At 43.2% G+C, this 72,089-nt stretch overlaps 1 protein-coding gene across 2 annotated transcripts; it reads left to right on the forward strand.

Annotated features, from left to right (window-relative positions):
- Positions 1-20,445: 20,445 nt before the first annotated feature.
- On the forward strand, positions 20,446-59,061 carry LOC143974177 (mitochondrial nicotinamide adenine dinucleotide transporter SLC25A51-like). Of its 2 annotated transcripts, XM_077475309.1 has the most exons (4): positions 20,446-20,663; positions 36,894-37,086; positions 38,588-38,664; positions 57,561-59,061. In XM_077475309.1, the coding sequence occupies exon 4, from the start codon at positions 57,609-57,611 to the stop codon at positions 58,503-58,505; it is 897 nt and encodes a 298-aa protein (XP_077331435.1). In that variant the 5' UTR covers positions 20,446-20,663; positions 36,894-37,086; positions 38,588-38,664; positions 57,561-57,608; the 3' UTR covers positions 58,506-59,061. The 2 variants fall into 2 exon arrangements, with proteins under 2 accessions (XP_077331435.1, XP_077331436.1); XM_077475310.1 differs by lacking the exon at positions 38,588-38,664.
- Positions 59,062-72,089: the final 13,028 nt, after the last annotated feature.

A 72,089-nucleotide genomic window follows, 5' to 3' on the forward strand; every position in this document is an offset into this window, starting at 1 on the left:
GTGTGGCGGATATGACAGTGGGCATTATGTACAGGAGTGGAGTGTGGAGGGTGTGACAGTGGGCAGTATGTACAGGAGAGAAGGGTGGAGGGTATGACAGTAGACAGCATGTACAGGAGAGAAGAGTGGAGGGTATGACAGTGGGCAGTATGTACAGGAGAGGAGTGTGGAGGGTATGGCAGTGAGCAGTATGTACAGGAGGTGAGTGTGGAGGGTATGAAAGTGGGCACTATGTACAGCAGAGGAGCGTGTCGGATATGACAATGGGCATTATGTAAAGGAGAGGAGTGTGGAGGGTATGACAGTGGGCAGTATGTACAGGAGAGAAAGGTGGAGGGTATGACAGTAGGCAGCATGTACAGGAGAGAAGAGTGGAGGGTATGAGAGTGAGCAGTATGTACAGGAGGGGAGTGTGGAGGGTATGAAAGTGGGCACTATGTACAGGAGAGAAGTGTGTGACAGTGGGCAGTATGTACAGGAGAAGATTGTGGAGGGTATGACAGTGGGCACTATGTACAGGAAAGAAGTGTATGACAGTGGGTAGTATGCACAGGAAAGGAATGTGGAGGGTATGACAGTGGGCGCTATGTACAGGACAGGAGAGAGGTGTATGACAGCGGGCACTATGTATAGGCGAAAAGTGTGGAGGGTATGACAGAGGGCAGGATGTACAGTAGAGGAGTGTGGAGTGTATGACAGCTGGCACTAAGTATGGGTGAGGAGGATGAAGGAATCTGGGAAGAATAAATGTAAAGGTTTGTGGAAGGATGTTTAGGGACTGCGTAGTGGTTAAGCGGGCCATACATACAGCCAATTAAGCAGAGACCAGCCATAGTCAATCTATGTATGGGCAAGCTGGTTGTACACAAGTCAATCTATTAATCAACTTGAATACGACCAGCCTGTCAGGTTTTTCCCAAAACAATCAGTGGTGCCAGCTATAGTTAGCAACACTGATGATTGTATTCTGTAGGTAGGGAAGGCTCCCCACTGGCAGAACACAATAACACTGCGGGAGTGATTCCCCCATCTACAGGTCAGCAGGTGAGAGGGTGTTTCGGCACAGGCTGGGGAGCGATGTCTGTCAGCAAGGCAGTGTGAGGTGGTCAAGGAGGGATATCAATCAGCGGGTGGGGGAGGGGGGAGTAACTGGGAGCTATATCTTTTGGAGTAGGGTCTGTCATCTGCATGTTGGGAAATGGTCATCTGTGATATAAGTGGAAGGGAGGTGGCTAACATGGAGTGACCTGGTTGGTGGTGAGGGTGAAATGGATGATGTGTTTAAAGTTTCTTTCACATTTGCGGTAATGCTTACTGCCCACTGAAAAGTGATCTGTGGTTGATTGCGTTTCAATGAGTGGTAGAGCAGCAACTGAGAGGCGTTCATAAGGTGCTGCCGCCTCCTTGTTTTTTTTTACATTGCTGAATGGTATTTTTACATTGTTGGACTATGCTGCTACTGCGTGTGAGTTTGACTTGCAGTTGCAAAGTGGCCCCATTGAAATCAATAGGCGAGTTTGACAAGCAGTGCTGCCTGTCAAACGCTGCAGGCTGAGTAAAGCCCCATACACACTATCAGATTTTCTGCAGATCTTTTCCTTCAGATTTACCAAAGCCATATAATATGAGGTCAAACCTTAGGAGTTTCAATTTGTATGCAATCAGGCAGGCCCTTCTACTACATGGTTTTGGTAAATCTGAAGGAAAAAATCAGCAGAAAATCTGATAGTATGTATGGGGCTTTATAAAGATGCTGCAGCTAAAGAAATTACAAAAAAAAGTTGCAGCTTTTTGTGAAGTAAAGCATCACAGCTACAGCATTTATACAGCCCTGTCCAAATTTATTTGTAAGATTTGGTCCGGGGACGTGCGGTGAGGTGAGTGGCTGGTGAGGCACTGGCTAGTATCAGAGCCAGATACACACAGGTTACATACGCCACGAACGTTAGAGCGAGAGCAATAATTCTAGCACTAGATCTCCTCTGTAACTTTAATCTTATAACATGTAAGAAAATGTAAAGTGTCATCTATGGAGATTTTTAAGTACTGAAATTTGTTGCCATTCCACAAGTGTGCGCATTTGTGAAATGTTAGGTATCTATTAACTCGGCGTAACATCATCTTTCATAGTATACAGAAAAATTGGGCTAACTTTAGTGTTTTTTTTATTTTTTTTATTCATGAAACAGTTTCTTTCCAACAAAAAAACACGTTTGAATAATAACATAAAAAGTTGCAACAACCACCATTGTATTCTCTAGAGTGTCTGCTAAAACAATATATATATAATGTTTGGGGATTCTGATTATTTTTCTAGCAAAAAAAAATTATGATTTTTACATGTAGGAGAGAAGTGTCAGAATTGGCCTGGGTGTCAAGGGGTTAATTACTATAAGTAATATACAAATAATTATTATATATTGTTTTTAAGGTAATTTACTATATATATTTTCAAAAACTGTACACAAGCAGATGGTTTAATGGACAAATTACTGAAGTTTGAAGTTATATCTTCCAACCAGTAATTTCACAGTAAATAGATAAATTATTATCTTATAACGTATAGCATAATAATATATGATTTAGCGTGTACCTTTTCAGAAGCAGACGATTCTCATTCTCCCTCATAACTGTGTGAGAAAAACGTGGGATTATGGTTAAATCTTATACCCATAAACCCATGTATTTCCTTCTAATTAAGAGGGCTGGGCTGGAAGGGAAATGTGTCTTTTATTGGACAGCTGGGGCCAATAGTACTTTACCATAGGTCCAAGACTCCAAGCTGTCCATTGAGCTCAGTGCTTCTGACAAGAAGTCAGAGGCACTGTGAGCTCATCCTCTCAGTCTGCTGCAAACAGTGTGTGTTGTATTTAAACTGGCCCTGCTGTATGAAGCTTATGACAGGCTGTGCAAGGAGCCCCGTATCTCCAGAACCATAGGTCCTAGGAGCCCCAAATTTGACCAGTGGTGGGGTAGGTCTTTGGCTACCTAGCCCCAAATTTGGGGTCATCAAAACTCAATCGTTTTTGTTTTTTTTGACTAATGGGCCTATGTTAAGGTAAGGGGCCTGATTAACATAACAATATTTCCTGGGATTGGGTCTTAGAACTCTCTAACGGAGAAAAAAAATGCACTTCTTTGACACTCCTGCATTGTAGCCCTGTCCCAATTACAATAACATTCAATCAAAAAGGCAAACTAAAGCATGCTAGGGAATAATTGGGGAGAAGCCTAATCTGTAAAAAAAAGCAGGTCAGGTCAGCATTACTAAATCTTTAACATACAGGAAGTGCTAAGGTTCCCGAAGGTTAGCCTTACTTGGTATTTCAGCAGAGGAGCTATACTATATGAGTCAGGATGACAAACAAGAATTCACAACTGTTTTTTGATAATTAGGTGATTGAACTTGCAAGTGAGGTCATGAACTAGGCGCAATGTAAAGAAAAACTTTTAATATCGAAGCCAAATAATACAGACAACATTGCTAATCAGTGAAATCACTGTAATATGCAAAGCCATTTTCCTTATTTCCTTGTTTACTTACTGGAAAGCAGTTTTCTAAATAGCTGAGTCATCCTTTAGTTTTTCACCTGATGTATGTAATCCAGCGGTAGATGCATGATGAGGCTCTTCTGGAAGTTCCTTTACTGCTCAACTAGAAAATATTTAAAATTATTCTAAAGGTTATTATTAGGGATGAGCCGAACACCCCCTGGTTCGGTTTGCACCAGAACTTTCGAACGGACCCCAAATTCGTACGAACGTTAGAACCCCATTGAAGTCTATGGGACTCGAACGTTCAAAATTAAAAGTGCTAATTTTAACGGCTAATATGCAAGATACTGTCCTAAAAAGGGTTTGGGGACCTGGCTCCTGCCCCAGGGGACATGGGTCAATGCCTAAAATGTTTTTAAAAATGGCCGTTTTGGCGGGAGCACTGATTTTAATAAAGATTAAAGTGAAAAAAAAAAGTGAAATATTCCTTTAAATATGGTGCCTGGGGGGTGTCTGTAGTATGCCTGTGAAGTGCGACGTGTTTCCCGTGTTTAGAACAGTCCCTGCACAAAATGACATTAAACAGAAATAACATCATTGAAAACTGCTTGCGGTTTTAATGTTATATCTGGTTCCTGCAACATGGTTGATAACCATTGAGAAAAATGGCATGGGTAGCCCTCCCTGCCCATTACCAGCCCCTTTGGGTCTTGTACGCATATTAAGGGGAACCCCGTACCCATATTAAAAAAAGGAAATGCGTGTGGCCCCCAGGCCCTATATACTCAGAACAGCAGTATACAGGCGGTGCAAACAAGACAGGGACTGTGTAGGTTTGTTGTGTTAAGTTGAATCTGTTTGTAATTTTCAACTCGTACACTTTTAAAGTGTAGCTCCAGTCAAAAAAACTATTTTTAAGCTTTTTGGAAAACATAGGGAAGGGTTATCACCCCTGTATAATTTGTTTTGTCTTCCATCTTTTTTCATCTCACTTGCTGTTGTCTCCTTCCATTTGCAAGTAGGAGTTGTTTGTAAGTTGGATGTTTGAAAGTAGGGGCCTGCCCTATATGCTCTGCAGAAATGGCGGAACAAGGTGTTGGTTTTGCCACAACATTGTAAGCCCTCAAAGTGACTCTTGGTGGGCGCTGGAGCGCCCTGCTGTGAACGATTATATCAAGAATTGTAATTACATGCCATTGTTGAACAGTGGTAGAAAAATTTACCTTTGGTGGTTGTGGTGCTGGTGCCACAACACTATAAGTCCTCACAGTTACTCTGGGTGGGCACAGGAACGGGCCCTCCTATGAAATATTATATCAAGAATTAATTACATGTCCCTGTTAAACAGGGGCAGAAAAATTGGGCTTTAGGCACTGGTGCTGGTGCCACCACACTGCAACCTCTCCCATATACTCTAGTTTTATTGCAGGAATTAGCCCTCCTGCAAAGCATTGCATCAAAAATTGTAATTAAACGCCCCTGTTAAACAGGGGCAGAAAAATTGGGCCTTAGGCACTGGTGCTGGTGCCACGACACTGCAACCTCTCCCATATACTCTAGTTTTATTGCAGGAATTAGCCCTGCTGCAAAGCATTGCATCAAAAATTGTACTTAAACGCCCCTGTTAAACAGGGGCAGAAAAATTGGGCCTTAGGCACTGGTGCTGGTGCCACCACACTGCAACCTCTCCTATATAATCTAGTTTTATTGCAGGAATTAGCCCTGCTGCAAAGCATTGCATCAAAAATTGTAATTAAATGCCCCTGTTAAACAGGGGCAGAAAAATTGGGCTGATGGCATCACCCAGAACCAGAAATGTTCTTCCAACATATCAGCGGAGGAGGAAGAGGATAGACAATCAACATAACAGGACAGTCACTCAGCATCAGCATAGGCAGTCTTGAAGGGATGTGATATTTCAAAAAAAATTATTCGGTATTCGGTTACATCAGTTTCAGGTGCTTGGTAGCTGTGGGAGATCCAAGACTGATTCATCTTGATGAAGGTCAGTCGATCAACTGATTCGGTGGACAGGCGCACCCTGTGATCGGTAACAAAGCCACCAGCAGCACTGAAGGTGCGTTCCGAAAGAACGCTGGATGCAGGACAGGCCAGTAGCTCAATTGCATACTGTGCAAGCTCTGGCCAGTGATCCATCCTCAAGACCCAGTAAGCCAGAGGATTTTCGGTGGAAAAGGTGTCCAAGTCTGACCTTGCCCCTAGGTATTCCTGCACCATGTAAATCAGACGCTGGCGATGGTTGCTGGAACCGATCATACCTTGGGGCTGCGGACTAAAAAATTGTCTGAAAGCATCAGTCAGACGGCCACCTTCTCCACCGCTCCTTCTGACCGATGCCTCAGCAACACGTTGTCCAGGACCAGGAGTTTGTAACCTCCCAGTCTCTGGGAACGCGCTGCACAGACCTTTCTGCAAGGCCTCCCGGAGATGTCTCATCCTCTGCTCCCTCTGCGATGGCAAGATAAGGTCGGCAACCTTACCCTTGTACCGTGGATCAAGGAGAGTGGCCAGCCAGTAATGGTCCCTCTCCTTGATCCGAAGAATACGAGGATCCTTCCGCAGGCTTTGCAGAATCAGGGAGGCCATGCAGCGTAGGTTAGCTGAGGCATTCGGTCCGGAGTCCTCTGGGTCACTAAGGGCAACATGATCCGCAGCTACCTCCTCCCAGCCACGTACAAGTCCACGTGTTTCTTGGGACTGTAAATCATCCCTACAAGACTGCTGCTGCTGATGCTGAGTGCCAGCCTCCACCTCCATGCTGACACAATCATCCTCCTCCTCCTCTTCCTCCTCCTCATCCTCTTCCTGTGTGATGGGTGGCACAGCAGGAACACTGTCTGGATAAAGGGGGCCTTGAGAGGCAAGGAAGTCCTCCTCTTCCTGCCTCTGTTCTGCCTCAAGTGCCCTGTCCATTATTCCACGCAGCGTATGCTCCAAGAGGTGGACAAGAGGTACAGTGTCACTGATGCATGCACTGTCACTGCTCACCATCCTTGTGGCCTCCTCAAACGGTGACAGGACAGTGCATGCATCCCTGATCATGCCCCACTGGCGTGGTATGAAAAAACCGAGCTCCCCTGACCCTGTCCTGGTGCCGTAGTCGCACAGGTACTCATTGATGGCCCTCTGCTGTATGGCCAACGTTGAGTTCCACCTGGTGGGCATGTCACATATAAGGCGGTTCTTGGGCAGGTTCAACTCCTTTTGGAGCTCAGCCAGCCGAGCACAGGCATTAAATGATCAGCGGAAATGCACACAGACTTTCCTGGCCTGCTTCAGGACATCCTGTAAGCCGGGGTACCTGCCCAAGAACCGCTGCACCACCAGGTTAAGGACGTGAGCTACACAGGGCACATGGGTCAGTTGTCCCTGTCGGAGGGCGGAGAGGAGGTTGGTGCCATTGTCACAAACCACCATTCCTGGCTTAAGCTGGCGTGGCGTCAACCACCTCTCGGCCTGCCTCTGCAGAGCTGACAAAACATCCGCCCCAGTGTGGCTCCTGTCCCCCAAACAAACCAGCGCAAGCACGGCATGGCATTGTTTTGCCTGCGTACTTGCATAGCCCCTGGAACGCCTACGGAGCACCGCTGGTTCTGAGGACAGAGCACTGGAAGAGGCTATGGAGGAAGAAGAAGAGGAGGGGGTGGAGGAGAGAGGTGTGTCACAACCAATAGTAGCATTTTGGAGGCGTGGTGGCGAAACAACCTCCAACACTACTGCACCTTGTCCTGCATCCTTCCCAGCTGCCAGAAGAGTGACCCAATGGGCCATGAAAGACAGGTAACATCCCTGTCCATGCCTGCTGGACCATGAGTCAGTGGTAATATGCACCTTACCGCTGACCGCCCTGTCCAGCGAGGCAAGGACATTGCCTTCCACATGCCGGTAGAGAGCCGGAATCGCCTTCCGTGAGAAAAAGTGGCGTTTGGGGACCTGCCACTGAGGAACCGCACATTGTACAAACTCACGGAAGGGGGCCGAGTCTACCAACTGAAAAGGCAGCAGTTGAAGTGCTAGCAATTTAGCCAAGCTAGCATTCAACCGCTGGGCATGTGGATGGCTGGGAGTGAACTTCTTTTGTCGGTCCAGAAGCTGGGGCAGGGACATTTGCCTGCTATAATCGGACGTGGGTGTACTGCTAGCAGAGTGCCCGGAAGCACTTGGCTGTGACACACCTAATTCTACACCTTCATTCCTCTCAGAGCAGGTTTCAGAGAGGACTGAAGGTCCAGTGAGGTTGGAGATGCCAGCTGATGAAGAGCAAGGAGAGGTCCGCTTTGTTCTTTGGTGTGGGTCTTTGAGGTACGCTTGCCAACAAGCTATGTCTGGTCAAGCAAGTGGTGCCCAAGCGGCTGATGTTTTGGCCACGCGAGATACGCTTGAGACATATGTTGCAAATAGCAGCGGTGCGATCTGATGCACTCGTCTCAAAAAAGGCCCACACCAAAGAACCTTTAGAATAACGCTGCACAGGCGGAGCTCTGCGGTGTGATTCAGTCGGTGTGCTGCCCCTAAGCTGGCCCCCTGAGGGCATCCTGCCTCGTTGGACATGTGCCTCCTCCTCCTCCTTCTCCTCCTCCTCCTTCCAGGCACCCACGTGGAGTCAGTGCCCTCATCATCGCTGTAGCAAACCTGGCAGTATGCTGCAGCTTGTGGAACATGACTGCCAGATTGCTGTCCTTCTTGGGCATCCCCTCTCTCTGCGCTCATGCTACTGCCTTCCTCTAGCTGAGTGTCATCATCAGAGCCTACAAAACACTGGGCATCCTCCTGGAGCATGTACCCAACACTGTGCTCAAAGAGTTCAGGAGACTCCTCAGGAGGACGTGGTGGGTCTAGGGAAGGAGTCACTGATGATGACATTGAGAGGAGGGAAGACGATGCGTTGGCAGCTGCTTTGCTAGTACCCTGAGACTGGGTGAGAGAGGATGAGGAGGATTAAGAGGGCTTGGTCATCCACTCTACCAAGTCGTTGGCATGTTGCGGTTCAACATGTCCAGCTGCCGAAAAGAAGGACAAGCGTGTCCCATGGCCACGTGCTGATGACAATGCACCGCGTCCACGACCAGCACTGTTGTCTCTAGACACAGAGCCTGCTTGCCCTCTTTTATCGGCTCGCGCCTGTCTGCCTCTCCTTGCTGGCCTTCCAGACATGGTAATGGCCTGAAGGGAGTTGGGTAAAACAGCAGTTGGGTAGTGTATATTGTGCTGGAGGCACACAACACCCACTAACTCCTGCAGATGCCTTTATTATAGAACACCAAAGATAAAGGGGTATACTGTAATGGAAGTCACACAACACCCACTAAGCCCTGTAGATGGCACTATTAGAGAACAGCAATAAATGGTAGATACAGGTGTATATTGTGCTGGAGTCACACAACACCCACTAACTCCTGCAGATGCCTTTATTATAGAACACCACAGATAAAGGGGTATACTGTAATTGAGTCACACAACACCCACTAAGCCATGCAGATGGCTCTATTAGAGAACAGCAATAAAGGGTAGATACAGGTGTATATTGTGCTGGAGGCACAAAAAACCCACTAACTCCTGTAGATGCCTTTATTATAGAACACCAGAGATAAAGGGGTATATACAGATGTATACTGTGCTGTGCTGGAGGCACACACAACTTCCAATAACTCCTGCAGATGGCGAGTGGGCTCAAATAGAGAAGAGCTATGTAGGTGGATATAACGGTGTGTACTGGGTACAAAGCACGCAGACAGCACGCACAAGCTCCTAACACTACTGACTGCAAGCTCTATTATAAAAGATAGATCACTAGCTATATAGGTGAGGTGAATATAGCGGTGTATACTGCGGTCAGGGCAAGCAGACAACAACCACTACAGAAGAGCAAGATCGAAAATCGGCCGATAACGATCGGTGTGTACTGTGTTGAAGGTACACAGAACACCCACTAACTGCTTCAGACGCCAACACACTACACAAGGCCGCCGCGCTGGCAGCCTTATATAGTGTGGGGCGTGTACTACACAGCCTGAGCTATGATTGGCCACAGGCATCCTGCCTGTGGCCAATCATGGCTCTCCTCGCTGCTGGCGCTGTGATTGGCCAAGCATGTGGGGTCACAGTGCATGCTTGGCCAATCATGAGCCAGCAATGCACTGCGATGACGCAGTGCATTGTGGGCCGTGAGCGTCACACGAATTTGGCGCGAACGGCCCATAACGTTCGGAATTCGCCGAACGGGCGAACAGCCGATGTTCCACTCGAACGTATGTTCGACTCGAACACGAAGCTCATCCCTAGTTATTTATATACAATTAGTGCTGCGCTTAAAGGCACCTATTTGAATAGGTGAAAAAAGTGAATAATGTGCGTAACTGACAATACAAGCAAGTGAGTACAAAATTTCATGAAATGTTAGAGAACAGTCCCAAAATTATTCACTCTGGTGCGCCCAAAGCTTAATTACAAGTCCACAGATGGCATTCAAGGTGAATTATCCTGCTACGTTCTCAGACCTCGGCAACTCTTGGAATTGGATTGTAAGCAAGTAGAAAGAATAGGTACCCTTACCGGATGGGTTGGACACATCCACCTTATAGTAGTGTGTCTTGCGAGCTTATGGGGGGGCTCCAGCCACTCACCCCAATACACCGACCCGATGTTGTTTTCCTCTCAGGGTTCCTCACAGTCTCCAGATGGGAAAGGTGAGTGGGGTTTCCGTGCCATACACTGCGATCGAACTTGATGCCAGAAGTCTCGTAAGAGTTCACCATAAAAGGAATAAAGCATAAAAAACGCTTCGCATGGTGAAATACAACCAATGATGGTTTATTGAAAAAAGTTTTTTGATGAACAGAACTAAAATTATAAAATCACGTGATACATAAAAAATAGCAGACAATCTGCTCCCCACATTGCTATTTTTTATGTATCACATGATTTTATAATTTTAGTTCTGTTCATCAAAAAACTTTTTTCAATAAACCATCATTGGTTGTATTTCACCATGCGAAGCGTTTTTTATGCTTTATTCCTTTTATGGTGAACTCTTACGAGACTTCTGGCATCAAGTTCGATCGCAGTGTATGGAGAGTATTGAAGGAGAGCAGGCTGCTTTCCCAGCATTGCTTTGGCACTGACCACAGTGTGTTCTCCTGCTTAGTGTGGTCAGTTATTATTAGGAAAGCAGATGGACTGGTAGGAACACCAGGGACTTCACACAAAGGAAGCAATAAAAAAAGCATAGGATACTTTCTCATACAAGTACAGTGGTGTGAAAAAGTGTTTGCCCCCTTCCTCATTTCCTGTTCCTTCGCATGTTTGTCACACTTAAGTGTTTCGGAACATCAAACCAATTTAAACAATAGTCAAGGACAACACAAGTAAACACAAAATGCAATTTGTAAATGAAGGTGTTTATTATTAAAGGTGAAAAAAAATCCAAACCATCATGGCCCTGTGTGAAAAAGTGATTGCCCCCCTTGTTAAAACATACTATAACTGTGGTTGTCCACACCTGAGTTCAATTTCTCTAGCCACACCCAGGCCTGATTATTGCCACACCTGTTTACAATCAAGGCATCACTTAAATAGGAGCTGCTTGACACAGTAAGGTCCACCAGAAGATCCTTAAAAGCTACACATCATGCCGAGACCCAAAGAAATTCAGGAACAATTGAGAAAGAAAGTAATTGAGATCTATCAGTCTGGAAAGGGTTATAAAGCCATTTCCAAAGCTTTGGGAATCCAGCGAACCACAGTGAGAGCCATTATCCACAAATGGCGAAGACATGGAACAGTGGTGAACCTTCCCAGGAGTGGCCGGCCGCCCAAAATTACCCCAAGAGCGCAGCGACGACTCATCCAAGAGGTCACAAAAGACCCCACAACAACGTCCAAGGAACTGCAGGCCTCACTTGCCTCAGTTAAGGTCAGCGTTCATGCCTCCACCATCAGGAAAAGACTGGGCAAAAATGGCCTGCATGGCAGAGTTCCAAGGAGAAAACCACTGCTGAGCAAAAAGAACATCAAAGCTCGTCTCAATTTCTCCACAACACATCTTGATGATCCCCAAGACTTTTGGGACAACATTCTGTGGACCGATGAGACAAAAGTGGAACTCTTTGGAAGGTGTGTGTCCAAGTATATCTGGCATAGAAGGAACACTGCATTTCATAAAAAGAACATTATACCAACAGTAAAATATGGTGGTGGTAGTGTGATGGTCTGGGGCTGTTTTGCTGTTTCAGGACCTGGAAGACTTGCCGTGATAAAAGGAACTATGAATTCTGCTGTCTACCAAGAGATCCTGAAGGAGAATGTCCAACCATCTGTTCGTGTACTCAAGCTGAAACGAACTTGGGTTCTGCAGCAGGACAATGATCCTAAACACACCAGCAAGTCCACCACCGAATGGCTGAAGAAAAACAAAATGAAGACTTTGGAGTGGCCTAGCCAAAGTCCTGACCTGAATCCTATTGAGATGTTGTGGTATGACCTTAAAAAGGCCGTTCATGCTCGAAAACCCTCTAATGTAACTGAATTAGGACAATTCTGCAAAGATGAGTGGGCCAAAATTCCTCCAGGACGCTGTAAAAGCCTCATTGCACGTTATCGCAAACGCTTGGTTGCAGTTGTTGCTGCTAAGGGTGGCCCAACCAGTTATTAGGTTTAGGGGGCAATCACTTTTTCACACAGGGCCATGATGGTTTGGATTTTTTTTCACCTTTAACCACTTGCTTACTGGGCACTTAAACCCCCCTCCTGCCCAGACCAATTTTCAGCTTTCAGCGCTGATGCACTTTGAATGACAATTACGCGGTCATACAACACTGTACCCAAATGACATTTTTATCATTTTTTTCCCACAAATAGAGCTTTCTTTTGGTGGTATTTAATTACAGCTGGGAGTTTTATTTTTTGCTAAACAAACAAAAAAAGATGCAAAATAACAAAACCAAAAAAAATCATGTTTAATAGTTTGTTATAAAATTTTGCAAACAGGTCATTTTTCTCCTTCATTGAAGTGCGCGGATGAGGCGGCACTGGTGGGCACTGATAGGCATAGTTAAGGCGGCACTAATAGGCACAGATAAGGTGGCACCGATAGGCACAGATAAGGCAGTACTGATGGGCACAGATAAGGTGGCACTGATGGGCAAAGATGGGCACAGATAAGATGGCACGGATGGGTGGCATGGATGGGTGGCACTAAGGGGCACTTATAGGTACCACTGATAGATGGGACTGATGGGCACTGATAGGTGGCACTAATAGGTGGCTCTGATAGGTGGCACTGCTGGGCACTGATGGGCACTGGTAGATGACACTGATGGGCACGGATATGTGGCACTGGGGTGCAGCACCGTTGTTGAGGCAGATTGTGGGTGGCACTGTGGGCACTGCTGGGTGGCAATGTGGGCACTGCTGGGTGGCCATTACAGGGGGCACTTATTTATTCCTGAGGGGGGCAGGTGGGCACTAGTAAGCTGGCCGTGATCGAGACTGATGTCCCAATCACGGCCGCCGGTGATCGGCTCTTTTTTTTTCTCCTCGCGCTGACAGCGCAAGGAGAAAAAAAAAAGAGGAATAATAGCCGATTGCCGGCTCCGTTGTATCACATGATCAGCTGTCATTGGCTGACAGCTGATCACGTGGTAAGGGTCGGGATCGACCCCTTGCTCGGATCCGTGATCAGGCGAGTCTCATAGACTCGCCGATCACAGGGCGCGCAGGCCGCTCGTGCACGGGACGAGGTCAATAGAAGTAGTCCCGGCAAAGGAGGTCCGCGCTGTAGCCGTCATTTGGCTATAGCGCGGGTCTCAAGTGGTTAATAATAAACACCTTCATTTACAAATTGCATTTTGTGTTTACTTGTGTTGTCCTTGACTATTGTTTAAATTGGTTTGATGTTCCGAAACACTTAAGTGTGACAAACATGCAAAGGAACAGGAAATGAGGAAGGGGGCAAACACTTTTTCACACCACTGTACATGGTATGGTGCAGCAGGCACATATCAGGAATATGAAATGTTGGGTCTTTAACACCCCAACATTCATCTTCAGAACCATAACACTAACATTAATACTACATCTTCATCCCCTAACACTTAACTCTGACACTTAAAGTGTATGTAAACCCAAAACATACATTTTATATATTGCATCTTACCAGTTCTTAGATATGATAGTTGCATTAGTCTTCTTTTTAAGTCTTTTTTTTTTTACCTGGTGATCGTACCAGTAATATACTTCCTGTCTTACAGTGACAAAACTAACTCACTGTACTGTATATTGCTTATAAAGAAGTAGCATTGTCACTCTAGGCTGCTCACTCCTGGTTTGGACTACAGAGCTTCCCCTTCTCTACAGCTCCATAACATATTGTAGTTCACTATGGTACCCTTCTTGAGACTTCAGTGCAGCAGAAACAGTGTTGCAAGCTCACTAGAGGCACTTAAAAGCTCACTAGATCTCTGGAAGGATCAGCAGGTATAAGAAAAGATTTTCAATGGTATATTTAACAGGAGCAAGTAATAGAAGTCAATTTTAAGGGTTTGCATACACTTTAGCACTTAAGCTGAAAATGAATCCCTAAGACCTCTTTCACACTGGGGTGTTTTTTAGGCGTTTTTGGGCTAAAAAATAGCGCTGTGTAAAACGCCTCCCCTGCAGTCCCAGCGTGAGAGCCCGAGTGCTTTCACACAGGGACGGTGCGCTTGCAGGACGCTAGAAAAAGTCCTGCAAGTAGCATCTTTCGGGCGGTGGAGGAGCGATGTATACACTGCTCCTCCACCGCCCCTGCCATTAAAAATGAATGGGCACCACTGCCGAATCGTTTTAACCACTTAAGCCCCGGACCAATTTGCAGCCAAAGGACCAAGCCCCTTTTTGGGATTCTGGACTGTTTTGCTTTAACTAAAAATTGCGCGGTCATGCGACGTGGCTCCCAAACAAAATTGGCGTCCTTTTTTCCCCACAAATTCAGCTTTCTTTTGGTGGTATTTGATCACCTCTGTGGTTTTAATTTTTGCGCTATAAACAAAAATATAGTGTCAATTTTGAAAAAAATGCTATATTTTTTTGGTTTTTTGCTATAATAAATATCCCCAAAAAAGATATAAAATTTTTTTTTCCTCCGTTTAGACCAATACGTATTCTTCTACATATTTTTGGTAAAAAAAAAATCGCAATTAGCGATTATAGCGATTATTGTTTGGCTTGCGCAAAAGTTATAGCGTTTACAAAATAGGGGATAGTTTTATAGCATTTTTATTAATTTTTTTTTACTATTAATGGCGGCGATCAGCGATTTTTATTGTGACTGCTGCATTATGGTGGACACATCGGACATTTTTGACACATTTTTGGGACCATTGTAATTTATACAGCAATCAATGATTCTTGTGTAAATGACACTGGCAGTGAAGGAGTTACCCGCGAGGAGTGGTTATGTGTGTGCGTGTTTTTTTTTTTTTTTTTTAACTGTAGGGGGGGGCGTGGCTTGGTTGATCGTCTTTCACTATAACAGGGAACAGACGATCAGTGACAGGCTCAATAGGAAGCACGAGGAGAGGTTTGTTTACACAGACCTCTCCTCGTTCTTCAGCTCTGTGACCCGATCGCGGGACCCCAGCGGTGATCGGGTCCACTGGTCCCGCGGCCATGGAGCTCAGGACCGGGTTGGGAGCGCGCCGCTGCCGGCGTGCTCTTGACCCATGGCTGGGCACTTAAAGAGCAACGTACAGTTATGTGCTTGTGCCCAGCCATGCCATTCTGCCGACGTATATGTGCAGGAGGCGGTCCTTAAGCGGTTAATAACCCTTTATTTGGCCGCCAACGGGGGGTTAAGAGCGCCCCGCTAGCAGCCGAAAAGCTCTGCTATAAGGCCCCATTTAGGCTGCCTTCACACCTGAGCATTTTGTAGCTTGAAGCCTGAAGCTACAAAACGCTGGAGAGGAAAAAATCAATTATACTCTATGGAGATGGTTCACATCTCCACTCCAAAACGCCTGAAGCCCGAAGCTACAAAACGCCCGAAGCTCAAACAAGTTCTGGAACCTTTTTTTCAGGCAGATTTGGGCGTTTTTCTTCTTTTTACATTGGTGACCTTTTGCCCTGCACAAAATCGCAGCAAAACGCTGCAAAAACGCCATAAAAAACGCTGCAAAATCGCTGTAAAATTGCACGACTTTCTTCCTGAAAACAATACGAACATCGATAAAGCGCCGCTAATTGAAAGTAGCCTGACACTTAGGGGTCTATTTTTTTTTTTAAAAGCTAGCAGCTACAAATACTGCAGCTGCTGACTTTTAAAATAGTGACACTTACCTGTCCAGTGCGCCCGCGATGTCGGCACCCGAAGCCGATCTCTCGATCGTCTCTCGGGTGCTGCCGCCACCATCTTGGGTATGGGAATCAGGAAGTCATTTCCCAGTTCCCTACTGCGCATGCGCGAGTCACGCTGCGCAATAAGGATGGACCCGCTGCCTCTGGGATCTGTGTGTTTCCCAGCAGGCAGCGGGGGGACTTTCAGAAAGGGGCGTAATCTACGCCCCTTTCCGCAGAGAGCTATCCCGGAAGTGGGTGCAGATACCTGTACTGTACAGGTACCTGCACCCCCCTCCCCCCTGAAAGGTGTCAATTGTGGCGCCGGAGGGGAAGAGGGTTCCGATGAGCAGAAGGTCCACTTTAGGGTGGATCTCCGCTTTAATACAGTGATTTCCTAATGATCAGCTCCATCTAGTGGCCATAATGTGGTTCTTTTTCTGAAAGAAATACTATAAAAATTTATGTCATGCCACGTCTCATTTATTTATTTCAAACGTTACTTATTTCCCCACTTATTTGATGGGTAATGTTAATTTCATGTTAATGCAGAGCTCATTATTTACAACTTTCACAAATTTGTAAATTGCTTTTTGATAAAATAAAATAATTTTAATAAAAAGATTTAATACATTCATTGTCCAATACTTCTCTTGGCTGCTAAAAAACCCTGCAAGAGAATTTTCCATTTTGTATTAAATCCTTTTTTAATATTTATCCTCTCTCCATATTTGAGCCCCCTAATTCTGATACTGGGAACTCTGACATTCTAACCAGGTATGGAAAGTTACCCTAAATTTGCCCAACTCCTGCAAAGGAACTCCTTCAGACTCCTCCATTTCTCCATTAAGTGCAGACTTAGGTCGAGCCGATATATCGACTCTCATTTCTACTCTCTGACATGCTCAATTAAATGTATACATAATAAAAATTGCAGCACTGCAATTTTTATTACGTATGTTTTTGCACAATTGTTTTTGTTGTGATACTGCAAGCAGCTTTATTTATTTCACTTAGGTTATTATCACCTGCGCAGTGAACAGGCTGTGGATCTGCAAGGCTTCACTGACAGTTTCCCTTAGCTGAGATGGTGATGGCAGCACCCAAGAGTCGATTGAAAAATTGGCTCAGGTGAGGACACTAGATTTGTGGACAGGTAAGTGCCCTAATATTAAAAGTTAGCAGTTACAGTATTTGTAACCAATAACTTTTTTTTTTTCGGAAGGAGCCTGGAATGTGTTTTGTAGGCTGGGAGATTATACTTAGTGTTCCTTTGGAGTAAGCATCCAGGGTGTGAAACATGTTATGGATGGGCAAACTCTTCTGACTGGAGCCTAAAGTGAAACTCTGTAAAAAGGCAAGCAGAGGGGAAAGGATAAGCCTGTGGTTGTCCTGTAGCTGATGTTTTCCCCATAACTGACATGGTATGCATTGTTCTGTGCCTCCGTATAAAGGCGGCCATCTTGGTAGAGGAGCAGAGCTTTACTTTCTCATATCAGAGTTGTCCCTCCCACCTGATGATTGTTGGGGTAGTAAAGGAGAAGCAGCAGAAAAGGTGGAGGAAGCACAGATCCACAGAATGAAAGAGGCAGAAGCAGGGAAATTCATGCACTGCAGTACCTCAGGTCCAGCTTTCTCTCCAGCAAGGAGAACAGTGAGCAACACCATAGTGCCATCATCAAATCTCACTCTGGTGAGACTAGCAGTCAGGGGCAGCAGTGCTTTAGATGATCTCACGCTACTGATATACAACTAAGAGGCGACAGTAATGCCTAGGCACAGGAAGTACATGGCCATTTTTTCAGAGAAATTCTAGACTAAAGTTACATTTTCAGGGTACTACTCAGACATAATGAACATTTTTATTGTTTTATAGAACAGTAAATCTTCACTTTCTGAGTTATACTTTAAAGGTGGCTTTTTAATAATAAAAGTTGGAGTTTTTCTGATAAATTATACTAAGGGTCTGGAAATAGGGGAAGGAAAGAGGGAGCGGACAGTTTCTGAGGCTGTCCTCTAACACGCTCAAACCAAGAAGAGGAACTTATGGACTATACCGGTACTGGTAGACAATCAACTTCAGTAAAATTCTCATTTATTACATATAAAAAACATACAGAAAAGCAAAATCAATAAAAATGGGAAGTTAAACCTTACAGTATACAATTACTCATAGGTTTATTCCCAAGGGGTGTATCTGGTAATGGAATTATCCTCAAACATTAGAGATCATCTACTAGTTGCGCGGTCAGGAGGAATAATCTATAAAAACAGATAATTTATTTAGAACATGTATAAATACAGTTTGGCAAGCATATAATATTAGCAGAACAGCAATAACAATAAAAATGGAAAAATTTCTTAACTACAAGCCCAAAGCCAAAAAGGTCCCAAACCACCAAATCATTCCCTCCACGGCAGGCATGGGGGATTTGTTAGTGCAGAGTGTATCCAAAATAGTGGGAATGTAAGAAGTGATGGATAAGTAATATATAAGGCTCCATTGGGAAAAGGGACAAAGGGGAAAAGGGGGAAAGAAGGAGGAGAAAGGGAAAGAGGTGAAGGAAGTGAGGAGTAAGGAGGGGGAGGGAAAGGAGGAAAGAGAGGCGGGGGGGGGGGAAGGGAGGGGGAAAGAAGAGAAGGGGGGGAAGTAGGGGAAAAATATAGTGTGGAGGAAAAAAGAAATGAAAGGTTAATCATAAGGACAAGGAAAAAGCAAAATGGAGAGTAATTAGAAAATAGTATGTATTGCTAATCTGGATAACCTGCGGCAACCTACCAGGTGCAAGTACTCCAGAAAAAATTCACAGGATATTTAACTTCAGAAGGAGGGGGCTAGGTGATATTCACTGGGAAAGGCCTAAGCCAAAGGCAATGTATAGCAAGGACTAATTGTGCTAGCTTGGCAGGTTACTCAATAGCATCTTTGAAATACTAGCGTCAGGGGTTAAAGAGCCTCATATGGCGCTTCACTGAACAGGTCTACTGTTCAGAGGTAGCAGCTAGTGCAATCGCAATAGTCCAGTCTGCAAATGAACAAACAGACAAGATTGTTTAGTGGGTAGAGGTTAGGGCCTATAACAGGTCAGTAAATATGGATTTCACCTTGGCGGCCACAGTCTCAACCTCCTTGAGGGGCTGTCTGCAGTGCTTACCGATGGGTCGAAGTCCATTAAATGAGCTCCCCAACCCAGAAGGTGCCAAAACACCGGCAATCGGCGGTGCGTGACGTCACTGGGTCTGGTTCCCCGCACTATGTGTGCATCATGACATTGATGCGCATCGCCTCGTGCGGGCAGCCCAGAATTAAGGCAATACAAGTGGGCAGCGGCCTTCCTGAAGAACGGCCGAGTTCACCAGGGCAGTCACATGGCTGCCGTTAAAGGGGAAACAGGAGGCACGAAGGGACCAATCAGCTAAGGGTGTGGGGCAAACAAAACCCAAACACAATCATAGAATTAAACCATCACAAATAGAACGACAATTACCCATATGATAATACAATATAATGGTTGGAGAAATATTCTCCACAATATTGATACAAAACATTGAAAATTAAAAATTAAAAACAAAGACAAGATACGTAGTCTAGGGATTTATTTAGCCCAAGCCAATAGGAGATGAATATATTAAATGATTTACTAAAGAGATAGTGAGCCGAATTATGGTTTCCAGTAGCTAGTCAACAGGAATTAAACAAAGGTAACAAGGAGGGGGGAAAAAAGAGTAGAAGGGAAAGTAGAAAGGGAGGTGGGGAGGGAATGAAAAAGTGGTAGGGGGGACAAGGTATTGTCTAATTGGGAAGGATCCCTTTTGGAAATCTGCAAGTGAAAGGGATGCCTATTAAAAGTGAAACCCTATAAAAAGGGTTTATAAGAGATCATTTTATTCAGGCCAGAAGGAATGGTAGCATTCAAGTGTTCAATCCGCATTGTTTCTCCTTGCAAGATAATCTTATCCCAATCCCTCCTCCTCGAGCTCTCATTGATGACCTCAAGAACCAAAAATTTTACCGCTGTGATGTCAAACCGATGGTACAGGCCGATATAGCTGGCCACTGCTGGAATAATATAAATGATCGCTAATTCTCTGACAAAGTTCTCTAATTGTTTTGCACACATAATAATATTTATTATAGTAGAAGGTAAAAAATGTTTTTTTCAAAATTGAGTTTTTTATTTATAGCGCAAAAAATAAAAACCGCAGGGGTGATCAAATACAATCAAAAGAAAGCTCTATTTGTGGGAAAAAAAAGGATGCAATTTTTGTTTGTCTGCAATGTCGCACGAATTGCAAAAAGTGCTCTGGTCAGTAAGGGAATAAAATCTTCCGGGGGTTGAAGCAGTTAAATCAATGGCATTCAGTATTGTCTGTGACTAATTTGGAACGGGTGTGGGGGGTTATTAGCTGTAAACCAATGAAGACTAGACCAACGACATTTTGAGAAGGATCAGCCACTTCCACCTCTAACGTATGACTCCTTACTATATAAGTATCCCACACGGCAGGATAACAAGCACGTGACATACCATACTGGGCGCGGCCTTTAGGCTCGGCTCCAGTCTAGTCATCTGATTGGTCACACTACTCCCACGTGAGCTCAGAGACCAGGTGGCGAGTGAAGGTGACAAGTGCGGGTAAGTGAGCGCATGCGCATAGCATGGCGCTAGGAAAGCTGGTGATTGGTGGCGAGCTTTACATGGAACCGGAAGTAAGCTTGGTTATCCCCACCCACTCACAACTGTCACCGGTGGAGATGAAGAATGAAGCTGTGAATGGGCGAAAGCTGCCCAGTGCACGGGGCGGGCAGAGCTGGGCATGGCGTGCCGTCATGGACGGTGAGTGTGCACAGGAGGCTGGGCCGCCACACCCGACCACTATACAGCTTAGAAGCCATTGTGGGAGAGCGCTGCTTGACTTTGGGGGGCGGGGGGGGGGGAGTAGTCATTCATGTGTGAGGATATGGCCTGCTAGGGCACTCGAGGACATGAGTGGAGGACTTGTATGGCTGCTAATGGCGAGCCACACCAGCTCTTTGTTTACTTATCTCCCACATTGGGGAGATATCAGACACCTCCAGTCACAGCTGCTGCAGTTGGGTGCTCCTTTCCACTAGTATGAATGTACATAGATGAGCACGAAGAGTAAACACTGGAGGGGGCAAGCTAGTAAGTGTAGGAATTCACTACTAACCTGAACAGAATCCTTTTATGTAAATAAAAACAACCTGTGTACCTTTCACCCAAGTTGATAATGCACTTGCTGTAGGTGTATGTAATTCATGACAAGTTGTCAAGTAATTGCTTCCCCCCCTGGCCCAGTGAGCTGGGGATACTCATAGGATCATTGACCTAATATGGTCACATGGCCATATCCCTGCTTCTTTGTATACATGCAGCAGTAGGACAGGGAATCTCTTGCAGCTCATTGGCCCAGCTCCTTATCCCTGTATCCCAAGGTCATCCCTGCTCCTTATTCCTGTACCCCTAGATTTAACAAGGATTAAACTCTTGTAGTCTGTGCTAATTTGTTTTAATTTGTTATGTCTGGCCTTTTAAAATGGTTGTAAACCATAAAAAAACTGCATAGCATGCTAGCTCATTAGGAATGACTGACCTGAGATCGAAGCCCCAGCTGCGTTCCTTCGTTCACTGCTCCAGCGTCCGACATCTCTGCCGGGGGTTACTAACGGGTATCGCGGCTCCGGCACTGTGATTGGCCGGAGCTGTGATAGCGTCACTCCCGCGTGTGTACACGGGAGCTGCCGGTAATGACACATTCCAACTGAAGCAACGGCACGTACTTGCTGTTGCTTCAGTGTGCCTGTGCTGATGACGTCGGCATATACATTTACAGGGATATCTCCTACACCGTTCAGGTTTAGGAGATATCTAGTGTAGCTACAGGTTAGCCTAATTATAGGCTTGCCTGTAGTATAAAGTGGGTTTTAAAGTGTTTACAACCACTTTAAAGTATAGCTACAGTAGGGAATGGTTTAAACCTTGTTATTTATTTTGTCATCTCTGTGCCCTAAGGGAGATTATCCTTCGCTTCCTGTCTGGATACACAACAGGTAGTAAGTGAAGATCTATCTTAAAGTATAAGATCACCTTTGGGAACATGTTACATGTTCCACTTGTTTTTAGAGTGTAACATGCTCCTGCAGCTGCTCCCTGATCTGCTGACATTAGTGACAGCAAGCCAGGGATCTTCTCTTGAAACTCGCTTTCACAATTGAAAAAAATACAGGGCTCTGCCCACTCTGCCTCCTCATTCATTCGCAGAGATCTGCGGCTTGTAGTTCTCAATAAACTATGGTTGTTGAGCAGTCTAGGTTGTTCATTGTCTCTTCCTGTCATTTAGGCAGCCCATAGATGGTGTGAATTTTCCCCCGCCAACACAGACACACCGTCTGTGTTGGTAGGGGAAAATTCACACAGGGGACTCTCTCATGCCAAGCAATTGTTTTCTCAGAGCGGGGGAAAGCTGTCCCCACTGGAAGAAGACAGTGATTATCACTAGCAGCCACTTGCGATAAGTAGCAATTTTGGCAGGCTGGTTGTACCCAAGTGGATCGATCCATCAACTTGGTACATTCAGCCTGCCCATTAATTGTTTGAACCTTGGCTAGTTCCTGCTGAACCGGCCAAGATTCAAACCGCGTATGGCCTCCCTCAGTAACTGCCTCCCCATACAAGGTATGAGCTGACAGATACACTGATAGTCTGCAGGAGTTCTGCATGACATCTGCAATCTGCTGATCATTGGTGAAATGCTTTCCAAGCTCCTAGTAAAAAATATAAATGTTTTTTTTTCCTGAAAAAATATGTGTTATTATTATTATTATTATTATATATTTGTATATAATTTTTATATATAACGGGTATATAATTGTATATAATTTTTTTTTTTTTTTTTTTTTTTTTTTTTACAAAGGTTATGTTCGTAAATGGGGAATCGCCAATAAGACAGTTTTCAATGGAACAGTTGTCTTGATTGAAAGATTTCTCCATTAGTCATACTCATACACACGGTACGATTGTTGGCCAACCGAGCATCTAATTTTTGTCAAAAAGGCATGTGCCAGGATCTTGTCTTGCATACTAACGGTACACAATTGTCGTGCCACAAACACGAACATAGTGATGTACTACAAGGAATTTCAGTTCTTGAGCGCCACCCTTTGGGCCCCTTCTGCTAATTTCGTGTTTGAGCATTGATTCCGAGCATGCATGTATGTACTTTGGTCTGATGGATTTGTGTACTGACCATACAAAAATCGGACGTCAAGCCGTTGTTCGCCGAAAATTTACTAGCCTGTCATCCAACATTTGTTGGACAACCATTGTCAAAAGGAGCGTACTAACGGTAAGATTTTAGGACAACAGTCTGTCAACAGTCAATCCCCTGCCAGCAATCATACCGTATGTATGAGGCTTTAGGCCCCGTTCACACTGATGCAACAATCACTCCAACTTTGGAGCACTTGTTGCATTAGAAGTCTGACCCCATTCTGTGCAACTTGAGTCACTCCAACTTAGAAAAAGGTTCCTGCCCTACTTTTGGTCCTACGTTGGTATGATTTGCATTGACTTCTGTCAAAGATGTTTCGTGCAAGTGATGCCGAAGTCACGCTGGGGTTCGACTTCAAAGTTGTTGGCAGTGTGAACCTGGGCTAACTCTGACAAGGTCAGAATTTTACATTTTCTTTTCTTTCAGTCTTGGTTACCGTAACAGAGGGTGAAGCTCCCTGCAGGGAATCGGCATTGAAAACTAGATGGGGCTTCTAACCCTACCCTACTCTATCCAAATGAAAATGTGGCTTTAGATACTTTTACATTTTAGGAAAAAAGCAGCAGGCCTCTCTATGGAGTTGATTTACAAAAGGCGAATAGACCGTGCAGTTGTTCCAGTGCTTTATGAATGAGGGGAAGTGCTGCTGACTTCCATCATCCACACATGTGCAAACAAAAATGCTCTTGACTTTTGCCTTGCCCAAATGTCCGTTTGCCTTTAGTAAATCAACCCTGATATCTCTTAGAACTGTTTCTTGTAAAGACAATACATTTTGTAAATGACAGGCCAGGATTGGTAGAGAATTGGCTAATCATATATAACATGCTTGTGTTCTAAAAGAATAGTTCAAGTATAAATAACATGATCAGTTTTTATGATTTTGGACTATTTATTCTGAAAAGTTTTTCATAATGATCTGGTCCAGAAGTTGAGAAGGCCCAAGCTGGAGACTAAATGTATTTTCATGAGGCCTGGTGTGGACTAAAACACTGGACCTAGCACTGCTAATTTCCATCTGATGCCATAAGCTTCTAGTTGACATCCTTGCATGTTCTTTGATGGATAACTAAATTCAAAGACCTTTTCATACTTTGCAGTTTACCAGTTGATAGATGTGATGGCTACATTGGTTTGATTTTTCAGGCCCAGGCCTTCTTTTTGCCAAGGACATCACCCGTTAAACATGGCAGATATGTAATGTCCCTTGACCCTTCTGTGAGTTTACCTGGGAGCGCATAAAACATTATTTTTCTGTAAACTGCTAATCCAATCACCTTTTATGTAATGGAGTTGAACAAAGACAGGCACGTTTAAAGTCCAGACTGGGTGACAACCATGAATTAATCCATAGAGTGGAGGAGTTAGAGCCGGTTCACACAGCGGGCGATGCGAGGCGACACGACTCGCCTCACTCTCGCAAGTCGCCCCCGTTCTGTACAATGGAACCGTTCTGAGAAGAGCGGCTCGAGTCGCTCCGACTCAGAAAAAAGGTTCCTGTACTACTTGGGCGACCTCGGGGCGACTTGCATTGACTTCTTTACAGAAGTCATCTGCAAGTTGCCGCTGAGGTCGCGGCGAGGCAAGTCGGAGTCGCCTCGCCTCGCCTGCAGTGTGAACCGGCCCTTAGGCAGGCCATAGATGGTGCGCTGGTTTTCACAGTCAGTGTTAATGGGGAAAACTTCCTGGGGGGCGTCCCTGCGAGAATAACATGATTAGCCATTGGCAATAATTGCATGCTGCTTGTACCCAAGTTGATCAACTTTGTCCTGCCCATAGATAGACCGAATCTTGACCGGTCCCTGCTGAAACTGCCAAGATTCTAACCATCTATGCTGGATTTAGTCTAGTCACTCAGACAGGAATTGTGATGTTCACAAATTTACCAGGTGAATAAATAATGAAGTCTGAATAAAAAAATAAAGAAAATATCAAATAAATCTACACTTCTAAGGACTAGAAAGGTGCAATGAGTTTTTTTTGGGGGGGGGGGGGGTTAGATGCATAACACTTATTTTCAGGTTGCTAGTTCTGGGTTTGTGGTTTATTAGTAAGTCGTTTAAAATTACAACTAGAACCCCACTAAATTGCGAAAATATAAAGTTGGTCCTGTTTCAACCTTGAGCACATTTTGTTTGCTGTGGAGTGAGAAAATCCAAGTGCTGATAGAAATATGAAATAAACCAATTAACAGGTTAACTCTGCATGATGAGCAAGAATGTCTTGCTATTTTGCCTACTGAGTACAGTTTTTATTGGAGTCAAAGTGCAGACTGTTACAGTTTTAACAGCTTTGTATATTTAGACACGTCAGCTTTTTTTATTATTTTGTTATCCATTTCACAATCAATTTTGTGTCTGTTTCTTTTTTAAACCTGTGGATGTTGAGTATACTTTGTGATAATGTACTGTACAGTTCATCAAACTGCCCATTATTTTGTCACTATTTTATCATAGATCTTGCAGGTTTCCTTCCTATGCAGAATTGATGTGGCTTTATGTAGGCCTTGTGAACTTTGTACGCATTTAGAACACGTTCTTTTCAACCTATTGTGGAAGTTACTGTTTTCACAACACAGACTAAGGCAGGGGTTGACAAATTTGCTTGGAATCTAGGAGCCAGCTAAAAAAGTTAGGAGCCGGGTCCGTGACGGCGATCTGGACCTGTCCCTGGCCTGACATGGAGACAAGTGAGGGGAAGATAGCCCCAAGCCCCTCACCTGTCTCCAAGTCATTGCCCATAGCTCTTAGAGGGACATTTTATTTATTTTTTTTCAAATGACAATTTTTTTTTTAAATTGCATTTTAGTGTAAATTGAGATGTGAGGTCTCTCTGACCCCAGATCTCATATACAAGAGGACCTGTCATGCTTTTTTCTATTACAAGGGATTTTTACATTCCTTGTAATAGGAACAAAAGTGACACATTTTTTTTTTTTTTAAAGAACAGTGAAAAAAATAAAAATAAAAGTTAAAATAAAAAAAAAATAGAGACCTCCTCTGTAACTTAAAAAGTGCAACCTGTAGAATTTTTTAAATGTCGCCTATGGAGATTTTAAAGGGTAAAAGTTTGTCGCCATTCGATGAGCGGGCGCAATTTTGAAGCATGACATGTTTGGTATCGATTTACTCTACGCAACATTATCTTTCACAATATTAAAAAAAATTGGGCTAACTTTACTGTTGTCTTATTTTTTTTTTTTTTATTAAATACATTTTCCCCAAAAAAGTGCGCTTGTAAGTCCGCTGTGCAAATACGGTGTGACAGACAGTATTGCAACGACCACCATTTTATTCTCTAGGGTGTTAGAATAAAATATATATATAATTTTTAGGGGTTCTGAGTAAAGGGAAGGAAGATAGGCTGGCAGGCAGGGAAAATTAGCATTGCATCCATTAGCATTGCTGGTTGTAATTCCAACGGCCACCACAAGAGGGCGCCAGATTACAGAAGGAACCATAGGATCGTAGAAGGCCTCAAAGCCGGGGGCTAAATTACCGGCCGGCGGCGGCGCGGCCCGACGCGATCGCGCCGGGGGGGGCCGCGGAGACAGCATACCCCCAGCTGTGCTGCCCCAGGCGCCAGGTCTGGAATTCTAGTCGCAAATGCGACCGGGCGCCCGGGTTTTGTCGAGCCCTGGACTAAGGTGTCTGTTTTTATGAAGCAGTGAAAAAAATTTCACTGCTTCATTATCCAGGATTCTCAGAGACGATCGATCTCCTCTGTGTGCCTGTTTATTAAGCTTTATAGGTCGCTTCTCCTTTGGAGGAGTGAAGAGATCTTCAAACAGTGGAGAACGGCCCCTGATACTGGAATCTCATGAGACCGAATGAGATTACAGTACCAGAAATTCACTGAAACGCTGAGATGTCTGTTTTATTAAAGTGTAGTTCCGCGCTGCGCGTTCACTGGTCCCTGCTGTCTCCTGGGATCCGCGTGTCTCCCATAAGACAGTGGGTGGGGGGGGGGGGGGGCAGGAAGTGGCGTAGATACCCATGGGTGGAGCAGGTATCTATGCCTGGAAGTGGGAGCAAGATACCTGCATTAGAAAGGTATCTGCTCCCCCCTGAAAGGTGCCAAATGTGACACCGGAGGGGGGGAGGATTCTGAAAAGCGGAAGTTCCATTTTTGTGTGGAACTCCGATAAATTATCACTGCTCAGTACACAGACAGATGGTGTGGTTAATGCTAATAAAAAAATAAAAAAAATAGTCCCCCAACATAAAAAAATAAAAATAAAATATATAGGGGGCATGGTTACTGTCTTGGGGGGGGGGGGGGGGGGTCTGATCGAGGAAGAAAAAAAGTTAATAATCTTCCTTCTTCCCCCCCCTGGGTTCTGTCTTCACTGCCCGATTCTCCACCTCCTGAGCTGGTGAATCGCAGCTTAATAAACTGCCCGTTTCTGTGTCAGTCAGTGAGGATTCTCAGTGTGCGGAGATCATCGGTGGGAGAACATGTTCAAACTTGTTTTCCCCCGATTTTTATCTCTGTTTCATAAACTATCTATGGACTGGGATCACCGCTATTAAGTTTCATAAACGGACACTTAAGTGAACTACTTAATACTTGGATTTAGTCTAAAATACTTTGTCTTCATGTCTACTTTGGAATGCGGTTTCTTATTTCACGTTCACAGTGACTCGTTTGGTAAAGACCTTATCTGGTATGTAGGTTAAACTGTAATTTCAATTGGTAATTGCAGCATGCAAGCTAAAAATAACACAGCGCCATTAAAACCGAATAAGATCTATATGGCCAGTGCATGTAAGTTGATCCAATCACAGCGCTGGGGCCAGTGGCCTTCAGGCCTTGACTGCACACATTTGATTTTGCGCTGGGGTCTATGCAGTACCTAGCTTGGCTTGCTTGGGGTAAAAGGGTATCTTGCCTAAGAGGGACAGGAGGTGTACATCCATCTCCAACAGCGAGTTACACTATGTTCACCAGGTGTGAGGGAGCAAGCAGCAAGGGCCCCACGGCAGAGCGCTTTTCTTTCCGCCCCTTCCAAAACATTTTTTTTGGTGCTTTTATTTACATTTTCTTTTTTATGACTGGGACTCTGTAAGCGTCTTTAGGTCAGTTGAGGTTTGCTTTAATGGGAGCAAAGTACCCTATGATGATCATAATCTGGCATCTTTTTTACATGTTGCCTGATGTTGATGGACATTCATAGTAAAAAGTGATGTTTTGATGGGGAAAAAAAACACAAAAGCAGTTTAAAGAGGAACTGCAGTCTGCTCACATAATTTGTAATATATCTTTGCCATTCTGAAGCTTCCCTCCAACCACTTTGCATATTTTATATACTGTGATTCTGTACTTGCTAATATGCTGCATAAATCTGCTGCATAAATCTCCATCCACTAAGTCTGGCTGCATCTTAACCACTTCAGCCCCGGACCAATAAACACCCTAAGGACCAGAGGTCTTTTTACAATTTCGCACTGCGCTGCTTTAACTGGTAATTGCACGGTCATGCAATATTGCACCCAAACGAAATTTGCGTCCTTTTCTTCCCACAAATAGAGCTTTCTTTTGATGGTATTTGATTGCCTCTGCGATTTTAATTTTTTGCGATATAAATGGAAAAATACAGAAAATTTTGAGAAAAAATTATATTTTCTACTTTTTGTTATAAAAAAAAAATCGAATAAACTCAATTTTAGTCATACATTTAGGGCAAAATTTATTCAGCCACATGTCTTTAGTAAAAAAAAATGTCAATAAGCGTATATTTATTGGTTTGCGCAAAAGTTATAGCGTCTACAAACTAGAGTACATTTTCTGGAATTTACACAGCTTTTAATTTATGACTGCCTATCTCATCTCTTGAGGTGCTAAAATGGCAGGGCAGTACAAACCCCCCCCCCCAAATGACCCCATTTTGGAAAGTAGACACCCCAAAGAAGTTGTGGAGAAGCATATTGAGCCCATTGAATATTTTTTTTTTTTTTTGTCATTATTCAATCACTTGGGACAAAAAAAAAAAGTTTACACAAAGTTGTCACTAAATGATATATTGCTCACACATGCCATAGTTATATGTGGAATTGCACCCCAAAATATATTCTGCTGCTTCTCCTGAGTACGAGGATACCACATATGTGGGACTTTTTGGGAGTCTAGCCGCGTACGGCACCCCGAAAACCAATCACTGCCTTCAGGGTTTCTAAGGGTGCAAATTTTTGATTTCACTCCTCACTACCTATCAGTTTCGAAGGCCATAAAATGCCAAAATGGCAAAAAAAAAAAAACCCCAAATGACCCCATTTTGGAAAGTAGACACCCCAAGCTATTTACTGAGAGGCATGTTGAGTCCATGAAATATTTTATATTTTGCCACAAGTTGCAGGAATTTAAATAATTTTTTTTTTTTTGCACAAAGTTGTCACTAAATGATATATTGCTCACACATGCTATGGGCATAAGTCAAATTACACCCCAAAATAAATTCTGCTGCTTCTCCCAAGTATGGGGATACCACATGTGGGGGACTTTTTGGGAGCCTAGCCACGTACGGGACCCCGAAAACCCAAGCACTGCCTTCCGGATTTAAATATAAAATGCTACCAAAAAAAACTTAGCGATCGCAGGCATCAGGCCTGACTCTGCGATCGCTGCAGTTATGTGTTTAGTGTTTTGTAAGTTACAGTGATCAATCGATACTGCACTTGGGTGGGCTGGGCGGAGGGGCAAAACGCAGGTGCCAGCAGGTATCTGGGCTGATCCCGCTAACAATGCGTTTTTTTGGAACCCTAAACTGCTGGGGACGCTAGTATAGATCTGATCAGATCAGATATTGATCTGTTCAGATTCTATACCACTACAGGAGGTGTATGCTTTGTGTGTGGGTGTTAGCGGTACTGGCACTAACCTAGCGCTGCCTGGGGCGACGCAGACCCTGACCCTAAAACCTAATTGATATCACCCGCCGGGTGATCAGGGGGTTAAACCTTTATTGGGTAATAAATGGTGGGTGCCCTGATGCTATAAAAAGCAAACTAACCAGAGTCACCCGTAACACTTATACGGTGATCACTGGTGAAAGGGTTAACTAGGGGCAATCAGGGGGTTCAAATTTTTATTAGGTAGTATATGGGGGTCCCTGGCGCTATATAAAAACCTGACGGGGAACCTAAATAACTAACTAACTGGCTAACCAGCGTCACCAGTGACACTTATACTGTGATCGCTGGTGAAAGGGTTAACTAGGGGCAATCGGGGTTAAAACCATTATTGGGTAGTATATCGGGGTACCTAGCGCTATAAAAACCTGGCGGTGAACCTAAAAAAATAACTAGCTACCTAGCGACACTAATGCAGCGATCAGAAAAATGATCGCTTGGTGACACTGGCAAAAGGGGGTGAAAGGGTTAACTCTAGGGGCAATCAGGGGGTTAAATCTTTATTGGGGGGTGATAGGGGGCTACCCTGGACCTAACACTAACTGCCCTGACAGTTTTTACTTTTACAACTGACACTGAATGCAGTGATCTGTAAATAAATGATCAATGCAATTAGTGACACTGTGACTGGGGGGGGGGGGGGCGGGGGGCGATCGGGGGGGGGTTTGTGTGCCTGTGTGTACCTACATGTTGGTGCACACTTACTTTTAGTCTTCTCCTCGTAGTCCGGTCAAAAAGACCGCCCCGAGGAGAATGACATCACTTCCTCCTTCCTGTGTATACAATACACAGTGGGAGGAAGCTTGTCATTGGCCAGGAGCGATCGAGAGGGGATGGCCAGAAACCAACGGCCATCCCCTCATCACAGATCGCTCCTGCAGCGAACCGGACCGCCGTATCCAACGGGAGGGGGTCCGATCGGACCCCCCACCCGCTGGAAGGCAGGCACGTACATGTATGTGCTTGTGCCTGCCTGTGCCATTGTAATGACGTACAATGGCAATACGGCGGTCCTTAAGTGGTTAACTGCGGGCAGCAGACACACAGAGGCACACCTGCGGCTCTCATTGGTCCTCTTGTGACTCCCCTTAACCTCACAGTGCTTTTTGTTCTGTGCTTTCATTTGTTTTGGTTGGAGTGTACTTTACCGGTTATTTTATGAATTCCAGGCCTGGTATATTTTTACATTGTTACATTGGCCAGCCTTTTGACTTGCTTGTCAAACGTATTGGGATGCCTGCCTTTTACATGCACATGAACTTTAAAGCGTTTATAACCCTGAAGAGAAAAAAGAGAGAGATCCTGTTCCCTTATAGCAGATTAAACAGCACAGTGCCTGTGCTGCCTTATTTGCCTCTCTCTAAACTGTAAAAAACCTTGCTGATCCTGCCACTTCCTGTGCCTCCCTCTGTGTCCTGACCAAGATAATCATGGCTGCTGAGCCCTGACTACTACTACCCGACTAATACCAGCTTACCTCCCACTGTCATCCGCAGCTCTCCTCTGTCCCCCTCACCCTCTCCCTGCCTGTCTGCTCTAGATTAGAAATTGCCACTGCCAGCTCCCTCTATTATAACTATTCATAACACACTGTGTAAATGTTTTTTTTTTTATTTTTTTTTACAAAAACAGTTTGCACATGCTGTTTTTGACACAGATCGCCACAGAAGAACTCACTCCTAGCCGGTCTCCTACGCCGATCTGTGGGCTACAGCGGGAGGGGCTGAGCAGCCACGTGACCTCCTCGGATGATGTCAGAGCAAGATCTTGGCACCCCCTGTTGTAGCCCAGGGATCGGAGTAGGAGTCCAGCCTGGAGTCGCGTAACCGGCCTAAAGATTGCTCTAACACAGTATTTACAAGTTTCTTTTTTTTGCCCTGCATTCCCATTCATATATTAAGAAATACTTGTAAATAAAAGACTTCTCATGTCATTAAAGTGGTTGTAAACCCTTACAAACCACTTTGACCTACAGGTAAGCCTAGATTAAGGCTTACCTGTAGGTCCAAGAAATATCTCCTAAACCTACACGGTTTAGGAGATATTTGCCAAAACACAGGCACTGCTGTCTACGGCGCATGCCGTACACGGAGCGCGCCGCTGTCAACGGCGATATGCCGCGAGTGGCGGCTTCTATGCGCATGCGCGGGAGTGACGTAGTTGCGGCTTCGTTGAATGACAGCGCCGGAGCAGCGAGACCCACCGAGAAGATGGAGGCTCCATACACAAGGGGACAGCGGTGACTTCGCTGGCTCCTGTGTCAGGTAAGTGACACATAATGCACTACTATGTGATGCATAGTAGTCCATTATGCTTTACCTTTGCAGGGAATCAAAGGGGAAGTAAACCCATCATTAATTATAAAGACACTGATGAGAGAGATTTCATAATGGTGAGAAAAAGGAGGGGGAGAGAGAACTTTCTACTCCCTCGTCCTAGCTGGAACAGAACATAAAATTTCAGTGAAAAATAACTATTGGCCTCTTTACTTTCGATCTAGAGAGAGTTAGCAAGTGGCTGGGGCATTGGCAGGCATAGATTGCACTGAACAAGGCGCCATCTGCGGGCTTTAAAGACCACCGGCACCTGCGCAGTGCAGGTCATTTTTGTTAGCGTCAGCAGGGCAGGTTATTTATGAGGACTGCATCATTGCGTATAGCGCGATGATGTCATAACTTGGTGACTTTAAACGAACACAAGGCATCTTACGATGCTCTGGAGCAGGAAGGGAGGCATGTCTAATAGCATGACAAATTGCATAGGGCAAAAATAACACATCTCTATGGCAACCACTAAACAGGCATTAGCTAGCAAAAACATGAAGTATGTGGTGGAAAGACATGGGGGAACATCCAAAAGCACCTCCAGGGCAGGATCTGCACAGCGCCCCCCATGACACAAGGCAGTGGAAAAACGCTATGCAGATGAAGCCCACTGGTGCAATAACATCGCAAATGCACAATCAGCCCAAGATATACATGGGCCGACCGGGCACTCAATGTAAACAAAAAGCCCACCTCCCCCATATGAAAATTGGAGAGAGAGGGCCCCCATGCGCATATGGGTAGTATCTGAGGCTCAGACGCAATTGCTCCACGGACACTGAATTTCTCCGTGAGGCAAATCTCTTAAGAAAGACTCCAAGATCGAGGCTACTCAGTTAGTTGTCTAAAAAAAGGCCTTTAAACGTGCACGAGGACAACTGAGACAGAATATACCTTTTCCCCCAAAAAAATCTGATTCAAAATCAATTACCAGACTAATAACTACTTGGAACAACATAAAATCATTAAACATTTTTACACAAACTTTGTTACAGATTGATCCCAATTTAAGATCACATGTATCTGCGACACCCACCATCACCTTCAGACGGGCACGCTCACTAAGAGACCATTTTGGTTAAAAGTGAGTACACTGGCACCTTCCGTTCTGATGTATGTCAAAGATTTGGGACTTTTACTTGTGGTGGTTGCACTTGTTGTCGATAAATGAATATACAGAAAAAATTTACATTACCAAATGGCAGGATGTATGCCTAGACGTTATGCCAACTACAAAACACTGGGTGTTATTTACCTTTTAACATGCCAATGTAAATGCTTTTATGTTGGAAAAACTAAATTAGAATTTTATAAGAGCAGCATGACATATCACCAGCACGAGACAGGTGGACCCTGACCTCCCTCTGGGGTGACATGTGCAAGATGTCCCCATGTTCGTTTCACCATCCTCGATCGGGTCCATCCGGACAATAGAGGTGGTGACTGGAATAAATCTTGCTCCAGAGGGAGGTCCGTTGGATTGCTGATCTCAGTGCAACCCGTTTTCTAGGACTCAATACCCAAATGAGTTTTCGTCCATTTTTAGATGGATTTGTGTTGGGAGGATGTGAAAAGGAGTGATTATCCGTTCGATATTTGCCACAGTCTCAGTTATATATATTGAAAATTGATATGATTGAGAATATTGTAACACGCTATTTGATTTTGTATGTTATTTCATATTTTTCTTCTATATCTATTGTCCAACATGTTTCAGATATAAGTGTCTGATCATGTCCATGTGTTTAACGACATACATAACCATTTTTGATGTATATTCTTGCATTTGTGAAAAATCTTTAAAAAAAATTAATCTTCTGCCCCTCAGCATTCCGTCTGGGGCTCGGTCTATCCCTGCCCGGCGCACGGGGGCCCTCTCTCTCCAATTTTCATATGAGGGATGTGGGCCTTTTGTTTTCATTGTGTGCCCCAGTCGGCCCATGTATATATTGGGATGAATGCGCATTTGCGATGTTATTGCACCGGTGGGCTTCATCTGCATAGCGTTTTTCCATTGCCTTGTGCCGCGGGGAGGTGCTGTGCAGATCCTGCCCTGGAGGTCCCTTTGGATGTTCCCCCATGTCTTTCCTCAACGTACTTCATGTTTTTGCTTGCTAATGCCCATTGTTTAGTGGATGCCATAGAGATTTGTTATTTCCGCCCTATGCAATCTGTCATGCTATTAGACATGCCCCCCCTTTCTCCTCCCTTCCTGCTCTGGAGCATCGTAAGATGCCTTGTGTTCGTTTAAAGTCACAATGTTATGACGTCATTGTGCTATATGCAATGACGCAGTCCTCAAACAATCTACTCTGCTGACACTAACAAAATGACCTGCACTGTGCAGGCGCCAGTGCTCTTTAAAGCCCGCAGATGGCGCCTTGCTCAGTGCAATCTGTGCCTGCCAACGCCCCAGCCACTTGCGAACTGTATCTAGATTGAAAGTAAGTAAAGAGGCCAATAGTTAATTTTCACTGAACTTTTATGTTCTGTTCCAGCTAGGGTGAGGGAGCAGAAAGTTTTCTCTCCCCTCTCCTTTTTCTCATTATTATTAAATCTTTCTTATCAGTGTCTTTATAATTAACTTAATGACATGAGAAGTCCTTTACTTGCAAGCATTTCTTAATATATGAATGGGAATGCAGGGCATCCAGCTCCGCTATATGAAAGGAGCATGATAAGTGGGGGATTCTTTGATGTGCAAAGTTAAGTCACCAAACTAAGTATAATAAGTCACGTAACTATCCTCTAGGGTTCCACTGTGGCTGTATTGTGGTGGTCGTCCTGTTCTGGGACCTTTGTGTGGGTTTCTCTGAGCTCGGACGGTAGGGGTGCAACGGATCAAAAAACGTATGGATCGGATCGTTCCTCGGATCAGAGTCATGGATGTGATCAGCAAATAATAATTGAATTTGCAAAAACCTGTGAAAATTCCACCACCATATAGTCCCCAATGTAATATCCACAATCTTCCCCCACTGTAATATTGGCAGAGTATGGCTGGGTACGGCAGAGTTTGGAGGGATGGCTGTCACAGAGCAGCGCTGTGGGCACTAAGGATCCAGCCCACAGCGCTGCTTCCATCCGATCTCTCCTCTCCACTGTATAGAGAGGGGAGAGAGCAACCGGCATCATGACATGACGTCGGTTTGTTTACAAATGATCGCTCCGTCATTTGACGGAGCGATCACATTGTAAACGGCCTGGGTGTAGAAAGATGGCCGCCTCTTCGGAGCTAGGCCAAAGCCGCAGCCTTTCCTAAGGCTGAGACCGGTAGCACTCCGCGGATCGCGGCGTGTGCCGATCCAAGCGGGGTGACCCGTTCGGATCACGGATCGGTGCACCCCTACCGGACGGAGATCATCATCTTTTGGTGAACAAGTGGCAGCAGAAGTGTATTTAACTTTTTAAGGAAATCGTTTCTTTGTATATAATTATACATTCTCCTTACATTTCTATACTGAGATATATATATATATATATATATATATATAGACATTTTCAGATACTGTAATGATGATTTTGCCTGAAACAAAGCGTTTATGTTAAATCTATCTTTACCTGTTTTTCCAGAAGATACAAATTTTCTCTCCTAAAAATGCCTCTGAAGAAGGGACACCATCCTGTAACATGATAGGCTTATGGAGGAATTTGTACTCGTGCTTGAATTTGTAGAGAATATATTATGTATGAATTGTTATGTTTTGCACAAATGTTTTGTATAGATTACTACCATGTTTTTTATACATGCTTTTTTAAGCATTTTTTTCAAATAAATGTTTTTACAAATTCACTTTGTTTGCCTTTTTAAAGTCCCTCTGTCTGGGGGTGGGGGGGGGGGGGGGGGTGTACAAGAGTCCCTTCCTTTATATTCTCTGTAGAAAAAACAATATAAGTGTAATACTAATACTGGCACGTGATATAAAGTAAACCGCTCCATTTTCTGTTTAAAATATGTTATAGGTGATGTTGGCTATAATGTAAAAAAATAAAAAATAAAATAAATAAAAATAAACTATATTTATAATAAAGAGAAGAATTTGGTGGCTTTGTCCAATGTTTGTCATTGATCTTTTTTATATCCTTTGTTTGACTTGTATCCAAAAGCTGCGTTTCCAAGAGCTAGAATAGAACAAATGAAAATATTTTACTTACTGCTAACAGACCTGACTACGTCAGCCTGCATTATATAACTCTGTCAGGCAAGAGATGACCTGTTTCCTCCAGGACATTTAGAAACAAGATTATTCTGTTTTGTAGGGACTTTGACTGCATAAGGATTTCTTTACCAGATTGTTGTAATACAGTATTCCTTACAATTCTTCTAAATAGCTTTGGGTTAATCCTTTCTACACATTATGAACATTCTGCTTCTATACAGGAAGACTTTTCTGTAAGGGGAGGGGGGGGGGGGGGTTACTATCACAAATTCTGAAAATGCTAGCTTTCTGGCTGTCATGCTTCAATATATTCTCTGGCTTTTACCTGCAAGCATGCAAATAAGAATGTCTGTCTGACTTTTTTTTTCTGTCACTTCTTCCAGGTCAGTGACTCAATCCTTAACCATTTGATCAGTGTACTAGCCAAACAGCTAGCTCCTTCAGAAGGGGATTGGCCATGGAAGCTTCAAGTGGTATGCTTAAGGGCCCGTGAGAATGCTGAGGGAACGCCAACAAGCAGGAGCATTGGGTAAAAGAGGAAAGAGCAAGCTGTCAAGAGACCAAGGGATTAAATGGGTAAGTTAAAAGTCCTTTTTGCTGGTACCCCAAGCATAAACTAGCATTTAACCCATGCCTTGCAGTGGAACTCTATTGTAAGGGAGCATTTTTCTTTACCCTGGAATTCAGTTTAAAAACCTCCCAAGTTTGATTTTAACCACTTAAGCCCCAGACCAATTTGTAGCCAAAGGACCAGGCCCCTTTTTGCAATTCGGCACTGCGTCACTTTAACTGACAATTGCGCGGTCGTGCGACGTGGCTCCCAAACAAAATTGACGTCCTTTTTTTTTCCCCCACAAATAGAGCTTTCTTTTGGTGGTATTTGATCGCCTCTGCGGTTTTTATTTTTTGCGCTATAAACAAAAATAGAGCGACAATTTTGAAAAAAATGCAATATTTTTTACTTTTTGCTATAATATCCCCAAAAAATATATTAAAAAAACATTTTTTCCTCAGTTTAGGCCAATATGTATTCTTCATATTTTTGGTAAAAAAAAATCGCAATTGGCGATTATTGATTGGTTTGCACAAAAGTTATAGCATTTACAAAATAGGGGATAGTTTTATAGCATTTTTGTATATATTTTTTTTTTACTAGTAATGGCGGCTATCAGCGATTTTTATTGCGACTGCGACACTATGGCGGACACATCAGACATTTTTGACAAATTTTTGGGACCATTGTCAGATATACAGAAATCAGTGCTATTTAAATGCATTGATTCCTGTGTAAATGACACTGGCAGTGAAGGAGTTAACCACTAGGGGGCTGTGTAGTGTTATGTATGACGTTGTGTGTGTGTTTTTTTTTTTTTTTTTTTTTTTTTTTTATCGTAGGGGGCATGGCCTGGCATGTGACGTCACTGATCGTCCTTCCCTATAAAAGGGAACAGACGATCGGTGACAGCCACACAGGGAAGCACGGGGAGAGGTTTATTTACACAGACCTCTCCTTGTCCTTCAGCTCTGTGACCCGATCACGGGACACCAGTGACGATCGGGTCCCGTGGTCACGGAGCACAGGACCGGGCCGGCGGTGCGCTCCCGACCCACAGCTAGGCACTTAAAGAATCACATACATCTATGTTATTGTGCCATTTTGCCGACGTACATCGGCATGAGGCGGTCCTTAAGTGGTTAAAGGAAAAAAAACAACTTAAGAGTTGAGAATCTTCACAGAGTAAATTGTGTGTCTCTGCTTTTTCTGTCAAAATGCTGCTGGTTGCACTAGGGATTTTTATTTTTCTGTCCCTAAACACCCCTGCCTCTAAACTCCTCCAAATGCCAAATGTGTGCATGGACACATAGGCTAACATTCAGGGTGTTCAGAGGCAGGGGGGGAAAAAAAACGCCAGATGCCCCTAACCGCAGCATTAAAAATGTCCAGTGTTTGAGGCCTTATTACACGTATACAGTCATGTGCAGATGAAATATGTTAAAAAAACAAAAAAACAAAAAAAAAAAAAAACTTTGCTTTTGAAGTAAACATATTCACACAATTTCAATGTACCTTCTGCAGATTCTCAACTCCTTTTGTAACTCAAGCCTAAAAGAGTAACTCAAGTTTTGTTGTCGGGGGGAACATGTACATTGCAGGTAAATGATAGAACCAATTATGTTCTTTAATAAGGATGTGAAATATAATAATTTTAGATAGATTTAAACCTAGCAGTAAAATGACTCTCGATTGACCTTCCCCCTTTCTCTCCTCCCTGTTTTTATTCAATTTTTTTTAATATATTTTTTAGTATTTATTAATATTTTTTAGTAATTATATTGCCTAAAATTGAATAGAGTGTATTTTTTTTTTTTTTTATATATATATATATATATATCTGTTTATGTGATGTGCATCAACATGAGCGTCCTTCCAACCCCTTTTATCGCTGCAAAGCAATATGTTAAATAATTTTTTAACTTATTTCCAGTCTTTTTATGGCTAGGATATTACCGAGTGGCGGTGAAAATAATATGGTCACTGTAAAGATAATGAATATATTATAATAGGATATAGATAAAGAACGCCCATTGCTGTATAGCTATACTGGCTGCCTGTGAAATTACTATATAAGCCACAAGATGGCGGCGCCAATATCGGCGACATATAAGGAGATAGCCAGCCCTGCGGGGGGGAAGATGACCTAAAAAATAGTGGCGTCCCTTATGACGCGTCTTACAACTCTATAAAGCAATGGTGGACACCGAGGCCAGCGACGCATAATTTGTGGATACTATATGCGCCGCTGGTTTGGTCTTCATAAACATGGCGGCTGTATAGTCTTTCATAGGAATAATTAAAAAATGGCCGACCAAAGCTCAGCCCCTCTTGAGACTATTTATACTTTAACGTCCTTTCCCAGCATGCCCTGATGAAGTCATGTGGTGTGACATCACGTGTAGGGACGGGAAGGACGCTCATTGTTGCTGTGCACAGACACAAGTTCGCTGCTCGTCGCATATAGGCTGTTTTTAAATGGAATAGTGTGCGAGTACCCTGTGTGAAGTTTCTTTTCTAATAAATTTGATATATATGTGAAATTACTACACTATGGTACCCCCGCTTTATTGATTCGTTGGGTTCCACGGTGTAATAAGAAAGTAAAAGGAGAAGTTAATCTTGTGGATCTGGAGAGAAGAGCCTTAAAGGGACCATTACTTATATGCGATTATCTCCTTACCATAAGGTAAGGGGCTATTGCGGTCACAGTGGATAGAACACTGGGAAGTGGTCACTGGATTGGAATGCACACAATCTGTCACAGAAAAACACTTGCACTTTAAGGAGACTTTTTTTTTTTGCTCATAGCATTGAAGAATTTATCTATACATACCCTTAGTTGGAAACATCCCAATTAAGGGTGGACATTTAATATACACAGTTTGGAGTGATTTGCTTAACCACTTGGGTACCGCGCTATTGCCGAATGACGGCATTAGCGCGGACCTAGATTTCCGGGACTACGTCTATTGACGTTGTCCCGGTTACGAGCGGCCTGCGCGCCCCCTGAGGGGCGCGCGCGGCGCTCTCTGTGATCGGCGAGTCTATGAGACTCTCCTGATCACCGATCCGTGCAAGGGGTCGATCCCGACCCCTTATCACGTGATCAGCTGTCAGCCAATGACAGCTGATCATGTGATAGAACGGAGCCGGTAATCGGCTATTATTCCTCCTCGCGCTGACAGCGCGAGGAGAAAAAAAAAAGCCGATCACCGGCGGCCGTGATCGGGACATCTGTCCCGATCACGGCCAGCAATGCAAGGCACCACATGCCACCTGCCAGTGCCCACCTGCCTCCCGCAGTGCCATCCTGAAGTATAACTAAAAGTAAAAGTAAGTGCCCCCCGTCTGTGCCCACAGTGCCACCCACAGTGCCACCCCACAGTGCCACCCAATCTGCCTCAAAGGTGCTGCACCCCAGTGCCGCCCATCAGTGCCCAGCAGTGCCGCCCATCAGTGCCCAGCAGTGCCGCCCATCAGTGCCCAGCAGTGCCGCCCATCAGTGCCCAGCAGTGCCGCCCATCAGTGCCCAGCAGTGCCGCCCATCAGTGCCCAGCAGTGCCACCTATCAGAGCCACCTATCTGTGCCACCTATCAGTCCCATCTATCTGTGGTACCTATCAGTGCCCATCCGTGCCACCCATCCGTGCCATCTTATCTTTGCCCATCGGTGCCGCCTTATCTGTGCCCATCGGTGCCGCCTTATCTGTGCCCATCGGTGCCGCCTTATCTGTGCCTATTAGTGCCGCCTTAACTATGCCTATCAGTGCCCACCAATGCAGCCTATCAGTGCCGCCTTATCAGCGCACTTCAATGAAGGAGAAAAATGACCCGTTTGCAAAATTTTCTAACAAACTATTAAAACATGATTTTTTTTTTTTTTTGCATCTTTTTTTGTTTGTTTATCAAAAAATAAAACTCCGAGCTGTAACTAAATACCACCAAAAGAAAGCTCTATTTGTGGGAAAAAAAATGATAAAAATTTCATTTGGGTACAGTGTTGTATGCCCGCGCAATTGTCATTCAAAGTGCATCAGCGCTGAAAGCTGAAAATTGGTCTGGGACTGAGGGGGGTTTAAGTGCCCAGTAAGCAAGTGGTTAACGCACGCAGTGCGTTTACTAATCAAAACAACTATATAAAAAAAATTGTATGTGTATATATTTACACTTTTCAATTGGCACTTTGCACTTTTTGATTTATTTATGCCTGATTTAGAATCACATTGAATATATTTGCACTTTAAATGGTGGTTTTTAGAATATTTTATATAGTTTTATCCACTGTCAACCTATGGACATCAACGGATGATTGTATATTTGCTAGAATTTTTTTTTTTTTTATTGCATAGCCCTTTTACTATCTGAGACTATCCTCCTATTGAGTTAGGCAGATGAGGAACAAGAATAGACGACATCTTGATAATTTTAAGCCAGCACAGCGCGACGCCAACATACCCCTTATCTATGTACATTGCAGGGATTTTAACAAACTTTGTTGCAGAGTCCTACCTTTTTATTATTCTGAAGAAATAGCTGTTTGTGTCTAATGTGCACAGTGAATCTGTATGCGAGTGGTTTTATATTTCTCAATCAGCTGCTGCACCTGTAAGGCTCAAATGAGGAAAATTGCAGGGTCTGCATCCCTTTTAGATGTGATTTCCCTTTGGCAGTACTTCTCCAAAAATTTGCTTTTTTATTGCAGGGGAAGCTCAAAAATCGAATGTGTATCTTAGTGCAGATTTCTGGGAAAATCAGTAAGCCAATCGCTCAAGCAGGAAATTTACATTTTTAGGGGTCGTTCTGTACACCATCGGTGTGCAGAACATCTCCAGGTAGCCATATTGCATATTACAGAAAATTACAGTGCTACAGATTGAAAATGAAAAGTCATTTTGTAATAACATTCAATTACAATATGACTTGTCGCAATTGTATACGCTATATTTATTATTTTTTCCCACAAAATTGGAGTTACCCTTTTAAGGATTCTTATCAGCCCTCCCTGGTCTTCCCTTGGACTATGAAACACCTCCCCCTGTGTTGCAAAGATGATGGGTAGAGGTCATTAACCCCTTCATGCCGACCATACGCATATTTGTGTCCATGGCCTGAAGTGGTTATACCGGGATAATGCCAGCTGCAGGCATCACCCTGATAATATATTATTATTATTATTATTATTATTATTCAATTATTTTTTTATTTTTTTTGCGGGCGGCTGGCTCTTTAGTAATAACAACTGATGTGCTTTAAAGCCGCTCGGGTGTTATCCTAAAGGAGTAGGAGGGGACATCATCCCCCCCCCTTTCCGCCGCTCTTCCTGAGCCTCCCAACGGGAGACCCGAGCCACCAGCCGGTGCGTCTGCCGGGCGAGGCTGAGACCTGAACAAAGCCAGCCTCGGATCTGATCAGGTCTCCAATGTAAAATCCCGGTAGAGACGTTGCTTACAGTTTATTCGGCTGCCAATTGCGTCAATTAAAAAAAAACAGTATTCAGAATTTGACAATTTTGCAACAAATCTGCTAACCGGAAAAAAAATAATTCTTATATTACATGACGGGACACAGAGCCATAGTAGTTACTATGTGAGTTATAGGCCACCTTCAGGTGATGGACACTAGCACGCCCTAAATTAAAAAGCGTACTTCCTATATAACCCCTCCCACTGGTTTTCACCCGTGTCTAAGGTGTTGGTCACGGGTGAAGCTGTGCTGAGCTCACTGATGCAATCATTGCTGTGCAAGCCATGCAGCCGGATACATTCAAAGTGTCTTTTTGGCCGAATTTAATGGTACCCGGGCCTCATCTGAAGAAACGAGGTCTTGCCTGTAACGCTTCTCTTTTTTTAGAGAGCTGGACCCCCCTGGATCCAGTACTTTTTGGTATTAAGGCCATAAAGTTTTTTTAGTGGCGGAGGTGCTATTACAGGTCCAGGATTGTGGGTTTCCTTGAGGATCCCCAGCTCCTGAAGGTTTAACGGAACCCACTGTGAAGGGTAAAAATTGGGTCTGTTTGTTTTACCACAGAAAACCCTGCGGCGGGAAAGGTAAGTGGAGTTTTTCTAAGAATTTTTTTAAATTTTCTTATGAATGTCTCCTCTTAATTAGTAAATGTTGTCATGCCTATGTATCACCACTGGGGGCTGTATAGGGCACTTACGTCTCATGTTTCTCAGAGAGCCCGCGATTTCTCTTCAGCCGGCAGCATATCTCCGGTAAGTCTGGGGGGGGGGGGGTTTGCCTCCCCACCAGATGCCCCCTTGTGCCGTTTTTTTTTTCTCCAGGGAAAGAGCGCTCCCAAAAAAAAAGGGGGGGAAAAATGCACGCTGCTCTGTGGCTTCCAGGCCCCCCCAGGGATGTCCTGAAAAGAGCTGCCCTCCTGGAGGGTATCCAGGAATTGAGGAATTGGGGGAACAGCGAGTGGTGGTACTAGTACCAAAGGAACAACAATACCAGGGATTCTACTCCCCACATATTTGTTGTTCGCAAGCCGTCAGGAAAGTATCGGCTGATAGTAAACTTAAAAAAAAAAACCCGAACAGGTATCTGGAATACAAAAAGTTTACTATGGAGAATATCTACTCTTTCCAAAAAAACACATGAGGGAGGCCTTCGTGAGGACTCTGGACCTCAGGGATGCCACCTGCATGTTCCAATTCATGTAGATTATCAGGCATTCCTGAGGTTCGCAGTTGGAGGAGAGATTTTTTCACTGGCAGTTTGTGGCTCTTCCATTTGGGCTAACGACCAGCCCAAGGATTTTTACAAAAATCCTAGCCGAAGCAATAGCCTTCCTACATGTCCAGGGTATATCTAATTCCATACCTGGACGATCTACTTATCTCCAGACCATCAGTCAACCAGGTCAGGTCAGATACCAGCAAAGTTATGTTGGTTCTAAAAAAAAAACCTGGGTTGGATAATCAACATGGAAAAATCCTCCCTCAAACCAGAACAGGTCAAGACTTTTTTTGGTTACAAGGTGGACACCAGGCTGCAGAAGCTGCTCTTGCCAGAGGACAAGGTGACAAAACTAGCTTCTTCAGTGGGGGATTTGATAAAGACCCCATCACACTTCAGAAGGGCGGTGTTAAGAACCCTAGGTCTGATGTCGGCAAGTATAACAGCCATAGTCTGGGCACAACTCCACTCAGGAGACCTTCACTTCTTCCTTCTGTCTTCATGGGACAAAAAGGAGTCCTTGGATCAGGAGATATTACTAACTCCTCAGGTCCTGTCTTCCCTGGAGTGGTGGACAGTCCCCAAAAACCTACAGGGGTGGGGGGGGTGGGGGGAGACCTTGGGCTTAGTGGAATCCGGTAAAAGTTACCACCAATGCCAGTTCCTGGGGGTGGGGGGCCCACCTGAGAAAAGAGGCCAATGGAACAGCTCACTAAGTCGGATGTCGTCCAACTACAGGGAGCTCAAAGCAGTGGGGGAAGCCCTAAAAGTTTTTCAAAAGCGCATCAGGGACCAGGAGGTTCAAGTGAGCTCCGACAACACCACTGTAGTGGCCTACTTGAGTCACCAGGGAGGCGCTAGAACCTGTCCAAGCAGATCCTGGAGTGGGCCGAAAGAAGGGTTCTCTCCATTTCTGCTGTCCACATAAAAGGGACAAGCAACACCGAGGCAGACTTCCTAAGCCATCAGCCGATAAGACAAGGGGAATGGGAACTGAACCCTGAGGTGTTTCAGTCCCTGGTGCAGCGCTTCAGGAATCCAGAAATGGACCTGTTTGCCAATCGAAGAAACAGGAAGGTAAAGAGATTTCTCGATTTCCAAAGAGAAGGAGTCAGAAGGACTAGATGCACTGACTCAGACCTGGCATTACAAACTGGCATACGCCTTCCCACCCCCTAGCACTGATTCCGCAAGTTCTTCAGAAGCTCAGCCAGTCCCCTGGCCAGCTCCTCCTGATAGCACCCTAGTGGCCAAGGAGAGCTTGGTTCGCAAACCTAAGTTCGATGGCGGTGGCAAAGCCATTGAAGCCCCCGAACAGGCCGTACCTTCTCAGGCAAGGTCCAGTACTACACCCAAGGTTGGAATTTTGCTAGCTGAAGGCCTGGTTAGTGAGTACCAGATCCTAAAAAACAAGGGCTGTTCAGAGAGAGTAATAAATACCCTTCTCTTAAGTAGAAAACCAGTGACTAAAAAGATTTATTCTAAAGTGTGGAAGACCTTCTGTTCCTGGGGTAAAGAAAGGCAGATAACCTCCACCGCTGTTCCAGTTATCCTGGAGTTTCTTCAGGATGGAGTAGACCAAGGCCTCGTGGTCAGCACCCTTTGGGTTCAAATAGCGGCCCTCTTGGTCTACCTCGATGTAAGGTTGGCAAAAGAAAACCTCATCAAACGTTTTCTGCTGGCCAGGAAAAGCGTTTCCCTCCATGGCACCTAATGAGGGTATTAGAGGTGTTATCTAAACACCCTTTCGAACCTATAGAAGAGGTTCCCTTTTAAGTTTAAAACCTTAACGTTATTTTTGTTAGCAGTTACTATGGCCAGGAGGGTCGGGGACCTGCAAGGGCTGTCCATGAAGGAACCCTTCCTATTGGTACAGCCAGATAGGGTCACCCTTAGGGCAGACCCCTTAAATCTACCAAAGGTAGCATCTTTATTTCATAGGACGCAAGACCTAACATTGCCATCCTTCTGTGATAAACTAAAAAATTAGAAAAGAAATGTCATTGTCTATTTGATGTAAGAAGGTGTCTCCTTACCTATCTAGAAAGAAAAAAGAGTTTTAGGAGGTCCAGTCACCTGCTAGTTCTGTACGCTGGGTCTAGAAAGGGGCTTCAGGCTTCAAAAGCCTCAATTTCTAGATGGATCAGAGAAGCTATCTCTGTAGCATATGAGAGTTCCAGCAAAAGTTAAAGCTCATTCAACCAGGTCACTAGCTACATCCTGGGTCGAGAAAGCAGGGGCCTCTTGAGAACAAATCCGCAGTGCGGTCACCTGGTCCAGTCGGGATACATTCCTAAAGCACTACCGCGTGGAAATGTTGTCACAGCAAGATTTGGCTTTTAGTTGGAAGGTCCTACAAGCTGTGGTCCCACCCTGAAGGTAGGCCTGTGTTTACTTGATTATCCTCTCAGGTGTGCCATCCTGGAAGGCGATAGGAGAAAATCTACGTTAGACTTACCGGTAACGGTATTTCTATGAACCTTCCAGGACGGCAGGCCTACTTCCCGCCCTATGTGGAGGGAAAGATAAGCTAAACGCTAAGTGGTAAGTACCTATGTAGAGCAATGCTCCTTGTGAACCAGTTCAGGATTTACTTTATTACATACTGAGGATCAAGGGGAAGGGTAGGGACTTGTAACAAGCTGTCAAGTGATTGTGTTTCTTGTAGGGAGGAGCCCTCATCTCTTAGGTGTGGTCCTGCAAGGTTCATAGAAATACCATTATCGTTAAGTCTAACATAGGTTTTTGAAAGGAGAGAGGAAGGGCCATAGCGACGGGGGAGGGGCTTAGAGCGGCGTTGGTGTCCTCCAACGCCCAGTGAAGGGAATGTGTGTTTTTTTTTTAATTTATTTTTTATTTATTTTTTAAGGCACCACTTTTGCTGTTTCAAGCTGCGGGGGGACACGAGCGAGGTATATATGTGGTTTGGTGACATAGGCATTCCTTTGACACATTTTGCTACTGCATCAGGCTGAGCATTAATAGCAGCAGCAGCAGAGCTGGATTATTGCTCAAGCAATGCATGCATTCCTTTTGGTAGTACCTCTGCTTTGTGCATCAGGCTGTGGTCGGAAGGGAGGTTAAAATCACCTCAAAAAAGGGCTCTACAAAGACTATAGTCACTAGGGAGCTTAGACCCATATCAAAAAAGGTCATCCTCCCCTGAGAGTAATATGGCTGGTCAGAATGAGCCATCAGGAGGGGCAAGGGTTACAGCTGCTTTTAGCATTACAGCCCATGTATATATGACTAAGGAGTTTTTTTGTTTTTTTTTTCTCCAACCATTCTAAGCTTGGAGCAAAAAAAATTGATGCTTTACTCGCATCCCAGACTGGACTGAGCATAACAGGTCCCCGTCCATTGCTCAGGACCCCCATGCTGAGGAACAAGGGGCGAGAGATTACGAATTTCTCTCAAGGGACCAGGAAGAGGCTGATGCCTGAAGAACTTAATACGAAAGGATCAGGTTTTCAGGAAAGGTGGTTGGTACAGTCTCTCACTGAATTGGTCCGCTCCACATTTTTTACTGCCAATAAGAGCAGTTAATTGATGAGCCCACTTCTGGTTTGGGTTAACTAAAGAGTCCTCAATCTGTTCATGCTTTTCCTATTAATTTATGGCTAAAAAAAGCTTATCTATTCTAAATGGGAGCACCCAGATAAACCGTTTTTTCCTCCCAAAAAAATTTCAATACTTTATCCTATGGAGGAAATGCTCTATAAGAAATGGGGATTTCTAGTAGTTGATGCTGCTATATCCTCTGTATCTGACTTGTCCAGTAGACAATGCTCAGATGCAAAAGGTTCCAGCAGATAAGTTGGAATTCCTTTTTTAAAAGCTATATTTTGCTCGCATGTTCAGCCTGCGTTGGCAGCGATCAGAGTATCTCAGTCCTTAAACAGTTTATTGAGGTACTCAGGATTATTCCTGATCAGGCCCAATATTTGGCCGGGATATTGGAAACATTGTATTTTACAGTAGACGCTATGAAAGATTCTATTCTCTAGGCCTCACGGCTCATGCTAGGGCTGGTACATGTGCATAGAATCCTATGGTTGAAAAATTGGTTAGCCAAAGAGCCTTGCAAAAGCTCTGGGCCAGTTTCTCATTTCATGGTGAACGGTTATTTGGAGACAATCTGGCGAGGTATAGCCAAAGAATTTCTAATGGGAAAAGTTCCCTTTTACCGTTTAGAAAGAAGTTTAATTTTAAGCATTTTTTTTCTTTTAAAACGTGCTTCTTCTTCTGTGCCAGGAGCATCAGCCTCCAGGCAGTTATGATGGCCTCCACTGTCGAGTTCAAGAGGTAAACCTCAGGGTTAGTCCCAGGGCCAAAAGGGGACCTGGTAGAGGAAACCCACAAAACAAAATACTAAAGCCTCTTTATGAAGGGGCACCCATGCTCACTCAAGTTGGGGGAATGCTTCTACAATTTTAAAGGGTCTGGCAGGAACAATGCCAAGACAGATGGGTGGCTTCCTCAATTTCTTTAGGTTACAAACTAGAGTTCCGAGGGTTCCCGTCTCCTCGTTTTCTCAGATCAAATGTTCTCAGAGATCCAGTGAAAGTCTTTTCAATCCGATCAGTAGTCTCCTCCATCCTACAAGGGGGAGAACTTCAATCGACTTCAAGGTGCCAATTTTCCCCCGCTCACCAGAAATTTCTTCGCTTCAAGGTAGAAAATCCTTATTTCCATTTTGTAGCTCTGCCTTCGGTCTAGCTACTGCACCTTGAGTGTTTACAAAGGTCCTGACTCCTTCTTTTAACCATGTTAGGGGCTCAAGTTTTAATGATGCTAGCCTACTTAGACTATCTACTCTTGATAGATCAATTGTTGGCCTGCTTAAAACCAAAGTTTGGTCGCCAAAGTCAGCTACCTGGAATATCTAGGTTGGATTCTCTACCTAGAAAAATCCTCCTTAAAACAATCAAGGAGATTGCAGTACTTGGGGCTGATCATAGATACAGCTCAGAACAGGATGTTTTTGCCTCATGAAAGGATCAGTTCCATGAGGGAACTGATTCAGTTGATCAGAACAAAAAAATAATTCTATTCGACTTTGCATGAAATTATTTAGAAAGAAGGTGGCTTCTTTCAAGGCTGTTTCTTATGTGCAGTTTTATTCAAGACTGCTGCAAAAAAGTATCCTGTCAACTTGGAACAAGAAGGTCCAAGCTCTGGACTTCCCAATGTGTTTATCCTCCAAAGTGCATCAGAGCCTTAATTGGTGGTTGATATCCAATCTTCAAAAAGGAAAATCCTTTCTACTAGTTACCTGGAAGGTGGTAACAGATGCCAGCCTTCTGGGCTGGGGAGCAGTCCTGGAAGAAGCATCTGTCCAAGGGAAATGGTCCAAATTATCAGATCAATATTCTAGAGATTCAGGCAATACGCCTGGCCCTGGAGGCCTGGACGCTCAGACTACGGAATTGTCCTGTCAGGATACAATCTGAGAATGCCACAGCTGTGGCCTATATCAATCACAAAGGGGGCATGAGAAGTTGTGCAGCTCAGAGAGAGGTGAATCATATTCTATCTTGGGAAAACATTTCTTGCTAATCAGCAATTTTCATTCAAGGGATAGGGAATTGGCAGGCGAACTACTTGAGTCGCCAACAATTGTTCCCGGGAGAATGCTCCCTTCACCTCAACATCTTTATCATTGTGCCAAAAATGGGGAGTTCCGGCTGTGGATCTGTTTGCGTCCAGGTTCAACAACCAGATCAACAACTTTGTCAAGGACAAGGGATCTGATGGCACACGGAACAGATGCCTTGATTTTTCAGTGGGATCAGTTTTTCACTGATCTATGCATTCCCTCCTGTTCTGCTGCTTCCGCGCCTTCCCGCAGGATCAAGCAAGAAGGGAAGGAGGTGATTCTTGTGGCCGAGGAGATTTGTTTGCTGAGATCCTAAAAATGGCGGTAGGGGATCCTACTGCTATGGCCAGACCTTCTTCTCTCGCAAGGTCCGGTATTCAATCCTACCTTACATATGCTAAATTTAGCAGTTTGGCTTTTGATACCCACATTCTAAAAGATCGTGGGCTGTTGGCTTCAGTAGTTTCTACTTGGTTAATACTAGGAAGCAGGCCTCTGGAGTCATACACTATAGAAGCTGGAAGGCATATGTCTCCTGGTGTGAATCCAGGGGTTGACACCCCAGGAAATATGTCATAGGTAGGATCTTTGAATTCCTACAGATAGAATTAGAAATGAAGCTGGCCTTGAGTACTATCAAGGCCAGATGTCTTCTTTATTTTATTTTTTTCAATGAAATCTTGCTTCACACTCACTGGTTCAGAACTTTATTCAGGCGCTAACGCGGATTAATCCTCCTGTCGGCTTTACAGAAGCAGCCTTTTGAGCCAATACAAGATATTCCCTTGGTCCTCTTGATGAGGAAACATTTTCTTGGTTGCCATATCTTCTGCAGGAAGATTATCAGAGTTGCCTGCTCTTTCTTGTAAAGAGCCGTATTGGTTTATTCATAAGGATGTGGTTGTATTGCGGCCCCATGAATGCCTACCGAAAGTAGTATTGTTTTTTTATTTAAACCAGGATATTGTTCTGCGTTTTTTTTTTTTAAATTTTTTTTCCAGAACCTTGTTCTGTGGAAGAAAGATCACTACATTCTCTTAATGTGGTGAGAGCGGTCAAAGTCTATTAAAAGTGTCTCTGCTCAGATTCATGAAACCAGATGTTTTGTTCGTGTTGTCATACGGTCCTAAAAGAGGACAGACAGCGTCGCAATCTACTATTTCTAAATGGTTAGTGAAGTGATTGTTCATATTAAAGCGCACTTCTCCAGGGCTGTTAGTGCTTCTTGGGCAGTGCATCACCAAGCCTCCATGACTTAGATCTGCAAGGCTGCAACTTGGTCTTCAGTCCATACATTTACCAGATTCTATCAAGTGGATGTAAAAGATCATGAGGATATCGCCTTTGGGCGCAGTGTACTGCAGGCTGCAGTATGAGTTCTCTAGTCTTAGTGCCCTACTTTTATTGTCTCCCTCCCTTACGTTGGCATTGCTATGGGACATGCCACATAGTGAGTTCTATGGCTCTGTGTCCCATGATGTACGATAAGAAAATAGGATTTTTATAACTGCTTACCTGTAAAATCGTTTTCTTTGAAGTACATCACGGGACACAGAGGTCCCTCCCTTCTTTAGTATACACGTGTATTGCTTTGCTACAAAACTGAGTTACTCCCACCAGTGGGAGGGGTTATATAGGGAGTGCACTTTTTAATTTAGGGTGTGCCAGTGTCCATCGCCTGAAGGTGGCCTATAACCCACATAGTAACTACTATAGCGCTGTGTCCCATGATGTACTTCAAAGAAAAGGATTTTACAGGTAAGCTGTTAAAGATCCTATTTTTTTTTTTTTTTTTTAAAGCGTCCCCTATGGAGATTTTTTTGGTACCGTAGTTTGTCGCCATTCCACAAGTGTGTGTAATTTCAAAGAGTGACATGTTGGGTATCTATTTACTGGGCGAACATCATCTTTCACATTATACCAAAAAATTGAGCTAACTTTATTTTTTTATTTTTTTCCATGAAAGTCTTTTTCCCCAAAAAATGCATTTGAAAGACTGCTGTGCAAATATCATGTGACATAAAATATTGCAACGGTCACAATTTTCATTCTCTAGGGTCTCTACAAAAAAAAAAAATGTATGGGGGTTCTAAGTAATTTTCTAGCAAAAAAATACTGATTTTAATTTGTAAGCAACAAATGTCAAAAATAGGCTTAGGTGACAAAGGGTTGAGCAAAAAACAACTGGGAGGGGCAGATACCATTTATTGTAAATTCTGTCTTGTACAGTAGCTAATGTGCAAATCCATTAGGTTTTCCCTGTCCAAAAAACACAACCCCACCATAAATGATTTGTACAAAGATCCTTGTACTTTTTTAGTAGAAGATAGGCTGTAAAATTTGCAATTTAGTGACATCCTTTGCCTAAACTGATTCAAAACTTTCAGTTAAAGCGGGGTTCCACCCTAAAGTGGAACTTCAGCTCATCGGAACCCCCCCCCCCCTCCGGTGTCACAATTGGCACCTTTCAGGGGGGAGGGGGGTGCAGATACCTGTCAAAGACAGGTATTTACACCCACTTCCGGGCATAGACTCCCACGGGAGTCTATGCCTCTTCCTTTCCTTGCGCGCTGTCTGCTGGGACACACACGGGTCCCAGAGACAGCGCAGATAATTCCTATTGCGTTGCGCAACTCGTGCATGCGCAGTAGGGAACCGAGACGTGAAGCGGCAACGCTTCACTTCCTGATTCCCTCACCCAGAATGGTGGCGGCAGCAGCCGAGAGCCAAGCAATCGGCCTCGGCTGCCGACATCGCTGGGTCCTGGGACAGGTAAGTGTCCATTTATTAAAAGTCAGCAGCTGCAGTATTTGTAGCTGCTGGCTTTTAATATTTTTTTTTTTCACAGTGAAATCCCTCTTTAAACATTTATTAACCAATGAATCCAGTGATGACTGCTGTCTTCTATGGCAGATATCCAGATTTAGATTTTGGCATGCTTTACCTTGTTACAATGTAATTTGTTTGCTTTTTCACATGTTATCTTTTATTGCTCTTTACAAACTTTCCTCATGACACCTTTTGAAAGAGGCAAACTTAGTCATGACTTCTTTACTTTTAAAGTGCCCTACTAAGATTGCTTAGTGTTTATACAAAAAGTGGATTGCATAGTTCTTAGTATTAAAACATAGAATATTAAAGTGTTTGTTAGGCCGTTTTTATAAGTCTATGCTGGCTCCTCTATTAGAGGCTGGAATAGCACACTATGTAAGTACTTGTAAAAAACAAGTGCTGTAAATACCAATTTGTATTCTGTCTTCAGGCTGGTCATGTGACTCGCAGACGCTTTACAGCTCTGATGGATGGTTTCTGCAGGAGGGGCCGTGATCTCCCTCTGACGTCAGCAGGGGAGACCACCTGGCCACTCGTCTCCTCCCGCAGAAGCCATCCATTGGAGCTGTAAAACGTCTGTGAGTCATGTGACTGGCCTGAAGAGAGCTCAAAATCGGTATTTACAACAATTTTTAAAATGACTTGCATAGTGTGCTGTGCCAGCCTCTAATAGAGGGGCTGGCAGTGACAATTTAGTGTGTGTGTGTGTTTTTTTTTTTTATTTTTTTTATTTATTTTTTTTTTTTGGGTTAACAAACACTGAGAATTTGCAGTGCCACAAGGGAAAGGGGGAAAAAAAAAGGGGAATTAGCGCCACAGAGCCTGCTGACTAATTATGGATTTCAGCTGAGAGTGGTGCTACTCAATCCTAGTGTATCATTAGTAAGAAATAAAAATAAACAAAAAATAGCGCAAATCTATAGTAAATTCACAATTGCATGAACCATTCTTAAAATCAACAATGATGGACTCATTTTCATTTTATATATAAATGTACCATCATCTTCCTATCAATATTCTATCTCCTATTAAATATATTTAGTGCATAATGATAAAGTGCAAGTGCTAGAACACTATGTATGCGTCTATATAAACCTAAAGTACAAGTGCGACTATATTATGTGTGTGTAAATCAATGTGTATTGCCATAATATTCGATTTCTCTTGCAAAGAAATCTTCGTAACTGCTAATCAGTGCTGACAGAAAAGTGTGTGTATATGAATATATTTTCAAAACTAAAAAAAACATATAACAAATAAAATAAAAAATGTCCAAGAAAGGAAAAAAAAAATATATAAAATCTCCAAATGCATGTGTGCAGCCTAGCAAAATCCAAATTCCAATCTTCAGCAAAAAAGATGATCCAAAAATTCCTGTTCAAATATTTGTGCCCCTTTATCAATAAAGTCCTAAAATGACCTACCAGAGGCTATGGCTGGTCAAATTATAAACCAGCAATAACTCTGTGTTTTATATATTGGGAAGGTCCACTGCTGATTTTTTTCATCGTATCCACCCGTCAGTTTCTATCCCGTATTGAACAGCAGATAGTTATGGGGAAGAACGAGAAATCTCCATAGCATAATCTCGTTTAAAAAAGAGAAAAAAAAAAAAGGTTTTATTGTTTAAAACTCAGTTAAAAATACACTTGCATTTCTTGAGTAGCAGCCTGACACTAGGGAAGAATCGCATGTTACAATATATCTCTCTGCTCCTGGCTGTAATCCAATGCTAGGAGCCTTCTCTTTACAAGAGCTTGATGGTGTCGGTGTCCTTGGCCTCGCTCTACTAGTTTTGTTATGCAACGTTCTCACGGAGCTCATTGTCTTGTGTAAATTTACAAAATAGAATGTTTGCTCTTTGCCATTCTTCTGTGGTACAGTAAAGCTGATATTATTTAGAAATTAGAACTCAGCTCCCAATATGCGACAAGAGCCTTGCCTGCTTTGTTTTGAGGGAAGGATTGCATTGTCTTGTCCACAAGGTGTACTAGAGGGGCTAGCACTGGCACTGTGTTTAACCACTGGACCACTGCCAATTTTCAGCTTTCAGTGCTTTCACATTTTGAATGACAATTGCTCAGTCAGGCAATATGCCACCCATATGAATATTTTTTGTCCTTTTCTTCACACAAATAGAGATTTCTTTTGCTGATATTTGATCACCACTGGGTTTTTTATTGTTTGCGCTATGAATGAAAAAAGGCAGAAATACTTGTAGAAAAAGCTATTTTCTTTGTTTCAGTTAAAAAATTCAGCAAATGAGTACATTTTCTTCATACATTTTGGCCAAAGTTTATACTGTCACATATCTTTGGTAAAAATAACCCAAATTGGTGTATATTATTAGGTCTTTGTGAAAGTTATAGAGTCTACAAGCTATGGTGCCAAGCACAGAAAATGTATCACCTGATCAGATCCTGCTGTACTGACAGCCTATCTCATTTCTTAAGACCCTAACAAGCCAGGAAAGTACAAATGCCCCCCCCCCCCCCCCCCAATGGCCTATTTTTGGAAAGTAGACTATCCCAAGGTATTTAGTAAGGGGCATTGTGGTTTTTTTTTTAAGTTGTTAGTTTTTTGAAGTTGTCATTTTTCCCCACAATTCTGCAACATGATTTTATTTTTCCTTTTTTCTTTTTTTTTTTTTTTTTTTTTGTCCACAGAATTGTTATTAACAGGTTATTTCTCTCACACAGCATACCACAAATTACACCCCAAAACACATTCTGCTACTCCTTCTTAGTATGGCTTTACCACATGTGAGACTTTTACACAGCATGGCCACATACAGAGGCCCTACATGCAGGGAGCACCAGACATAAATTGCATGTTTCATTTTTTTTGACTACCTCTTACACTTTTGAAGGCCCTTGAGCACCAGGACAACAGAAACGTCCACAAAATGACCCCATTTTGGAAAGTAAACACCCCAACATATATTCCATAAGGCATAATGAGTCTTTTGAACATGTGTTTTGTGGGGGAAAAAAAAAAAAAAAAGTTTTTGGAAAACGTGGAAAGAAAATGAAAACAATTTTTTCTTTTCTTTTTTTTCTTCTTTTTATTTTTATTTTTTTTTTAACAGAAGGTTGTCCATTTATAAAATATATTTCTAAAACCTAGCATGTACATACCAAAAAATGACACCCCAACATATATATACATATATATGGCGATACCACATGTGTGAGACTTTTACACAGCCTGGCCACATGCAGAGGACCAACATGCAGGGAGCACCATTGGTGGCATACATTTCAAATCAAATCTAATTTGACTACCTATTACAGTTTTGTGATGGACACATTGTAGTGGCAAGGATTGCGACATGGATGAGCACTGCTGTGGCAAGGATGAGCACAGATAAGGCACGGATGAGCCAGGGATGGATGGAGCATGGATGAGCCAGGGATGGATGGAGCACGGATGAGCACTGATTGAGCATAGATGGGCCCAGGATGGATGGAGCATGGATGGGCCCATATGAAGCATGTTTTCAGCATATATGCAGGCTGGATAGGCACATGTGATGCATGGATGGGCACAGAACAGCACTGTGGGCATTCCAGACACATGCTGCACCTGGCTCCCTCCTCTCCACGCACACTATACTGATCAGTGCGAGGAGAGGGAAGGAGCTGCACCGGAGAAGCTCCGGCTTGTTGACAAGTGATCATGTGGTAAAGGGCCGCTGTGATTGGCCCTTTACCCCGTTCCGGACCCAACACGTCACGGAGGACCCGACGGTCATGGACATTCCCGGGTGCGCGCTATTCTGTGAGGATATCCATGTACGCCCTCCCAGAATAAGCCGACAGCACTGTAGCCGTCTTTCGGCTATGGCCCAGTCAGCATGTGGTTAAGGTTGTCTGGTACTAGCCAGCTGCTTCTCCATTGCAGATAAGGGAGGACGAATTGTTAGGTATATTCAGTGACTTCAGTAGCTCCTAATTTTTAAACAAGATCAGTTTTAATTTTATTGGAGATCTCAAAGTGTCACTAAACCCACATCATAAAAAAAAAAAAAAAAAAAAAAACGAATGGTGTATTACATGCTGTTTATACTCACTAAGACACTGAGATACATTTTCTGCAGCTGTATTTTTCTGAAAAAAAAGTGGTTGATCCTGCTACTCTTTACCCTCTGTCCATGTCCCTAATTCTGCTAGGGATTTTGCATATTCTCAGTTTTTAGTGAGATTCTATGCTGAGTATTTCCTCCCTATCACATCGGAGAAGCCCATGTGACCATAGAGTCACACGTGTAGGTGTATACACAGTGGTAAATGACAGCACACTCCCACCCTCCTCCTCCACGCTAACTAACTAGCTAAACACAATGGGGGTGGAATATTACATGTAGATTGGAGGCTTCAACTCTTTAAGACACAGGCTGGAGGGGCGTGACACAGCCTGTGACTGGCAGAAATCTGCCCACACCATGTTATTGCTAAAAAAAAAATAGTTAATTTCAAATCTATGCCAAGTTAAAACGTTTACTAATATTATTTATTTTTACTCCTGTATTCCAAAGGCTGTGTTTATTTATTTATTTATTTATTTTTTAACATGTGACCGGCAGCGGAGGACTAGAAGCTCCTCCTGCTTATTTTTCCCTGCAGACAGGCTGGGAAGGATCTGGGTCATGTGACAGCTGTATATCAATTAGGAAAAAGGTACTTGGAGTGTTTTAATAAAAAAAAAAAAAAAAAAATTGCATTGCCATCATCCCCATACAGAAATAGAAGGGACAATGTAAATTGATAACTAATACGGACTGCCCGTACTGCCGTACTTTAGCGGGCGCTCCGCATTCAGTTAAAAGTGATCTCTACAGCGGATTCGCCGCAAGATCACTTTTATCAGTGGAGGGAGAGGACACCGCTCTCTGGTGCCCTCCACCGGCGGAGGTGATCGCGTCCCCTTCCGTGTTCAGTATGGAGCTGAGTGAGGGGAAGATGGCCCCCCGCAAGACTCCATACAATTGCATGGCAAAAGGGACTATAGCACTTAAGGGGACTTTGTTTTTTTTTTTTTTTTTTTTTATTGCATGTTAGTGTAAATACAAGATCTGAGGTCTTTTTGACCCCAGATCTCATATTTAAGAGGTCCTCTTTTTAAAGTAAAAAAAAAAAAAAAAATCGCCACGCTGAGCTCGCGTGCAGAAGCGAACGCATACGTGAGTAGCGCCCGCATATGAAAACTGTGTTCAAACCACACACGTGAGGTATCACCGCGACTGTTGGAGCAATAATTCTAGCTCTAGACCTCCTCTAACTCTAAGTCTGAAAAATAGATTTGATCTTAAGGTGGTTAAACAGTGTGTGTTTTAGTATCGCTTTAATTGTTTTACGTTTTTTTTTTTTTTTTGCCTTTTAGGTAACCTGATGTTTTCTGTGTGACAAGAAGTACACCTTTTTATTTGTGATGGATTCAGAGGCGCATGAAAAACGAAAAAGTGATTTGGTCCTCTCAAAATCAAAACAAGACTTTACGCATCATAAACTAACTATTGGAACTAGTAAGCATTATGTGTGTGGCTACTTTGCTGCCTTCACAAACATTGCAATTACCTTCCCAATCCAGAAAGTGCTCTTCAGACAACAGCTTTATGGCTTGAGAACCAGAGATGCTATAAGACAACTAGAGAGGGATGGGATCCGTAACTTGTACAGGGGAATACTCCCCCCACTTATGCAGAAAACAACAACTCTTGCCCTAATGTTTGGCCTTTATGAGGACTTCTCCAGCCTTTTGCTAAGGCATATAGATTCTCCTGAGATTGTTACAAGGAGTGTAGCTGCAATCCTTGCAGGAACTACAGAAGCCATTCTTACGCCTTTTGAGAGAATTCAGACTTTGCTGCAGGATTACAAACACCACGATCGATTCACTAATACTTATCAGGCTTTCAAAGTGCTTCGACCCTATGGATTTAGGGAGTATTATCGTGGTTTAATTCCCATACTGGTCCGCAATGGACCAAGCAATGCTTTATTTTTTGGTCTTCGCAAGCCAATCAAACAGTGTTTGCCGGAAGCTAAAGGCTATAGTGCTAACCTAATCAATGATTTCATCTGTGGTGGACTGCTTGGAGCCATGTTGGGATTCCTGTTTTTTCCACTGAATGTGGTGAAGGCCCGCATGCAGTCAAAGATTGGAGGAGAATTTGTTTCCTTTGGAAAAATCCTCATGACCATATGGACAGAACGTGATGGAAAACTGACGCACCTATTCCGTGGTGCCCATCTAAACTATCACAGATCTATTCTGTCTTGGGGTATCATCAATGCAACGTATGAGCTGTTATTGAAACTGTTCTGAGGTGGACTGTAAGATCAAGCACTGTTATATCTTTTTCTGCAGAGTAGGGATCAAATTATCAGAAAACCAAATACAGAGATTGTATGTATACACCACTTAAATATTACAGCTGATCTTGATTTGTATGAACAGACAGGTGCTTCAAAATACTATTAAGTCCTTCATGTTGGGTTAATAAAGTACCTGTCTGTTCTATGTGTGTAAGTGATGAAGCCTTTTTCGCTAAAGGGACAGTAATTTTGACTGTATATTTGCTTGAATATTGCTATCGGAGAGCTTTATATATCTGATGGAAAAGCTTTAAAGTATGCAGTCTGTTCTTTGGTCTCAGGAGGCCACATAATATACATAATTTTCAATGTTGTGTTCATCTGTATTCAGGTTCTATTCGTCATTTGTGAATCAAATTTTTATTAGCCAACAGGACTAGTGTTTTGGGAAGTGGAAAGTGAGCTTTCGCCTTCATTTTTCTTGGGGCATATTTCTATATTCATAATTGCTTTGCTATAGATTTATGTATGTTCACATTAACCACTTAAAATATCTTATGACAAAAGGAGAAGGAAGCAGTTTCTGCTTACAAACCATGTTAGCAGCTCCTGCTTTTTTTTTCTTTTTTCCTTCTTTTCTTTTTATTATTTCTTCTGTGCAGGCCTTGTTTCTCTGCATTTTTGTATTTTCTGTTGTAGTCAGATTTTCTTTTTTTTTTCCATTAGTCACCTCCTATTCTATACCATCCTGTATGTAAACTCAAAGACAAAATGTATAATACATTAATTTACCAGTCCTTAGATGCTGCTTCCTGGGTTGATAACCCTCACTCTCGCCATACTATATCTATAGAGGAGCAGCGTTGTCACCCTAGGCTCCACTCCTGATTTGGACTACAAACACACTTTGTTTTTGTAGCCAACATAAGTTAGCTGGAAAAGCTGATGTTTAAAATTTCAGTTCTATACACCAAATTACAGGAATTACTTTTTTTACTTGTGAAAAATGTACTTAAAGTGGTATTAAACCCAAAAGCAAACCTTAATTATATTGCAACTTAACATATAATTTTCATTTTATATTATTTATATAATTTTTTTTTTTTTTTACGGCTACTCCTTTTTATTTTTTAGGCTTTCTTTCTTCTATTTTCATCTGGTGATCCAGGCAGTAATACCCTGTACATACGGTCGGACTTTCCGACGGAAAATGTGCGATCAGACGGTGTTGTCGGAAATCCTGATCATGTGTGGGCTCCGTCTGACTTTTTCAGTTGGAATTTCCAACACGCCAAGTTTGAGATCTGGATCTAAAATTTTCCGACAACAAAATCCGATTGTTTAAATTCCGATCGTGTGTACACAATACCGATGCACAAAGTGCCACGCATGCTCAGAATAAATTACGAGACGAAAGCTATCGGCTACTGGCTTCTTTATAGTCCCGTCTTGCATGGTTTACGTCGCCTCGTTCTGAACGATCGGACTTTCCTACAAGTTTGTGCGACCGTGTGTATGCAAGACAAGTTTGGGCCAGATTTTGTCATCGGAATGTCCGACCGTGTGTACAGGGCATAAATCTGTGTTTTCAAAAGAACAAGCGCTATACCTTTTAAATGAGTTATATATTTCAATTCACAAAACCCTTTACTCGTTAGTGTTAAGAAATTTCTACTTTTCGGTGCGTTTAACGAATTAATTTTTTATTTTTTTTTATTTATTTAGTGTCCGTGCCCAATAGCAGGGGCCTCATGCTGCTATAAATTTCAGGTGTGCAAAAAAAACAAAAACAATAATATGTAAGTGTATGTGAAAAATCCTTAGTTTCCTATGAACGTGGAATGCTGGCAAAAGTTTTGTAATATGCAAAACAGTTCACGACCAATATTTAATTTCCAAATGGTGACTTGTGCAAGTGTCCAAAGAAAATCCCCAGTGCGCTTTGGTGAAATTAAATTGTATTGCGCTCACTAGATCCTTACCCCTACTGGGGCAAAAACGCCTCCACAGTGTTAGCCCCTGTGCCGCTCTCTGGCGCCTCCCTAGGAATCTGGTTTGTCATCCACAGGTGAAATTCTCATTCATATATTTCATAGAAAAAGAAGGAAGCCCATAGTGTAGTATGTCTTTAAAATATATTTATTAAGAGAAGAAAACTACTCGCCTATCATCAATGGTGTATTCACAATGCAAAAAGCCTTGCACCGCCGGCCGCTGCAGTTTGCTCTAGAGAGGTCACGTCCTTATGTCCACGCCCTACCGGTTTCGTCACACAGACGTCATCAGGAGCTCCTAGGGAGGCGCCAGAGAGCGGCACAGGGGCTAACACTGTGGAGGCATTTTTGCCCCAGTAGGGGTAAGGATCTGGTGATCTTGGTTTCTGATATAATCACTGGGTGGTTCGGTATAGGTTATAAATGTTGATTGATGTTTTTGTAGCACTAAGGATTTTTCATACACTTACATATTATACATAATTATTATTATTATTATTTATTTATTTATTTTTTTTGCACACCTGAAATTTATAGCAGCACGAGGCCCCTGCTATTGGGCACGGACACTAAATTAAAAAAAAAAATGTTTTTTAGTTAAACACACCAAAAAGTTGAAATTTCTTAACACTAACGAGTAAAGGGTTTTGTGAATTGAAATATATAACTGATTTAAAGGTATAGCGCCAATTCTACCCAATTTTCCTTTTATATCTCAATAGGCCCCATCCGGTTGGGAGGGCATATTAAGTAGAGGCAGCTTTTACCCTATATTACTTTAGCACCACTTCAATACTATTCCATAGCGCAATCTCATCCTTTCTTTCCTCCAGCAGAATGTATTGGTTACAGGGATGAGACAACCCATTTAACACAAGCAGGGATGTGTACAATGATCAACTTTTATCTAAAATCTTTATCCCAAAAGGGGGAAAGGATTTGCTGTAACTGCTTATAAGATAATGGCCTTAGTTCATACTGCCACGACTTGGGATCCAACTTATGAGACCCCAAGTTGTGTGAAATGTGAAATCCCAGTATTTGTCAATGAGAGCTGTCTTAATTGGCACTACTGAAGTTGCTCCGACTTTAAAAAAGGTTCCTGTACTACTTTGAGGCAACTTCTATCCAAATTGTGCCTGTAGACTTTAATGGAAGTTGCCAGCAAGTCGAATCCTCATTTTAATTGATGTGATTTGGATCTGACATTGCAGGAAGATTACAAAGGCTTTCCCTGAAGTTGCTCCAAAGTCACGCAAAAGTTGCCTGGCAAAGTCGCACTGTAAGTCGCACAAATTGTGGCAGTGTGAACTGAGCAAATGATAAAGCATTTTACTACAGTACCAACTTTGCATTAAGTGAAAGAAATACTCATTCACTAAAAAAAAAGCAAACAGCAGTAATATAAAACAGGATAATTTGTACAAGAGACTGGTAGGAACATCTACCAGCTTAATGCTCGAGCATCCACTTGGCAGGCCTCTTTCTTTGGTTTGGGTAAAGTAAGAAAAAGGGACCAAGCCCATTGTCCTCAATGGCTCCAGGTAAGCTGATAGATGTGTATCTCCACAATGGGGAAATGTCTGCAATGGTCTGATGTAATTTTTCTGAACCTGACACTTTTTCAGGGATAAATTAAGGGATGAGAAGAGACAGGTTGGAAAGAGTAGCAAAGGAGGGAAAGAGGTGGTGTTCGATGGGTGTAGTATAATGTACCTAATCATCTAAGAAAATAGTTTGGGCGAATCGGAAATTGCTCCAATTTTTGTATCTAAATATGCTAGTACATCTAACACTTATCACCACCCCCCCCCCCCCCCCCCCCCCGGGCCGCTTCATCCAGATTGGGGGCGCGCTAATACAGGAGGTGTGCTACTTTCCAGATCACCCCAGAGGGGGGAAGCCTAAAAAAATAAAACGAATACAGCCACCACATCAAATAATTGGTAAGCTGCAATATTTTACTTTTTTGGGGTTTAATACCGCATTAATCTGAAAAATCAATACAGTGACCACTTTTTAGGAGAGGTAATTTGCTATATATTAAATTTCCCCTTCCTCCTCAAGAGCTGCTCCTTTTTCCCTGAAAATGAAAAGGTAATATATTATAGTTTTGTTCTTAGGTTTTTTTTCTTTATTAGGTGTGTTCTTATATATGTTAAGTGCATTGTGCCATCTTATTGGTAGGAAGTGTTACACTGATTTAAAAAAAAACTGATCAGTGCTTTCTCAGCTTTTGATGTTTGTTTTGGTTTTTGTTTCTTTAATTTTAAAGAATGCTGTCCTCTTTTGGGGGGAACCACACAAAGCCAAAATGATCTGACACTGATTTTTTTTTTTTTTTTTTTTTTAAACAAAAGTGGGGAGGGATATATATATATATCACAGCACTTTACACCTGTTGCTACACATAATTAGAGCGTACTGTTTTATGGTTTTCTGCAATGTTTTATGTAAATGGTCATTGATGAAACAGATTTTTGTTAATTATAACGAAAAGGGAATTAAAGAATTCCTGCCAGCTAAAATGTATTTTTTTTTTTTTTCTCCAATTTTTGTTCTTTTTAACAAATATATAAAAAATATTTATTTTAAAAGTGAATTAATAATTTTAGAAATTCATTCAAAGCTGAATATTCAGCTTTTTAAATGAAAGAAATTTTCCTTTTTATGTCCCTCACAAGATAAGATCTATATTGGGGCTGGATAAGTCTCAGGTAGCCAGTTTACCTATAAATCGCAGCCTTGTGTGTTGCTGCCCAAATGTACTCCATGGCTTGGTATAATTGCTCCTCTGTTTGACTGACTGGCCGGCATCTGAAGTATATAAATACATTTTGCACTCCTGTTGCTTGGTGAATTCATCAATGTATTAACAAGGTTTTCATTGCTTACATCAGGGATCAGACTTGTGGCCCTGTAAGTAACCTCAAGACCTTTTATCTAAATATAAAGTGTGGTCATTGCTGTAATAAAGTCCCACCATTCTCAGGTTTGCATGTGATTACTTGTTTAGGCTGGCTTTACTCTTGCATTGGGCCTGAATAATGGAAGATGCACCTCCTGAGTGTTGCAGCCTTGGAATGCAGGTCTTCTGTAATGCGATTTAAAAAATTATTTTATTTTTTTTAATTTAAACAGCTCCTCTTTATAATAGATAACTGGCCACTGATTGTTAAGGACGGAAGGTGTGGTATGCTTTATCCTTTTCGAGACCCTAATGAGCCTAAAACGCCAAATGTCAGAAGCTTTTATGTACTTTTTTTTTTTTTTGGTCACTGAAAGAATTTAAGAGCACAGCGCTGACAGTCAGGCAAGTTAGTATTTGCAGAATGAAACATTTTCAGTGACAACATCTTGATGGAGGCTAAAACAAATCCTAACACCTGAACACAGTTTTGCTACTTGTACACGTGTTAGTAAAACTGTACATATCATTGCACCTTAGTGTATCCAGAAGAATTATACCTTTTTTTTTTTTTTTTTTTTTTTTTTTTTTTTCAGGACACATTGGATTTTCATCTGTTGGTAAATTGTAGTGGGTATCTCCTGATTTATCTTTTTATTTATCAAAGGAAAGCTAGCACAAAATTAGCACATAGCATTTTTTTTAATTTAGCTGTATAGATCTTTGCTATTACCATAACCTACCACCAAAGAACAACTAAAATAAAATCTCCTGCTACTAATGATCATAGTGATAACACATATGTGTATGTTGTTTGAACCTGTAGTAGGGCCCAGAAAAAAAGGTTGCACTTTTTTTTTTTTTTTTTTCTAAACCATACTGATACCAATTAAAAAAAAAAAAAAAAGTTTTTTCCCCTACCTAAAAGATACATTGCCTGGCGCTGGGTAGTCCCGCACTCCGATGCTTGTATTCGTGCATGTGCCTACGCACAGGCACCTGCAAGCGTACACCCACTTGCGTAGAACTGCTGCTCCCAGCAAGCCTTTCCTCACAGTGACTGATCACTGTGATAGCCAATCAGAGGCTATGACAGCGATCAAGTGATCAGGAACCAGGCTTCTCCGTTCCTGATTGCTAGTATGTAACTCGAGCTTTCGGTGAGAGTCTGGTTTCTGTGCTGGAAGCACGCACGCATATGTGACCTCATGGAAGAGGTGTATGTGTACATGTGGCAGGAAGGGGTAAATATGCTTCCATTAATCGAAAATATGTAATTTGTTAAACTGTAAAAATATAAACATGACTTCTGCTTTCATGTATAATATGTGGCAATCGAGCCACATTTTGCATATATTTAAAGAAGATACTCTCCCCACTTACCAGGTGGTCCTTTGCTTCCATTACTGATACTCGCCCGCCCAGAGGATTTGGCATTGTCCAGCTGAGATCCTCTGGTTCTCTGCCCCCTCCTCTGTCCTGAGCTGCCATGTTGATTATGACTCATCAAGAAGCCAGTCGGCTCTTCCTGGAAAAAAAACAGGAAGAGCCTGCATGCTTCCTGATGGTGCATCACTAGGCCTGCTCCCCTCCTCCTTTTTGTGGATGAAGTGCTTTGCCTACTAGAATATGCGACGTGCATAGGCGAAGGACAAGGCACAACGTTGGCCTTGGTGAATGACGTGCAAGGGGGGTGGGAAGCGCACGTTTTGCTGTAAAAACAAAACAAAAAACACGGCCCTAATCAGATGGAGGGGTGGATAGGACAGAAGTCCTTCATGAGGGTGAAGTTGCGCTTTTAAATAAGATTCTAACGCTAGTTCAGGCATTTTTTACGACTACCTCATCTCTTGGCCCAACTGCACCATCAGTATTTTATTTTCTACAGTTTTCACATTTAGGCAAAAGTAGCAGTCAGTAGATGACACCACATGCAGTCTTACAGTAATCATGTTGTGCTAGGTGAGGCTCACGTCATAGTTTGGATTCATGTTCTGGGAGCCATTGAGCCATTTTGTTGATATCACTAGGCTTGTAACAGTATAATAGGGTGTCAAACATTTTGTACAATAATGACCTTATTATGTTCCCATAATCAAATAGATTATTATTTTTTTTGTACAAGAAAGCAGTAATTTTATATACCAGGCCTCTAAGATGAAAATAGAAGATGTATGCAAAGGTGACAAAGGATTTGGCTTTCCAAGCATGCTGAGGGACGGGACCTGACCAAAAAAATATCTAAATCTATATGTGACCTCTTGAAAATCCTCACTGCTCTCCGATTCCCATGCATATATGCTGCAATCTTTATAAGTCCTACTGGAGATTGTGACGCACGTGTTTGGGAAGAGCAAGACTGAGCAGAAAGGATTTTCAAGAAAAGGCTGCTGTGGAACTGCGAATTTGTGGATTTAAATTTTTGCTCTTCAATATCACATTAGCCTCTTGTTTGCTGTCAGACCCAAGTGTACCCACTACAATAATAGGCTGATGTAATTAAAATATTACACCTATAAATATATATTTTTATTGTATTAATCATTTTTTTTTTTTTCAATTTTGTTTATTTGTCCACTGATGACAACAAAAGGGTGGGAGGAAAATGTAAAAAATGATTTGGGTGGGTAAATTTAGACATTTCTGACACTGCTAATGTTGGTCCGGTCATCTATGCATGCAGTGGGGTTGATTTACTAAAGACAAATGCACTTGTTCTCTTTGCAATGCAGTTGCATTCAGCAAGAGAATTTGTGCTAGCGTTTACTAAATTAGGGTTAGCACTTCTGACTTCTATCATCCAATCATGTGCAAACAAAAATGAAAAATTAATTTCATGGCAGCTTTAGACCCCTTTCACACGGAGGCAGTTTTCAGGTGCCTGGAAACTGCCTCTCATGTCTCCCCGCTGCGCTTGCGGGATGGGAAAAGCCCTGCAAGCACTGTATACAGCACTCCTACACCACCCCTGCCTATTGAAATTAATGGACAGAGCTTCAGAAGTGCCATAAGGGCAGTTTTAACCCTTTCTTCACCCGCTAGTGGGGGTTAAAATCTCCCTGCTAGTGGCCAAAAAGTGCAGCAAATGGACTCGCCGCCCCAGTGTGAAAGCAGTCTTATTCTGTAAGTATGAACAACACGTTATTGCAGACTTTCTTTGTGCATTAGGCAGCCACTGTTTGATAAACTCATTGCACATAGAGTTGTTGTTGCTCCAGCACCAGATTCTAATCTTAGCCGACTGTGCTGCACATATGGAGTACACAAAGAAAATTTGCATGCAGACAGGTAAAGCAACTTTTTGCCTGAAGAGACATACACCAGTCTGATCTACCAAAAACTTCACCTGCTGGCAGGCTGTCTTTTTTTGACATTTTTAGTCCTGCTTTAAAGGTTTCATTGCACAGGTCTCCTGAAATTCTTGCATGCAAATTTTATTATTTATGTAAAAGTACATTTTCAAAGATTCTTGTATAGGTTTTTGTTCCTACATTCTGAGTGACATTAGGGTAGCCCAAATCGCATATTACTTACTGTTTAACCACATCAATACAGTGCACTTACACCCCCTTCCTGACCAGACCAATTTTCAGCTTTCAGCGCTCACAGTTTGAATGACAATTACTCAGTCATCCAACACTGTATCCATATGAAACTTGCGTCCTTTTTTCCACACAAATAGAGCTTTCTTTTAGTGGTATTTAATCACTAGTGGGTTTTTTATTTTTTGTGCTATAAATAAAATAAAATGTAAATTTTGTGAAAAAAATGCCTTTTTCTTTGTTTCTGTCATAAATTTCTGCTAATTGGTAATTTTTCTTTATAAATTTTTGGCCAAAATTTATACTGTTACCTATCTTTGGTAAAAATAACCCACATTAGTGTATATTATTTGGTCTTTGTGAAAGTTATAGAGTCTACAAACTATGGTCCCAGTTGCTGAAAATTGATCACATCTGACCAGGCCTTCAGTACATCAGGTGTATCTCATTTCTTGAGACACTAACAAGTCAGGAAAGTACAAATACCCCCCAAATGACCCCTTTTTGCAAAGTAGACATTCCAAGGTATTAAGTAAATAGCATGGTGAGTTTTTTTTAAGTTGTCATTTTTTCCCCACAATTCTTTGCAAAATGAAGATTTATTTTTTATTTTTACAAAATTGTCATATCAGGTTATTTCTCACACACAGCATATGCATACAACAAATTACACCCCAAAATACATTCTGCTACTCTTCCCGAGTACGGCGATACCACATGTGTGAGACTTTTACACAGCCTGGCCACATACAGAGCACCAACATTGAAGTAGTACCTTCAGACGTTCTACAAGCAAAAATGACGCATCTCATTTCTCAACCACCTATTACATTTTTGAAGGCCCTGGAGTACCAGGACAATGGAATTTCCCACAAAATGACCCCATTTTGGAAAGCAAACACCCCAATGTATAATCTGTGAGGCATAATGAGTCTTTTGAACGGGTCATTTTTTTCCAGAAGTTTTTGGAATATGTGGAAAAAAATTAAAATGCATTTTTTTGTTACACAAAATTGTCAATTTATAAGATATTTCTTTTTTTCCATTAAACAGGTAATGTTTATTGAACATTATTGCAGAGATTACAATCACAGTGGCATACACCGAACATTCAAAAGGTGTTGCGTCATAACCATAACAGTAGATAAGAGACATTTCTCCATTACAGTAGCCATTATGTATCACAGCCAAGGAAAGTCCTAACATTGACATGTTATTTACTGTAACATTGCATCAAATTCCCTCATCACACGTGGCAGCCTCCTGCAGCCATCTATCCCATATTCTATGATATTTAGCTGGGCAACCCCTATTTTTGTATAAGAATTTTTTGTATGGGAGCGTAAAATTAACTTCCCGTTTCCAGTCCTCAACCCGGGGTGGAAGGGGCCTCATCCATTGTCTAGCTATCACTTTTCGAACAGAAAACAAAGTTTCCTGCAGAAAAGTGCTAGTAATTTTATCTAATACGTCAGGAAATATCCCTAGTAGACAGGGTTTGGGGTCGAGAGCCAAGGGCGAGCCCATAACATCATGTAGAAATGATACTACTTGTTTCCAAAGTTCCTGCAGTTTGGGGCAAGACCAGATAAGATGGAAGAACGTCCCAGTCTCAAGAGTACACATCGGGCAGAGCACAGATTGATTCGTATTATATTTGGCGGTCCTGAGGGGGGTGAGGTATGCTTTATGTAAATCTGAGAAAGCCTGTCTTGGAGCCTAGGGGACACCAACTTGCACGTCTCCAGAGCCTCCTCCCATTCCTCGTCTGTCAGTTCACCCACATCACCCTCCCAGCGGGACTTCAGAGCATACGCTAGTCTCGCCGAGACGGGGGCCGTAAGCATACCATAAAAGCACGAAATAAGCTTTTTGGGATCAGTATCCTTCACTATGGCGACAATAGGATTGGGAGCAGGCCGAGGCAATGACTGCGGAAATTGTGCTCTAAGTGCATGCTGAACCTGTAGGTACTGAAATAGCATAGTGTTTGGAATGCCAAATTCCTCCTGCAGCGCCTGAAATGTTTTAATAGTACCATGGTGAATCAGGTGATGCAGGTAGTATATTCCCCTCGATACCCATAACTGAACACCCTGGATCTTTTGAAGTTCCGGCAATTGTTTGTTATGCCAAAGTGGGGTATAGTCATTTGGTGATGTAACATTCAGTTTAGTGGATGCCAGATCCCAAATCCTTCTGTAATGAAAAAGCATGGAGTGTTTACCTGGCCCCACGACAGAGCTCCCCGCCCCCGTCGAGATAGCAGCTATCGGATCATCTGCGATTTGTGCCCAAGTAGGGCAGAGAAGGGTAAGAAAACGTTGTTTATCAGTCTTGTCTACATGAAAAAGCTGAGTCAGCTGTGAGGCAACATAGTAGTGATTTAGATCTGGAAGAGCCATGCCCCCCATATCAGTCGGGCTTTTCAAAGCCTGCCAAGCAAGCTTGTGTCTATTATTCCCCCATACAAAGGGCCTAAGGAGACTTTCAAGGGATTTAAAATATTTCAGCGGCAAGTATACCGGGGCATGCCACAACACATACAGTATTTTAGGTAATAGGACCATTTTAATCAGATTAACGCCCCCCCAAACCCCCAGGGGGAGGCGAGACCAGGCCTGAATCTTGGTACGCACCAGGGAGAATAATGGTTCTACATTCAGCGCAATGTAATCTGCTGGATTCCTAGAGACATATACACCCAGATACTTAATAGTGCCAACTCGCTGAAGAGGCAGACTGGCCTGAGATTCTGACTGTGGAAAACTGTCAATAGGTAAAATTTGGGATTTTTCCCAGTTTATAAGAAGACCGGAAAAGCTACCAAACCACTCTATCATGTGCAGGGCCTTTGCGAGGGAAGGGCCAGAGTCCGCCAGGTATAACAGCGTGTCATCAGCGTATTGACTGATTTTTTCGGTTAGTCGATTCATCGTCAGTCCCCTGATCGCAGGGTCCGCACGAATCGACACCGCTAAAGGTTCAGCAGCCAAGGCATATAGTAGCGGGGACAGTGGGCACCCCTGTCTGGTACCCCTACTAAGGCCAAACGCCCGGGAGGACCACCCATTCGCCACCACCTTAGCCGTTGGGTGATGATACAGCAGCCTCACCCACCGGATAAAGTTCGGGCCAAAGCCGTATCCCGCTAGACACTTTCACAAATACTCCCATTCCACTGAGTCAAATGCCTTAGCCGTGTCAAGTGTCACTACCACATGCTCACCCACCGCCTCATGCGTTGCCTGTAGATTTATATAAAGTCTGCGTAGATTGAACGACGTATTCCGCCCCGGCATAAAGCCCGCCTGGTCAGCCTGAATCAGGCTAAGGATCACTCCGTTCAATCTAGTAGCGAGTATTTTAGCTAAAATCTTAATATCTACCTGCAATAGGGAGATTGGGCGGTATGATTCCGGGAAACCCGGATCTTTTCCAGGTTTGGGAATCAAAACTATCGTTGCCTCCCTCATGGACGGAGGCAATGTCAGTGTATCAAAAAGACTCCCGTAGAGGGCGAGAAGCCTAGGCGCCAGCACGTCTTGGTAACGGGAATAAAATTCAATGGGAAGACCATCTGACCCCGGCGACTTAGATTTTGCAAATTCCGCAATAGCACCCACTATTTCATCGGTGGTCAGGGGAGCCTCCAGAACCTGCACCTGTTCCTCCGTAACTTGGGGGAGGGAAACCTGAGCCAAAAAGCTGTCCATCGGAGTGGTGTCGTCTGAGACTGTAGTGGTGTATAAGTCCGCAAAAAAGTCCCGAAATCTAGCTGTCACCTCAGAAGGGTCCGTGATCATTGTATCACCCTGACCCCGCAAAGAAATAACCGGGGGCCTGTCTTCCCTGTGCACCAAATATGCTAGCAACTTACCAGCTTTTTCCCCGGATTCAAAATATTTTTGTTTGGTAAAAAAAAGTTTCTGTCGGGCCTTGTCTTGGTGCAGCTGGGAAACCACTCTCGACTGTAGTCTAAGTGCATCAGCGTTTGCCGTAGACGGGTCATCTATGTAGGTGCGTTCCATGGAGCTCAAATCTGCCTCAGCCTCAATAATGACAGTAGCCGAGTCAGCTTTGAGCCTATTAATGTGGGCAGTCAGCACCGATCGAGCGTGTAATTTAAATGTATCCCACACTGCTGGAACTGAGGCCGTGTGGTCATTATCCTCAAAAAATTTTATCCACTCCGCCTCAATAGTGTCATCTTCGGGTAATAATGTCAGCCAGAACGGATTTAGCCGCCACGCCCGCGGAGGCCTACCCAGGGGTACGTCAAGCACTACAGAGTAGGGGCTGTGGTCCGAAAGTAGTCTGGGGCAGAACAATACTTCCCTGAGTCTGGGAGTGAGTTGTTTAGATATTAGGATAAAGTCAATACGGGAGAGAGAACCATGTGTGGGTGAGAAGCATGAATACTCCTTCTTTTGAGGGAATTTGTGTCTCCAAGTGTCCACAAGGTGAATGGTGGTTATAAGCCTGGACAACCTAGTGGTCCCAGCTTGTCCCATCATCAACTCGGGGGGGTTGAGCCTATCCAGGGAAGGGTTAAGCGTAGTGTTGAAATCCCCCAGCCAGATAACAGGAACCGCCGGATGTCTGGACATAAAAGACAGTCCCTCAACCACCAACGTCATGGTAAATGGAGGGGGGATATAAAAGGCCATAATAAGGTAGGGTTCCCCATACAATTTAGCATGTAGAAAAACAAACCTGCCCTGTGGGTCAGTAAGAATTTTGCAAAGTTCAAATTGGACAGACTTAGCTACAAGTACCGAAACCCCCCTCGAATGAGACGTGTAGGTGGAATGAAATGCCTACCCAATCCAAGGGCGTTTAAGGGCCATCTGCAGTCCACCCTCCACATGCGTCTCAACTAGCACCATCACTTCCGCCCTTTGCTTTTTGAGGAACGTGAAGGCTGCCGCGCGCTTAATTTTATCGCGCAGGCCCCTCACGTTCCAGGTAAGAAACCGTATAGATGCCATATAGAGTCATATAAAGTAATAAGTGCAGTCGGCTTGCCCCCTAACAGCCCTCCTATAAACGCACCCCAATACAGTTGTGCTTGATCAAGCCCAAACAGGGGCTGCATAGGCAGTAATGGTAAAAAACATTCAGTAAAAGCAACACTTAGTCCAGATACA

Source organism: Lithobates pipiens, unplaced genomic scaffold (assembly GCF_037356315.1).
Source record: "Lithobates pipiens isolate NorthernLeopardFrog02 unplaced genomic scaffold, aLitPip1_a1.2 Scaffold_13, whole genome shotgun sequence".
Classification (NCBI taxonomy): domain Eukaryota; kingdom Metazoa; phylum Chordata; class Amphibia; order Anura; family Ranidae; genus Lithobates; species Lithobates pipiens.

Bases quoted from the DNA above. Each gene is read 5' to 3' on its own strand.
- LOC143974177 (XM_077475309.1), top strand. From the start codon at position 57,609: ATGGATTCAGAGGCGCATGAAAAACGAAAAAGTGATTTGGTCCTCTCA.